This window comes from Gracilinanus agilis, chromosome 3, assembly GCF_016433145.1.
Source record: "Gracilinanus agilis isolate LMUSP501 chromosome 3, AgileGrace, whole genome shotgun sequence".
NCBI classification, from domain to species: Eukaryota; Metazoa; Chordata; class Mammalia; order Didelphimorphia; family Didelphidae; genus Gracilinanus; species Gracilinanus agilis.
Window position 1 is genome coordinate 649,270,349 of NC_058132.1, and position 71,381 is coordinate 649,341,729.

The following is a 71,381-nucleotide window of genomic DNA, read 5'->3' on the forward strand; positions in this document are numbered from 1 at the left end:
TCACGGAGCTCACACACTATAGGAAACAAACAAGATGTACACAGTTAATACAAAATATATACAGAGTAAATACAAAATAACATCAGGAGGGTGGGCCTCACGGAAGAGATGGCGTCTGAGGTGAGCCTTGAGGAAACCCAGGATTTTAAGAGGTGGAAGCGAGGAGGGAGTGAACGGGGGACAGCGAGGGGAGAGGCACGGAAGTGGAGAGCCGGGCTGTAGCCAGAGAATGAAAGGCTCGGATGCCCAAGGAAGGGCCTCGGGAATGATCTAGTCCAGCCCTCTCGTCGTCGTCGGATGGAGAAAGCGAGGTCCCGGCCAGGTGCTCTGACTCCTTTGGCTACACCGCCGCCGCCAGGGTGGAGAGGGGCAGGTTTTGGTATCCAGCCGCCCCCTTTCTCCTTCCTGAGGGCTCCTCAGAATGCCACCTCTCAGTCTCAGGATCACAGAGTAAGATGAAAAGGACTTTGTGACCGTTGAGGTGAACAAGCTCATTTTCCAGATGAGGAAATGGCTTCCATGAGCTCCAGGCCTTACTCTTCCAAGCCACTGAGCCAGTTAGAAGCCCAGCCAAGATGTCGGCCGGGGAGAAAAACCACGTGTGAAAGCAGGGACGGGTAAAGAGGAAACATGCAGGTCGGGCAGGTACCCCTCGGAGCAGTCTTTGGCCAGAACTGTGTGTTTTACTGTTCGCGTCAATGAGGCTTGAAGGTCAATGAGCTAAGTGAGGGGGAGGACTGCCACCCCGGAGGGTCCTGGGTTTCGAGCCCAGCGGCCGTGCCCTGGTCCCCCAAACCATGCAATATACGCCCCATGCACTCTGGATGACTGAAAGGTTCTGCTGGAAAAATCAACAACTCGGGACTAGAAAACATGGTGTTGCAAGATTTAATAATAATAACATCTCAAAACCAGTAAGAGGGTGCGTCATACACATTTATGTGATCAGTCAGTGGTTTTCTATTGGCCATTTGATTTGTAGATGTTGGTAAATTGGAGATTTCGGGAGCAAGAGGTGGATTAAAAACCCGTGGCAGGGGCACTGCTTTGAGGAGGGGAAGGAGATTTAGAACCGCACGAATGTGGCATCGATTTGCCGGATGGTGGGGAGGGCAAGCATGATTTTCCGTCGATACTGGGGGTCTTTCTGCAGAGGGTTCCGCTCCAAGTAAACTGTTTCGAGAAGCTTGGCCCCCTTTAATTCATCCAAGTCACTCCAGCTCTCAATGAGATTGTCATTCATCTGTGAATTGCATGCACATGAAAAAATCTTGTTAAAAGGCCCCAGGGAGCAGTGCAAGCCCATGGAGCATAATTGATGCAGGTGGTGATTCAGAGCTCTAGAGGCCCGGCCTTCCGAGCAGCCTGGCCCAGCTTCCTGCTAGCCCTACACAGGCCCTGACTGCTCTGCAGAAGTGACTAGAGAGAGAAGCCCTCCTGCCCAGGAGGCCTGCCACCTGCTCATTCATCCCATTAATTGAGAGGCATTTTTCCACATCCAGCATCAGAGGAAGGAAGGGCAAGACCCAAAAGAAATGTAAATCCATGGAATCCACCGACTTGTTCAAGACTTTTCCCCCAAATAGCCAATGACTGGTCAGGTGTTTCTCAGGCTAGAACACTTGCCCACCAAAAGAAAAGGCATCCTCCCCTTGATGGCCCCTAAGGCTGCCCTGACTGCCCACCCTTGTGAAGGCCCCCACCTGCCCTCCAGGCCTGGAGCTGCCAGGTCACCAGCCTCTGACCTAGAACCCGCCCCCTCGTCCTGCACATCTCTACAGGAAGGAGCCTGAACCTGGGGCCAGGACGGGGCTCTCTCTGAGCTTCCTTTGGCAGTAAAAGGCCCTCTGATAAAGTGGGCAAGGGTATCCTGAGAAACACGGCTTCCCACCCAGCTCAGCTTCTGAATCCTGCAAGAGAGGCCCTGCCCCCAGCTAGAGCGAGGCCCCAGAGAGAGGAGAGGGAAAGGGAGGGATCAGGAAAACGGAACCCTTGCTTGTCCTATGCTCATCTCTACCTGAAATATCTCTGTAGCCAGGATGGAATTCTGTGGCATTACCTTGGCGCTTACATTAAGGCCCTTGGTTTAGGGTGCTGGGAAGGGTCTGAAGGACTCACACAGCGTTTACATCTGGAATCATGATTCCTATATCAATCAATAAACAAAAAATTCACTCTTTTAAGTGGGCTTCATCCCTCTCCACAGAGCCCCTAGTGAACGGGAATAAAAACAGGGGGCTGGGCCTCTTCCTCTGGAGAAGACTGGTGCATTAGAAAGGGGCAGCAAAGTTGGAAAATTAGAGGGACTTCCTACACCAGGACCACAGGAGTCCACAGGAGGAAGGCGGAGATCGCCACACAGACCCAAGGGCTTAGAACATCATCTCCGTGGCCTTTCTGCTGAGCCACAATTTGTCCCCACAGAACTAAGGCTCTCTTGGACCTTCAATGTGTACATACTCTACTAACCTTCAAAGGGAGATGTGGCCTTTCCATTCTGCTACCACACAAGATGGGTTGGTGGGGGGACTGGGAAGTCTTTTCACCGAACATCCCTAAAAGCTTTGGGTGTGGGGGCAGCTGGGTGGCTCTGTAGATTGACAGCCAGTCTAGAGATGGGAGGTCTTAGGATCAAATCTGGCCTCAGACACTTCCTAGCTGTGTGACCCTGGGCAAGTCACTTAACCCCCAATGCCTAGCCCATACCACTCTTCTGCCTTGGAACCAATTCCAAGTATCGATACTAAGATGGAAGATAAGGGTTATAAAAAAAAAAAAAAAGCTTTGGGTGTTACTTACTCCACCCTCCTCTGAGAAAGGTTCCCTCACCCCTAAGGGTGTAGTTTGTATCTGATGACAGGCTTAATAAAGGGGGATTTAGAATCCTAGCCTGGGGTGCTGGGAGAGGGAGTCTGGGCCAACAAAACAATCAATGAAATCCTAGTTCCCCCTGCAGAGCTGACAACGGGTTCTAGGAACAGTCACGAGGTTGTTACCCCCAAACACTCCTGGCCAGACACCCAAGCAGGTGCCTGTGAGAGGAGCCGACTCCCTGCTAAGCTCCCCTTCTGTGCTAGGTCAGGCAGCTGTGCCTATTTGGCTCCATGCCCTGCCATGCATTATATGGAAGAGTTCCTGGCTCTGGGGATTCTCCACGAAGGCAAGGCCTAAAAACAAGCTCTTGAGGCCATTCATGCCACTGGTCCTCATTCCTTCCTGCACAGACTTGACCTGGAGGGGCTTTCCTGGGTTCCTAAGGCCCCCTGCTTGAAGATGCCTAACTTCTGTGACCCAGGCTTTCCAGGCCTGGGTTCCTGACTCATGGCCAAGTTTCTCTTGTGTCTGGGGTCCTTCTGATCCAATTTGGAGAGTCTCAGTTGTGATTCTATCTTCTCCTTGCCCATAACTCAGCCCGTGCCAATCCTCTATCCCCTGCCAGTGAAGGCCTGGCCGTGGCTTCCACAAAATATAACTCCTCGTTCCCTGACCCCTTGCCAAGGAGTCCTTGTTATCCCTGAGGCTTCTCAGGGTCTCCACAGCCTCCCTAGGGTCCTGACCTGCTGCATCCTTTGTTGCCCAAGTCCCATACCCAACAATAAGGAACCACAATGTTTCCAGGATGGAGGAGAAAAAGGAAGGGCTGGCTCTTAAGACTGCCCAGCGCGGAAGATAGGTGGTTCAGCATTGTCCCCCTGAGAGGAGAAGCAGACACATCTTAGAGGACCTCTCAGGGAAAGAAGAAGAACCCTTCACAGCACTGTCGGTGAAAAGGGCCCGGGCTCCCAATCCTTCTGAGATACTGGAGTGGTGCTCTTCAGGACGTCTGGCTATTGTCTGAAGCCTGGGAATCCTGTTTTTAGCTAGCTGATATTTTGACCGTCATGGGATCTGGCCTCCAGACGTCCTGCCCCCAGCACGAGCTGATAACAGACCCATAGAGATGAACCCTTTTTCAACACAAACCATTCTAGCAAGACACCAACTTACCCAGAATTCTTGGAGTTCTGTGAGGTGGCTGATGTTTTCAATCTTTTTGATTCTATTTGATGCAATGTCCAGCATTGTGAGTTTGTTCTAAAACAAGGAGGGGACATTTTAGTACCAGCTACCTTGGCTGCCTAAGTGTGTGGTGAAGGAGACCCTGGCTATGCTCCCTACTCTCTGAGGGCTTTCAAGAGGTCGAAGGGTGGGGACTATGATGTGGGCTAGTCGGGGGAGCCCATGCAAACACACATCACAGTTGACTGGATACTGCTGGGGAATCGACAATGCAGAAAGCAGCATCACGAGCAGGCACCCAAGCGGCTGGTGTGCACAGCCCATTCCAGAGTCAGGCTCTGCCATCCTCTGCCAAGGCTGTGGAGTTGTAAGCTCTAAAGCTGAAGGAGAGGACTGGCAGAAGGGAGTTCAAGTGTGCGCACATGCACGCACACACACACACACACACCCAAATAGGAGTTTTTAGTGAACTCACTACTGGCTCACTCCCCAGACTTCAAAATTAAAGCTGGTCTCTGCTGGGCAGCAAACCCCAAGAAAAAAAATATTCCTGCTATCTCTAGTCAAGGGATCCTCTTCTGCTGTCTTGAGGGTTCAGCTGAGTTTTGAGGTAAATTTAAAAAAAGAAAATCTCAAAACAAATTCCAAATCCCCAAGCTACCCTGCCACTGGAGCTCAAAATGGTGGAGGTGTCACTGGTCAGTAATGGTCATTACCACTTGTTGTGGTACCACTGGGGGGGACAAAGCCCTCTCCCAACACCATCCCATTCAAGTCTCCCAGCCACCACTGGGATTCTTATTCCCACTTTGGATGAGAAAGTCAAGGGACATCTCAGAGAAGAGCAACTTTAGAGCAGCTGGAGGCAGGGTCTGGACCTGAATCTCTGGGGAATGGGGTCCAGGATTGTCCAGGATAAGCTATAGGTTAACCGTGTCTACATATTCCCAGCAACGTTTCAGAGCAGGATGTGATTACCTGAGGCACCTTTCACTTTGTATTCCATGGGGAAACTGAGTCCCCCAGGGCTGATAGGAATGTATGAAGATTAAGGCTGGCAAGAATATCTCACCATGTTCGCACAACCACCCTGGGAGTTAGCTTTGATGTTAGCCCCATTTTATAGTAGGGAAACTGAGGCTGAGAGATAGTGAGTGACCTGGCCAGGGTCACATGGCATGATGCTCTAATGTTTCTACTTTGAGATGTGAGAGCAGTAATTTGGGGGTAAAACAAAAAGCTGAAGTCTGAGGGCATGGGGCCTAATTTGGGCTGGACCTGACTAGATCATCTCTTATATCCTCCAAGTTTCAGTTCAAGGGTCTGGGCTCACTTTGGAGAGCTCAGTTTTTGCAGACAATGAGGCTAGAAGCTGACCTGTGGGGTAAAGAGGAACGAGAGGATTGGAAGTGGAGGCACCAACTGTCTCAAAGCCTTTGCAAAGAGCAGAAGGCAGTTGGTTAGTGGGGATGGAAGGGTCGAGTGGGCAGACATGGGCATGTCTGTAGGGAGTCAGGAATGAGCAGGGGAGAGGGAAAGATTGAAAGCAGGTGAAAAGGTGGGGATGATGGGAAAGGGGGTGAGGGAGCAGGGATCTGTTGGAGATGGGATAGAAAGAGATCACTGAACAGGTAGAGGGGTGAACATTGGTCAGGAGTAAGACCACTTTATCATGAGAGACAGGGATGATGGAGGAAAGAGGGGTGAAGGCCCCTTTGTAATGGGAGATGAGGAAGAGAGAAGTGGCCTCGATTCGTTCTAAAAACTGAAGCAAAGATCTCAGCTAAGAGGTGAGGTGGAGAGGGAGCCATGGGAGGCATGAGGAGGGATAAGGAGGTCTGGAAGTACCACGGTGGAGTGAGCTGATGGGGGAAAGCAGAAGCTATCTTGCAGCAGTGAGACCTAGATGAGATTACAGAACATGCATTTAGAGTGGACCCAGTCAGAGTGGTTTTCTACATAGGTGAAATGTGCAGAGAATTACTCAGGAAAGGCAGCCATAGACTACAGTCAGAAGTCAGGTTCTGAAGGGCTCGCTCACATTTCCAGAGTGCTGTGGGGCACCAGCAGCAGCTCTAGTGTTTTCATCCCCATTGTAGACATAAGGGCACTGGGGCTGGCAAAGGCTGATTGAGGGGACCACGGCCATGTTGCTGAGCTCAAAACTTAGGCCTGAGGTTTCTGCAGCTGACTCTGACACTTCCTAAGGAATCATGTGGCTTCTCCAGGTCTAGTTCTGATGTGGCCTGGCCACAGGAGCAAGTTCCCCAACCACCTGGAGTGTGAGCTTCTCATCCATAAATTGGGGCCATCTATGCAGGCACTCTCTTAATGTACAGGGTTGTTGGGAAGAATTCCCTTTGTCATTCTCACAGAAGCTGGAGGCATGGAAGATAGAGCACTGCTAGGCCAGGAATTCTCATCTTCCTGGGTTCAAATCCAACTTCGGACACTTACTAGCTGTGTGACCCTGGTCAAGTCACTTCATTTTATTGGCCTCAGTTTCCTCATCTGGAAAATGTGCTGGAGAAGGAAATGGTAAACTACTCTAGTATCTCTGCCAAGAAAATTCCAAATTGGGGGGACAAGGGGAGTTGTCATGAAGAGTCAGCCATGACTGAAATGACAACCACCACAACAATCACTACTGGACTGAAAACCCTGGACAAGACCACTGGTGTGGCTCCAGCACACTGCTCTTCCTTCTTCTGAGCAGTCGTCAATGAAGGAACCCTATATCTCCGTTTCTTTTTGGACATGGCCACATCCTTATCTACTTCATTATTATTATATATTAGACTACAAGCTCTGGGTGAGTTGGGACTGTTCCATTCACTGTATTGGTATCTCCAGTGAGGACAGAGCCTGGCCTACAGAGGGTACTTGATCAGTGTCTGCTGACTGGTTAATTCTGCCATGTGGTCTGCCCACGGTGAGATGGAAGGCCACAGAGGCTTCTTCTGCTGGAATCTACTTCATTTTCAGGATCAACTGCAATTTCTGTGGTTTCTCAGAAGGAACTGCATGGAATTTCAGTGTCATCGCTCCGGGCCAAGACCTTGTGTCCAGATGACCTTGAGAGCAACCTGGCAGCTCTCCCCATGTCACCCCTTCCCAATTCTGTCCTGAAATGTCATCAAGACTAATACTAACGCAATGCTTTTCAGCAAGATTCTATGCTGCTCAGAGCCTAGAATGTTCCTCTGCACTTGCTGCATCAAGTCCAAACTGCTCAGAAGCACTGTGTGTGCATGGGACTCTATTCTAATACAATCCTGGGAAGTTAGGCATTATCTTCCATAGAGTTCAGCCCTTCTGGGAAGGGCAAAGGGAAGGAAAAGGGGTTGGAGGTGCTTTTATTTCTCCTATCTTAAGGCTGAGGAAACTGAGGGAGACATTGGTTTATGTGGCTTGTCCGGGGTCACACAGTCAGTAATTTTTGGATTTGAACTCAGGTCTTCCTGCCATGAGCAAAGAAGGAAAAGGATGGCACTAGACAGTGCTGGAGGGGTTGTGGGAAGGCAGGCCCCTATTGCATTGGGGAGCTGAGAAGACAGCAGATAGCCAAGAAGGCTATGTCGGACCAACTAGTCTCCAGAGAGAAGGGGCCATTTGGTGTGGGAAATGAGAAGGCAGATGGTTCCCCTCCTGTATGCCGCCCCCCAGCCCTGGGGCTACTTACATTGTTTTCCAGGCCCTCAATGACCTCAATGCCATTGTGACTGAGGTACAGTTCTCGAAGGTTCACCAGGTTCTGGAGGCCTTCAATTTTGGTTAGCCGGTTACTCTGCAGTTGGAAGAAGGGAAGGGCCCGTAAGTTACTTTCCAGACCTCAAACTACATTGGAAAGTGGCAGTGATCCACACCCCCTGGGATTGGTTAGAAACAGAGAGGGAGATGTGTGGAATAGGCTAGATCAGGGAGAATCAGAAACCATGGAATTCAATAACCCAGGGCTTGATAAATTTGTAAGAAGACTGGCACATTAGAATTAGGCCATTACCTTATACCATACTGCCTAATCCATTCTAAATGGATACTAAATGGATCAGCAAAGAGATAAAAAGAGAAACAGGTCATAGGTCTCTCAATGCTCTGGGAAGGTGATATCTTCTTAAGAAAGAGGGGGAAAAGTAATTATGGAAGATAAAATAGGTAACTGAAATGGCAAGACTTCTGCACAAACAAAATTAATGCCTAGGATAAGAAAGGAAAAATCTGAATGGGAAAAAAAAATCTAGAGGCATGTGTGTATTTATGTATGTTCCTCCAATGCTCTAAATCACTAATAATAAAGGAAATGCAAACCAGAACAACCCTGCAAGTTAGTAAAGATGTAAAATGGCAGGAACAGTCAATGGTGAAGGGGATGTGGTACAACAGACATGTTCTTGCTTTGCTGGTGGAGCTACGAATCAGTACAACCATTCTTAATGGAAATTTAGAATTATGCAACTAAAATGATGAAAATATTCAGACCTAGAGACTGCATTATTAAGGCTTCTACCCCAAAGGGCCATGGGCAAAAGAGTTTCCATGTAAACCAAAATATTTAGAGCAACACTTTTTGTGATGATAGTGAACTTCTGGAAACAAAGTGGATGCCCATCAATTGGGGAATGGGTCAACAACTGTGATTCATGAATGGGAACATTATTCTATCATAATTAGTGAGAAATGTGATGAGGGTGGTTCAATTCACATAGTTTTGGGTTTTTCTTTTAAATCTATTTAATATACTGAATGGCTCTCTAGGAGGGAGAGTTACTAGGAGAAAATAAAGAGATGTCAAAAAAGACATCAACAAAAACTTACTAAAAAAACAGTTATTGAAAATACATGAGGAGTTTGCCTTGGGGGGAGAAAAAGAAAACACAACTCAAATTTGAAGATCATTCCTAAAGGAAGTCCTAATCATGTGGACCAGAGATCCAATGCACTGAAACCCCATCAGCCCAGGAGCTGGACACAAATCAGAACCAAGGATTTAGAATTGTAGCTTCTGATGACTAGGGCACAAAATGAACCCAAAGGAGTGAAACTTCAGTGGGAGGACAGAAAGAGCTGGGAATGAACCAAGTGTCTGCATCATGGATCCCTTTTAAAGGAATCTATTTTGAAGCCCATCATAGTGGAAAGGACTTTCCTTTCACTGGGCTGGGGTTCAAATCTCAGGCCCTCCCTGGCTCTCCTTTTCAAAGAACATGGTTAAACACGAAGGTCTCTTAGCTATAGTGACAATCCCAGGGGCTCCAAAAGGGGTCCTTAGGGGATTTGCTTTAAGGAAGAGATAAGAATGGTTCATAATTAGCACACTGCTTGCATCCAAATTATGCTTAAATAACTGAAATATTTACTTTAACTTATCTGCCAAGTAACCTCCCACTCCCTGTCCTTCACAGGCTAGAATTAAGGTTATTTCTGGACCTCCTGCTCCCCACTCCCCACATTCAAAAGCAGTTAATTCTCTAACCCCAGTAGCATGAGTCAATCCTGTGGTATAGGTGGGCCCTTTTCTCCCAACAGTCCTGTGGTGTGGTGCCTCCCTTGGTACCTTGCAAACACTAAGAACCTAGTAATTTTTTTAAAAACTGTTTTGAGAGGCCGGGGCTCTGCAGAGAGAGTGAGCAGCAGGAGAAGGCCATAATGGAGAACTCTGAGTTAAGAGTTATACACATATAAGGAAGGAAACCCACAATGATAACTTGTGAAAACTGCCAAATGGACTCAACAATTCAAGTCCTCTGATGCTGGAATCCAAAGATTCATGCATGAAGACCCTGACAAAAAGAGCCAACAGGCCCTGCCAAGTCCCCTAATCCCGCCCCTTGTCAGAGCTGGGACCCCCTTTCCGTCCTGTACCTGCATGCTGAGCACAGTTAGATTGGTGAGGGCATCCAGGTTCTGGAGCTTGGTGATCTTATTCTTCCCCAAGAACAAACTGTCAAGGTTGGTCAAGCTGTCGATGTTTTCAATGGCCTGTGAAAGGGACAAAAGGAGCTGGTTGTTCTGTTCTTCCGACTCCAGGCCCCACAAGATAGGAGAGCCTGCACTGGGTATCACTTCTGTGAGCCTCAGTTTCCTTGTCTGTGGCATGGATCCCTCTGGCACTGTGGTGAAGCCTATGGTTCTGTTCTTAGAATAAAGACTTTAAGATCGCAGGAGACTAATTAAGAGTGAGAAAGATTTTTTTTTTTTTAATTTTAAACCCTTAACTTCTGTGTATTGACTTATAGGTGGAAGAGTGGTAAGGGTGGGCAATGGGGGTCAAGTGACTTGCCCAGGGTCACACAGCTAGAAAGGGTCTGAGGCCGGATTTGAACCTAAGACCTCCCGTCTCTAGGCCTGGCTCTCCATCCACTGAGCTACCCAGCTGCCCCAAGAAAGATTTTTTTTTAAGTCCTTGATCCCCTGAAAAAAATCAAAAACTGCCCCTGGGGGTGGGGAGGGGTCTATGAACCTCAGGTTCAGAATTTCCAATCTAGTTTATTTTACAGATGAAGAAACTGAAGTCAAGGGCAAGGAAACTAATGTTCTTAGCATTCTACAGGGATGAGGAGCAGCGTGAGAACTGGAACCCAGGTTCTTGGACTCCAAAGCCAGGACCCTTCTCTATTAGCTGCCAGGCTGTCTTTTAAAAAACAAAAAATGCTTCCTGAGAACACAGGACGAGCATAAGCTTGGAGAGCTGGAAGCAGTTGGAGGATTGGTGCCAGAAATAAGGTAGGTGCTTCCTAAATGATGGCAGATTCACTGATTGACCAGATCCACTATTCTTTCTCAATATGCCAGATAATCAATTGTGAGTAAGAATCTCCCAGAAGAGGAGAATGAATAAATGGAGGAACGCATTCCACCACAGGTGATTGGTGCCTGTTCTAGGCCTCTGCCCTATATACCTCACCCTGGGACCACAGGATGTGTCTATAGGTTAGCAGGCTATGGAGCTACCCTGGGCCTCTCTCCAGGGGCATACAGAGAACAGAGGACAGGATATTCACTGGTCTTTCTGACATAGCGCTCCTCATCCAGAATGGGCAGATCCTGGAGAGTCAAAGGCCAAGGGCAAGCCCACTTTACCAAAGGCACCAACTTTCAACAAGACCAAAGGACACCACCTTCCTCTACCAGAGTGAGAGGAGGAATGAGGCGAGTTCTCCCCTTAGTTCTTCCATGAGGTCTCAGCGAGCCTTGGCCTAACTGCCCAACTTCCTGATGCTGGGGCTGGTGACCAAAGTGTTTGGGGGCACTAGCACAGACACTAGTCAAACAAAGAGGCTTCCCAGGAGACTGGGTCAGAAAGCAGGCAGGGTGCTTCGAGACCTGTTGATTTACTATTCTGGTTATTCTTGGTTATCACTACTATGACTGCCTAAGAGGAAGGGAGGTGTTGTAGGAGATCTCTGGGTCCTGATTCAAGCATTAGTTATTGGCATCAGAGGGGCCAGAATAAAATGAGGAGGCCCCAAGTCATCTTAGACTCTTTCTGTCAAAGACCATTTTAACAAATGGCACCAGAATTGCTCCCATCTCCATCCATTTTTAAGGGATGTGTCTAAGCCCCATCAAAGGCCTGGTCCCTGGAAGTCAGGATCAAAATGATGCCATCCGGGGAAGACACTTCTGTTCTTTTAGGAAACTCTTGTCCAACTAGCTAGGTATGTTAAGAGTGCATATTTAAGAAAATAGTCACAAACTGTCCTGGGGCTGGGGTAGAGGGGAGGACTGTATCTCAAAAGAAGCTCTGATACCCCAAAGAGACCATACTTTTAGCCCCCCCATTAAAGAAGGCAAGGCAAGGCTTGCTCTGGATTTGGGGGTGGTGGTGTGTGGGAGGGAATGGAATTAAAACTAAAATGAACTGGGAAGTGAATTGAGAAACCGACATACTTCAGGAATTCAAACTCATCTGTGGCATTTTCTAAAGTTTTCTTTGGTATTCTGTAAAGGAATAAAAGGCCAAACCATCTCTCTCGGGGAGTCTGTCCCCTTCCCTGCGCTGCTCACCAAAAGCCAAAGGAAACAAATGAGCTGAACAGCCTGGGCCCTGCCTGGGCCTGCCCTGCTACTGATCAATGGGGCCACATCAATCCTGCTGATTCTCACCCCATCTTCCTGTGGGGTCAGTACTTACCCGGATTCGGTTAGATCCAAGCTCTAGCATCTTTAGCTGCTGGAGATTACTGATGTTTTCGATTTTGTTGATTTTATTGTTTACCAGGAAGAGTTTCTTTAGACAGGTGAGCTGATCTATTCCTTCAATGTTTCGCAGAAGATTAAAAGAAATGTCTAAAGTCCTAGGACCAAAAAAAAGATGAAAACTGTTATTATTTTAATAGCAAAGGCTTTATCAATTCAAAGAAATAGGAGGGAAGCTCTGTGTGGGAAGGAATAATTCCACCCTACCCTAACCCCCCCCCCCCCAACTTGCACCCTGACTCTGCAGGAGTCCCCAAGGGCCTGAGACACGGATAGTTCCCCTGTTATCTGTTGCCAACAAAATACTCAGGGGTTGCCAATGAGAAGCCTTGAAACACCAGAGCATGTGCCAGTTTTCCCCTTGTTTTCTTGTCATACCTAAATCCATCCTAGCAACCAGTCCTGACTCAGCCTTCTGAACAAAGGGTTCCCATTCACGCCACCTAGGATCCTCCTCCAGGGCATCCTCGTGGGCTCTTGGAAGCAGTGCCAGGGACGTGCCAGCTCCAGGGGAGAGGCAGAGCTCAGTGGGCAGAGGCCTCTTAACTGGAAAGAGGCTGCTTGATAAGGTGCTATTTCAGCCACAATCACTGGATGGTTGGCATGACTGCCCACTAAGGGGTAGGGGGCTTTACGACTGGTATAGCGAAGAAGCTCTCTTACTAAAGAGATACCAGTACTGGAGGCCACTCAATAGTCATGATTCTCTGGAAGCTTATTCACTTCTCATTTGAATTAACTGCCTCATGCCAGCTCTCCAAATGGTAAGACTGGCAGCAGTGTAGCTCTTTGTCCACATGACCCCCCAAGTCCTCTCCTTCAGGAGCCCTGGGCACCAGAGCAAACCCAGTATGACCAACACAGCTGGAATCTACCTTGCCTGGCCAACTTCTTGCGGGGAGAGGAAGCTGGCAGCCCCTCCCATGACTCACTCAAGCTCTGTCAACGCCTCCAGGTTCTCAATCTTTTTGATCTGGTTGTCGTAGAGGTCCAGCTCTCGAAGGCTCTGTAACTCTTCCAAGTTCTCAATACACTTAATTAGATTCTGACGGAGACAGAGGGTCTGGAGGGTGGGACAGAAAGAAATTGAGGGGGTCAGAGGTGTCGGGAGAGTTATCGAGTGAAGAAAGGGGGCTCAGACTGTGCTTACCTCCTCCCTTTTGCTGTGAATGGTACTTGCATATTCCCAGAAACAGAAAAATATGGCATCTTTCACAGGATGGACCTACCTCCTATCTAATCACTTGCCTCCCTCAATGGACACTCTGCACTTGGGCCTCAATGGTGAGCACATGCCCACCACTTCATTCTTTCCCCATGCCAGTGATTCCAGAACCGCAGCAGTTATCATACAAAGGCAATCCCCGGTGCTACCCTCCCTGATCTTACTCCCTCCCTACCAGCGATGGCGAACCTGTGGCTCGGGTACTAAAGATGGCATGCAGAGTGCTCTCTGTGGGCACCCAGCTGACCTCCCCCCAACCCAACCCTCCCCCTCTTCACTGTGCCTGACATTGTTTCCCATCCCCTGTCTCTCTGCCCAGCAGCTCAATGGAAGCACACAGGGTGTAAGGTGGGCAGCTCACAGGCAGCAGAGCAGAGCGCTCAGGCCACTCCTGTCCCCTTCTCTACACTCACTGAGGGCCTTCTCCTCACTTCCTCCAACCCTCTGCCCAACAGCCCAATGGGAGTGCTTTCTCCCTCCCCTGTGTGGGGTAAGGCAGGTGGGAAGGAGCTCCTGCACCTAGCACTCAGTGTGAGGAAAGGGCCAGCACTCCATTTCTAAAAGGTTCGCCATCACTGCTCTATGATGAACAAACACATTTCCACCTTAAAACTCTTCCTCTCGCACTGCTAAAAACAGGGCCTCCTTGGCGACCCCATCAGGACAAGCTGAGTTTTCACCCCCCACCCCAGCCACCTGGGGGATTGAGAACTGGGTTCTCCATGCTCTGCCCCTTTCCCACTCCTACACCCAGTCTTTTTCTCCTTTCTGACTCCCATCTGATGACCTCACAACACTGCCCCCGCCCCATGCTCATGATCTGCCTCTCCACCCCACCTCGCCTCCAGACTTTCTTTCCATCCCCCTACCAAGGGCTCCGTGTGTGTGTGTGTGTGTGTGTGTGTGTGTGTGTGTGTGTGTGTGTGTGTACGTACACACAAACTCCTCAATCTGTGTTATCATTCTGCCTTTCCTCTGCCCAGGCCCCTAAGCATTCTTTGTCCTCACTGGGATCTCAGGGCTTTCCCCGGCCTTTAGTCCTCCTGCTTTTCCTAGCTCGAACCCTTGGGGAGTCATTCCAACTGAAACAGCTCTCTCCAAATTACCAATGACCTAATTGCCAAACTGAATGGCCTTCTCTCAATCTTCATCCTTCTTGGCTTCCCTCTAGTCTCTGTCAATGCTGACAACAACACTGCTTCCTCCTGGCTCTCTTGACTTGACTGACCACTCATTCCATCCTCCTTTGTGTGAATATCCTTGAGATCATGCCAAAAGGCTGAGAATGATTCAGTGATGGCCCTTTCCTTCTCTCACTCTCTAGAGGCTCAATGATCATCTCTATGAAGACCATTCTCAGAGATATTTATCAAGCTCTAACTTTTCTCCTAAGTTCCATCTTGTTCCCCACTGCCTCTTAGACTTCTCAAACTGGATGACCCACAGGCATCTTAAATTCAACATGTTCAAAACTGAATTCATTTATTCCTCCAAGCCTCCTCTCCCTAATGTCTGTTCTTGCTGACAACAGGACCATCCTCCTAGTTACCCAGGCCTGTAGCCTTGCTGTCATTCAACTCCCATATCCTATTGGCTGCCAAGCTTTGTGGCTTTCACCATCTCTTCTTTTCTCCATTCACAGACCCTCTACCCTGGTATAAGTCTTTATTGCCTCATGCAACAGTCATTGGGTCTCCTTCCCCATCCTTATTGAACGAGGGCCAGTGGCTCCCAGGAGCAAAAAGAAAACCACTGAGGGGCCTTCATTTCCTATCTTGGCCTCCTCATACACGGTTTTAAACCTGGCTTCCTTCCATATATACTCAGCAATGCAGCAACGCCAGCCTCCTCCTGACTCTGTGTACAGGCCGCCATGTGCCTGGCTTACTAGCTGTTCCCCCTCCTTGGATGGTTCTCCCTCCTCCCTACCTGGTTTCCTTTGAGACTAGGCTCCAGCCTTTTTGCCAAAGGCCTTTCTTGTCCTTTTCCACTTGTTGGTACTTTTCTCTTGTATGTTGTCTTGCTTGTTAGGATAAGTTTTTGGAAGGCTGGGACAGACCATGGTTTTGTCTTTCACCACATTCCCAGTGTATAGCATAGGGCCTGGCATGGATCTCTGGAGTCTTCTCTTCTCTCTAGATTTTCAAAACCCTGCTCTCTTCTTGTTTTCTTCTTACTTATCCAATCACTCCTTCTGTTGAGTTGCCTTTCCTGACTTTCCTCTAGATCAGTTCTCTACTTAGCCACCAAAGAGATCTCCCTAAACTCATTGTGTCTCACTATGTCCCCCAACTTAAATGAGTTCCAGTGGCTGTTATTTCCAGGATCAAATACCAAACCCTGTTCTTGGCATTCAAAGTCCTTTATAACCTGCCCCCTCCTACATTTGCAGTCTTCTTAACTTTACTCACTGACATGTACTCTTTGGTCCTGACACCAGCTTCCTGGCCAGTCCATAAACAAGCCCTTCCATCTTTTGGCCTTAGGCCTTGAATGCTCTCCCCCTTCCATTCCATCTGCCCTTCTACAGGAAGTCTTTCCCAGTTCTGTGCTTTCCCTCTGTTAATTATCTCAATGCCACCCTCGTTGATCTTTGTGGTTCAATTAATTTAATTTTTAAGAAGAGGAAAATGCTGAATACACCTTAGAGAACTCTACAAAGACAGTTATTTAAATGGCTGGCATTTCAGCCAATCATTATATAAGGGGACAGAATTTCAAAGACTGTCTCATAAAGGAACTCTATCCCTGAGTGGCCCAGCAGTCCTACCAAACAGGAAGAAGCCTTGGGGGAATGAAGTTTGAGAAGCTCTAAAGCATCTGTAGAATCTGACTGAGGCTCTCATTAAGGGGAGGCTCTTTTCTGGCCTAAACTGGAAAGAATTTCAGACATACAAGAGGATAGATTAGTGTCTCTCCCATCACCAGGTGCTCCGAGCAGTTTTCTGCTTTAGATGGGAAAGGTGAGAACCTTAGCCTGAGCACTCCAACCCCTCCACTTTACACATCACCTGGATTGTTTTAAAAAATGCAGTCTATTGGGTTTAAAGGAGTGAAGACTTCTTGATGCTGGCTAACCTTCCCTGCGAAAGGCTGTGAAAGCTGATCTCAAAGAGCACTGGCCAGCTTCTTGAGCTAACAGGGAACACTCCCAGTGATTCTGAATTGGACTTACCTTCACTTTCTTTAGGACTTCGAACCCTTCAATTTTCCCAATTCGATAATGATTTAGATCAACGTCCTGAATTCAGAAAAAGAAATCAAGCTGAGCCCCAGAGAAATGCCTGGATGCACCCTTCCCAGGACACTATCTAAAGGGGCCTGAAAAGAGGAGGATAACTGGGGAAAAGAGCAATTGTTTATTAAACATAGAGGAAAGAGAAAATGGCAGACATTTCACTGCAACTGAAGACTACCTGCTTAGTGGGCTTTAAAAATATCAGTGTGCATGTTGTAAAAGTGAAATTTGAGAAATGCCATCTAAAAGTATATATATATTTTCTATGGACACGTGGGGACCTTAAAACTACATTTCCCGTGGTCCAACGGGTTTTCTGGTTTGGTTCTTTGGGCGTAGGGATGCCTGCCTCACCACGCAGAGGACTGTTTAAATGGGAGGAGTACCAAGAACAGGGGACTGCCCTTTGGGCAGTCCAAATCAATGTAGAGACTGCCATTTGTCCATTTGAATTAGAGGTGGACCCACAGGAAGTGATGAAGGACACTATCTCTTTAAGTATGTTACTGACTTCCTGCTGAGGCAGTTGCCGACTCGAACTCGGTGCTGAAGGGTCTCTAGAGACCACAGAACGCTTACACTCTGTATTGTCATGTGGTTAAGTTAGGAGGACTTCCTTGGCCTAGCTGGGCCGCTTCCAAACTCTGCCTATCTGGCTGTTGGGCCTTGTGGCTTACAGCTTCATTTATTTAGCCTTTTAACCTTCTCTCTCCTAGTCCAGGCCTTTGGCCTGGACTAGCCTCTCCCTTTCTCTTTATTCCTACTCTTTATCTTCCAGATTATAAATAAACTCTTCAACCCGATGCTGACTTGGGTCTGATTTAATTATGGAATCAACCTGAATTGTTGATTCCTGGCGGCCACACTTTAAATATATATCTATAAATACCTAAATTTTCCCTCTTACAATGTGCACATATATGGAACTGTATGTAGATACAAATAATATCTATACATATACACACGTACATATACATGTATCTTGAGTAGAAAAACATAGCCAACAACAAACTTACGCCAGTGCTTGCAGAAGATAATACATTTCTTTCTTTTTTTCTAATTATGACTTTTCATCTTAGAATCAATACTAGTATTGGCTTCAAGGCAGAAGAGTGGTAAGGGCTAGGCAATGGGGGTTAAGTGACTTGTCCAGGGTCACACAGCTTGGAAGTACCTGAGGCCAAATTTGAAGCCCAAACCTCTCATCTCTAGCACTGAGCCACCCAGTTGCCCAAGAAGTGATACATTTCTTAAGTGACACTGACTGAATCCATTATAGTAGAGCACCTCTAAAGGATCCCAGTTGGTCATGGTTTTTCAAAAATTTCAAACTTCCCAAATAGGTTACTATTTAATAGAAGTGATTTCCTAGCTGTGGCAGTCTTACAGGGGATCTGGACTGACTGGCCTTTCCCAGAAAGCTCAACATTGATGTGTGCAGTTCACCAGTCTCAGGTTTAAAAAGCATGACATTGATTCTAGATTTTGAGTGGTTCAAAGTAGGTATCGGTGACTGTCATTAAAAGAGAATAAGAGAAATACAGGTGAGTGACACCAGTTGAGAAGCTGTGGAAGGCTCTTTCTAGGGCTAGCCAACTCCTGCCTGTCCCCCACCCTGCCCTACCCTTTTCCATCTCATCTTCTCCTGTTGGTTAGCATGAGCACTGTTACCGCCCACACCCATACAATACACATCACCTCAGCATCTTCATCCAAGTGAACAGTTTCCATATCCACAGGGAGCTCGAGGCCTACACAAAGACAAGAATGTGCTGTCAAAGTCCTGCTGCACATGGGGATGAGCACAGAGCTGGGAGGGCTGAGGGTAGCAACTCTGCCTTCTTCCCATCTCTCCCCCAATGCCTAGCACAGTGCTCCGTTCAGAGCGGTACTGAAAAAGGACACTAGAACTGTGGCCACGGTCTTTTCTGTCTTTTATTCATTCAGAATAAAAATAAATAATGATGGTGTAATTGAACTGTTTGTCCTAGTAAAAGAAATACAAACAATAGGCCCTGCCCAGTAATGCATCTCCCCCTGGAGGAGAAGAATCTGACTTTCAATAGAGAAAAGCACCCATGTGGCAGGGTTGGGGCTCCCTTATTTGCCTATTAGCTCATGAGCTCACTCATCAGTCCCAGAGAGAAGCTCTTCCCTAATTCATAGAAATGCAGAATTGGATGGTTTCCCTCTCACCCATATTGCCTTCCCTTTGGCTAATGGCAACAGCTCAGGCTCTGGGAGTGTAGACCAGGCAGAGCCCTCAGATGTTCTGGGATGGGCCCTTTATTGTTCTGGAAAGTTGCCCACATCTACACAGAACAAAACAAGGTGAGCTGCTCCTGAAGAGCACAGAAGAGATGCCCCCCCCCCCCAGAATAATTTGTCCCTACTTCTCACTTGGGAAGTGGACATTCGGGATGGGGAGTGCTAATTCAGACCTGAAAACCCATGTTGAGCCCTGTAGAACCTGCTTCAATTCCTCCTACCAGGCCTGTGCACTGGGAGAGAATCTCCCCACCAGTTGTCAAATTCATTTTACTTAATTTGCTCAACAACAACAAACCCTTACCTTCTGTCTTAGAATCAATATGGTGTATTGGTTCTAAGGCAGAAGAGTGGTAAGGGCTAGGCAATGGGGTTAAATGACTTGCCCAGACACAGCTGGGAAGTGTCTGAAGTCAAATTTGAACCCAGGATCTCCTATCTTTAAGCCTGGCTCTCCACTGACCCACATAGCTGCCCCTATTTAGTTCACTTTCCATCTAATCCTCCTTTTCCCATCTTCTATTGAAGTTGGGGATACACAAGCCATGTACAATCATAGAATCTCGGAGATGGCAGAGACCCTAAGGGTGTGCAGGTCAGTCTGCCCCCCTCCAAGCACATATTCATTAATTCCCCCCCAGCCCCCCCAGCTCCACCCACCAACTCCTTTTGGGACAGCCTGAATGATCAGGAACTTTTTATTCATACTGAACCCAATGCTGTTGGAGTCACTCCCCACAGGGCTTTAGATCAAGCAGAACTAGCCTGCTGCCTTTTCTGTGGGTCACAGCTGAGGACAGCTTGCTCACTCCTCTGCCCCCCAGTTCCCTCAATTGATCTTCACGCACATTCTGGTGTCCCTTCCTGAAGCACAGTGCCCCAAGCAGCATGCTGTCCCCCCAGCATGGCCTCTCTTACTGGAGTGCTTGGGTCATGCAGGTCCTTGTTTAGGAGGGCATCAGGAAGGGTTGTATTAATTGTTTTGTCCAATTCCCTCCATGAAATGCTTAGGAGGTCCAGCAGCAGCCCTGAGACAAGTCATTTAGGGGAAGACTAATACTGGTAGTACTTGGTTCCCTGCGGTTTCTTTTACTCACTCATCAAACACATTTTAAATGCCTGCTATGTGCACAGCCCTGAACTCAAACCTGGGTGAGATAGAAACCTGCCCTCGGGGAGGAGAGGATAAAGACAAAGACACAAACTACTCCCACCCAAATACATCAGATCAGAGAGGGCTCTGTTGGAGCTGAGGAGGCCTGGGAAAGGACAGGCAGTGGAGAGGACATGGCATTTCTGATAGCTAGGAACTGGGCAGTGAGGAGGCTGCAAGAGGGCATCCTGGGCATAAGGGACAGCTAATTCAGCAGGAAGGCCACAGGGAGCAGAGGAGGGCTGGAGGAATTGGGAAACCAGTCCTGGAGAAGGCTCAGAGGGTGCATGAGAGCCATCCCCACACCCTGAAGGGCTGCCACTGCACTGACAGATTAGCCTGGATCTATGTGGTTCTAGAGGGTACATTGGTGAGCAATGGACAGGCAGGTGTCACCGAGAGGTCAAATGAACCTTGAGAGTTGTAAGCAAGTGGGGGGCCTTGGCAGAGTCTGGCAGTTGGTCACTTCTTTTTGGGGATGGCTGGACTAGACAGCTGCTGAGGGGCCTACCGACTCTGAGTCAGGGATTTGGTGATAAGCACTATGGTCAGAACTTTAGGTAAGAAATGGACAATGGGAAGGATGATGGGGGAACATGGTCAGGGCCAGACTGTTGAGGGTTACAGTCCCAATGCAGGAATGGGGTCCATAGCATGGTGTCTGAGGGAAGACAGAAATGGGAATGTGGGCAGAAGGTGGGGCTGAAACAGAATCAATGGGACTCAGTAGTCATAGGAGTGAAAGGTCAGAGGTCCACACTAATCCCTAAATTCTTAAGACAGGAGACTTGGACTTCCAGGGGTGGAGCTAAGATGGAGGAGTAACTAGAAGAGCAGCGCAGTTTCATCCTGAAGATCCTCTCTGACCAAGAGTAAAATATCGACACAAAACGAATAAAGGTGTGAAAGAACAAACAAGGAGACTGAGTGAAACAACCTTCAAAAAAAAGAAAAACCCCAAAGGTAGGTGAGAGGGGATCAGAGCTAGCAGGAGACATGAGCGAAGAGCAAGCCAAGAGCAAAACACCTCCTCTACCCCTACACCTCACATCTGCTCTCATAGGTTCTGACCTTAAGTCCTACCTAGCCGGCAGACCCTGAAATCCTGCCAGGCAAATAGTGGCCCAAGCCAACTCACACCCTTGAAATTTCAAACCCGTGGAGAAGTCTGGAGTCTCAGCCCAGGGCAATCAAGGTTGAAGGGGACTGATCTGCTTGGGCCCAGAGCAAAGTCAGGAATCCCAGTCTGGGTTTGGGAGGAGGATATAATCCACAGTTTGGGGTGAGGACACAGTTCTCAGAGGGAGCCTCTCAGCTCCCCAGGATCTTTTGCCTAAAACTAAGGGTGGGGCTCCAGGATAGGGGCAATCAAAGGTGTCCCAGATTGAATCAAGAACCTCAAGAGACAAAAAAACTTGAGCCCAAGCCTGGAGCTAGAATTTGATTAGCACCTAACAAGATCAAGTTCAGACTAAGAACAAAAGCTTACACCCAAGGAAAGTCTTTAAGCTAGCAACTTCTCAAAGGTCAATTGAATGAGCAGGGGGAGGGAACTCAGCTCTCAGTCCTCAGACCATCTGGTAAATTAGTAATGACCCAGAAAATAAGCTGAAAATAGCATCAAGGAAGGGCTGAAGTTTAAGAGGGTACCCCATCCTTTCAGAAAACAGAGCCTACCTATAATTAGATAGGAAAAATGAGCAAACAACCAAAAAAGCATCTAATGCAGAAAGGGATAGTGAAAGCAAAGGAAAAGCAAAGGAAGGCAAAGTCCAAAAGAAAAATATGGAATGGACACAGTCTGAAAGAGCTCAAAAAAGACTTCGAAAACCAATCAAGAGAGGTAGAGGAAAACTGGGGAAGAGAAATGAAAGTGATACAAGGAAAGTAATACAAGAAGAAATGAAAGTGATACAAGAAGAAATGGGCCAATTGAAAAAGGAGAACCAAAAACTGAGAGGAAAAATAGGCCTTAAAAATCAGAATTAACCATCTAGAAACTAATGATTTCGTGAGAAATCAAGAAACAATAAAGCAGAATTAAAGGAATGAAAAAACAGAGGAAAATATGAAATATCTTATTGAAAAAACAACTGGCCTAGAAAATAGATCAAGGAGAGACAATCTGAGAATTATTGGACTACCTGATAGCCAAGATAATGGAAAAAACCTTGGATATTATATTACAAAAAATTATCAAGATAATTGGCCAGAGATCCTTGAACAAGAAAATAAAATTGAAATTGAAAGAATTCACAGATCACCTCCAGAAAAATATCCTCAAATGACAGCTTCTAGGAATATAATAGCTAAATTCAAGAGCCACCAAGCCAAGGAACCATTCAAGTACCATGGAGCTACAATCAGGATCACTCAGGACCTAGCAGCTTCTACATTAAAGGACTGTAAGGCATGGAATATGATATTCAGGAAGGCAAAAGATTTGGGTTTACAACCCAGAGTCACCTATCCAGCAAAAATGAGTATATTCTTTCAGGGGAAAAAAATGGTCATTCAATAAGATAGATTTCCAAGCATTCTTGAAGAATAAACCAGACCTAAAAAAAAAATGTGAAGGTCAAATACAAGACATAAGAGAAGCCCAGAAAGATAAATTAGAAAAAATTTAAGTGACTCATTAAGATAAAAATGTTTATATGTCTACCTGGAAAGAGGATTTTTGTAATTCTCAAAAATTACTTAGTAGTAGATAAGATAGAAAGAATTTACTCAGAAAGAGGGTGGAGAAGTAAGCTGATTATGATAATATGATGATATATGATACGATATATATGTAAATGTGATGATATGGAACGACATGTATGCATATGAGTGACATGTTAAAAAATCAATCAAGGGCTGAAAGAGAGGGTTGCTTTGAGAGAAAAGGGAAGGGAGAGATATAATGAGGTAAATTATATAACATAAAGAGGTTAGAAAAATCAATACAGAGGGGAGGATAAGGGCAATGCTTAAACTTTACTCTCATTGTAACTGGCTCAGAGAGGGAAAAATGAGTATTCAGTGGGATATAGAATTCTATCACCCTACAGGAAAGAAGAAGGGGAACAAGACAAGGGAAGGGAGGGGAGGGTAAATGAAGGGAGGGGGAACTGGAGGGGTGACAAAAAGCAAAATACTGGTAAGGAGGAACAGAGTGAAAAGGAATAGAGCAGGATCTAAAGGGGATAATACTATGGAGGGCAACACACAGTTAATAATTATAATGCTAAATGTGACTGGCATGAACTCATCCATTAAATGAAAGTGGATAACATAATGGATTAAAAACCAGAATCCTACTATATGTTGTTTGCAAGAAACACATTTGAGGCAGGGTGGCACACACAGATTCAAGGTAAAAGGCTGGAGTAGAATTTATCATGCATCATCTAAAGTAAAAAAAGCAGGAGTTGCAATCATGATACCAGACAAAGCCAAAGAAATTTATCTGATTAAAAGACAGGAAACTTGGAAGAGTTAAATGAGGAAGGGGTACCCCAGAGGCAGAAAGTGTGACTCTGGAACTTCTGAGGTTCCAGAGACACCAGGAAGGCATCTAAGCAGTGACAGCTGGAGATAAATGTACAGAGAGGTCAGAGGAGAGGGCAAAGGATCTATCCTATCTAGGAAAGGAGGAGGAAAAATGGTAGAGACCCAAATGGGGCCAATTGGGATGGCCAAAGAGAATGGACAAGAGGTGAAGGCCATGGGCATGGTTAGCCTGGGGAAGATAAAACACATGTGAGAGCACAGGACATGAAGGTGATGTCCTGTGGAATTTACTGTATTGTGTTGTATTGAATTGTATTGTATTTTTTAAAAACCCTTACTCAGGAGGACTGGACTGTATTTTACTCATCTCTATAATTCCTGTTGTGTTAGTGGAAATTTGGGATCCTTGGACTTAATATTTAGATATATGATATAAACTTCCTGTGGACGTTTAGGGGACTTGAAAACTACATTTCCCATGATTCAACGGGCTTCCTTCTTACGTGGTGACTTGAGCCAATGTAAAGCGAAGCTTAAATAGAGAGAACTTGATTGGGACACTCTCTTTTGAATGAAGCAGCCAGGAGGGCAGAAGGTAATGGGGGGCATTTGAATTAGATCTTAGCAGGTGCTTAGCAGGTGGCCTTCTTAATTACCAATATGGCTTTAAATAAACTATTAATACTTTAAAATATATCCATCTATGTCAATATTATTCATAACACTGTAATGCCTTGTTCACAGTAGGCTTTCAATAAGTATTTGGGAAATCATGATGCTTTTATAGCTAGTCAAGACCTCATGTCATTCTTAAACTTATACACACTGTTTAATGAGACATAAACACCAGAAATCTGTCCCACCACAAATCCGAGGCACTTTAATCACTGGTAGCAAAGAGTTATTAGCTAAGGAGCAATCACAGGAGTTGGCCTAAACTATTGTTCTTGACCATGTAATTTCTCCAGAGTCTGCTAATCAATGGCAGAGGACATGTGACCAGTACTTTCTTAGTAATGGGTCACTAGTCACCAGTGTATTCAAGAGATAAGCTACATAATCTTAATTTTTTTTAAAGGATGAAGAAAAACACCCCTGCTGGCTGCAAATGCCCTTTTCCTACCCTACAGTTTAACTTATTTTTGCCACCAAAGAATGTAGTATACACTTCTACCTTTCCGTGTTTCCTACAAAATCAAGGCGACTTGGAGATGTTCTCAGCCAAGGATTAAAAAATGGCCTCTATAAGACACTGGATCACTCTTCTGGAAGGGAGCTTCATTTCAAATATTATGATGCCCCAAAATCCAAGTATCAGAGTGAGGAGGAGTTGAATCAGGGCCTCCCTTCTTGAATGATATTTCCTATGACCTATTTCCCCATCTGTCCCAAGCAGTATGCTTCCAATATAAGGTTGGCCTCATGTAATGAGTCCATTTGATCTGAAACTAGACTGGTTCCTGCCATAACTACAAAAAGAGTGGCAAGCTAAGGGGGTCTCTAAAGGACCACTCCAACGGGTGAACAATTCCACTGCCTGCAGGGGAACGAGAACCATCACAAAACCCTTGTCTGACCACAGGCAGTGTGTGGGCAATCATGCCTTCTGATCTGGCCAGTTGGGCATGGGCTCTGAACCCGAGACAAACCCTCCCATGGAGCCAAGACTGGGGCCCTGGGTCGTCAGAATGTACCTTCCCCTTCTAGGTTTCCGAGGTTCTGATCATCTTTCAGACTTTGCTGACTGAGTTCTGAGACCAGATTTGCTCCATGTTTCTTTCCTTCTTCATCTCCCGACTCTTCAGACTCAACCTTTCTGTCAACTGAACAAAAACAATGTATAAAACAACAGAATCAAAAGTCACAGGGAAACATTATTGCCTACAGTAGGACAAGATACAGTAAGATCATTTTTCATTGAGAATGTTTCAACTCCTCAGTTCCCTGGAAGCCCATTCATTCTCTTTAACAGCTATAATGAGGATGAGGAAAAGCTTTGGTCCACTCTCTGCCATTGCTAGCCACGTAAATGAGGAAGAGCTCACAGGCCCACTGCGTCTGAGAAAACCCTTGGACAGAGCATTCCCGACAGCTACAAATACCGCCTAAAGTACTCAAACTGGGTTATGCTGTTCTTATCCACCCAGCTGGCTATTGCTGTTACAAAAACCTGGGGGCTGTTTATAGCTTGTGAAAACATGGTGGCCAGAGACAGATTTTCCCTTAAAGTTGTGGAGAAAAAAAATTTCATTTTCCCTTTCTGTAATTCTCTTCGTGATTTTTCTCATTTGGAAAATTTACCTAGAAATATCAAAGATGGATCAGACAGACTCCCAAACTCCCTGCTGCCTTGACATACTGTCCTTTGAATATACTGCCAGGAACAGTTTTATTTATGAATCAGAGAACTGGGTCTTTCTGTACATCTGAGCAGTCAGTTATTTTTGATGATAACAGCAGGCATTAGACTGGTGAGTTAAAGGTAGGGTGGGTGTTCTGAGTATTCTTTTCTTTCTTTTATAGAAGAGAAATCTGAGTCTCAGAGAAGGTGAATGGCCCAGGGCCACATAATTCATCTCAAGATTCCAATTTAAGCAAGCATTTATTAAAGGCCCCAGAAACACCAGTGAGGCTTTGCCTTTCTCTCCAAGTATACACTTTTGGGGCCTTTGAAGGGGGAGTTTGAGCCCCACTGGGCTTTTTTCTTTCTCACACATGGGGTGCTTTCCTGTCTGCACACTATCCAGGGTTTTTTTTTCCTTTTCCTGGCACATCCTGACTCCTCTCTCCACTTGGCAAATCCTGACCTAAAGTCCACTTCAAATGCCACCACCCTCAGTTGATCCTCAGCCCGACTACAGTTGACAGTGGGGCTGTAGTCCGATTCAATGGGAGGCATCAAATACCTACCACATGCCAGGCCCTGGAAATACAAAGACAAAAATGACTCAGTTCTTGCTTTCAAGGAGTTTATCTTGCAGGAGTGGGAGACATTTCCTACCCTAAGAGAATATATGCAAAATAGACTCACAGTCACTAGGGAGACAGAAAACACTAATGGGGGAATGAAGGCAGGTTTCTTATAGATAGGTAAAGGCTAAGGTGGACTTGGGGGAAACAGTGATTCCAAGACACAAAGGGAGGATGTAAGGAGAGCTGTTGAGCTGTGAGAGAGAAACTCTGAGCCCTGGGAGGCTGTAGTGGGGTCATAATTATTTGTATCCCTATTAAATAGTAACTAAGGGGTCCATTCAGGACTATTTTTTTTTTTTTGGTACAAAATGAGGAGGTGGTCCAGGGAACTGGATGAGTGGAGAAAATCGGATTTTTAAAAAGATATTACATTTCTTGTTAGATCTGAACCATACTATAACATGGATGGCCACTGCCTCATCTGGAGACTTCTGGGTCCCAGATAAAAGTCCCTTCTCATCCATCATCCTTGATAAGTTACATTTCTTATGTAACTTTTTCTCTAGAAGAACAAAACTCCCTGCCCACACTTGGGATGCACGTGGCCTTCCTGAGCCAGCCTGCCTACCACTCTGGATGCCCTGGACACAAGCTCAGTCCTTGCTCTCCATTTCCACTGAGGGTCTTTCTCCACCTATCCCTAAATCACACAGTGTTAGCCCCCTCATGTTACAAAGAGGGAAAGAGACCTGAAGAGGTCCCTCAGCTCCTTGGGCTCTGAGGCTACTCTGTGCCCTCCCTATGGGACCCCCCCTTCACTCACTGCCTCCAGCCTTTCCTCCCCCACTCTTGAGTCTGGGTCCCAGGCTTCTCTGAAAGTCTCCTCCTGCCCAATGATCTCTCCCCTCCGGGCTGGGGCCACTGCTCAAACTCTTCTTAGCCTCGGTTTGCTCACGGTAAAAGGGAGCTAGCAGAGCCTCAATTCGATGCAGCCTTGTAGCGCCCACCGTATGCGAGGCCCTGTGCAGGTTTCCAGGTCGCATTCCACCACCTCAGGATCCAGTCCAACCTCCGCGCCTCTATCCAGGCTGTGCCCCCTCCCTCTCTTCCCCCCCCTCCCCCCCCCCAGCTAGGAATGACTTCAATCAATCAATTGAACCCTATCGATTCCCAGAGGAAGCCCACCCCAAGGGATGGGGGCTCGGTTCCTTCAGGGTCCGCTGACGGGTGCCTCGGGTTCCCCTGCTGCAGAGCTTCGCCGTCCCCGCCCCTACTTGCATATGCCCTGTCCTCAGTTTCCCCGTCTGGAAGGTGGGCCCTAAGGGGGACAGGGCGCCGGGCCTAGGCCACGGCACAGCGAGCGGGCTCGGCCCACGCGCGGTCAGGGTGGGAGTCCCGTCCAGCCCTGCTTCCCCGGGGTCGCCTCCCCCGCAGAGGCCGCTCACCCTCCATCATCTCCTGCGACGGCTGCTGCAGCCCCGCGCCGCCCCCCGACGCCATGTTGGTGGCTCTTCCCTTTTCCGGAAGCTGTCGCCGCAGATTCTCTGCCAATCAGGGAGCTGGATTTGGCCGCCGGCTGGCCAATCAACTCCGCGGCGGCCCACCCCGGAGCGGCGTCAGGCGCGCATGTGCAGTGCCCGCGGCCTCCTGGGAGTTGTAGTTCCTACGGGAAATGTGACAAGGAGCATTGCTGGCGTGAGGCAGGAGGGATGGGAGGGAGGAAAGGAAGAGGAAAGAAAAGGAAAAAGGAGAGAGGGTGAAGGAGAATCAATGAGTAGGCAGGGATGGAATTACGTCCAGAATAGGAGAACAAGAGGGATGCTGAGGTGGCCTCCCACTATGGATTTCGGGCAATGTGCTGGAGATCAGCGCCTGCTGGCAAACAGGTGCCCATGGGTCAAGTATATCCCGTCTGGGGTCCCTTCAAACGTTGATCCCCTCCCCTCCCCGAGGTTTCCTTCTCCGAGGCTCTATTTGCAGGGCAAGGAGGTGGAAAGAAGCCTCTTTGGATAGTTTCTGGGTCAGTTCGGAAAGCTAGAAAATTATTGGTCTCAGGGCCTCTCCATCCAAGGAGGTCAAGTGGCTGGAGACCCCGAAAGTCTGCCTGGCAGGCCCACACTCAAGAGAAGAGTCCTGGGGTGTCTTCAGGGTAGGGCCTCCTTTAAAGGGAAGTCTAGGCTCTGTCCTCTTCATTCATTCCAGGGAAATTTTGTGAGCAAGGACTTTCTTTTCTCCCTCCTACTCTCTTTGTCTCTTTTCTTTCTCTTTCTTTTTCTTTCTTTCTTTCCTTCCTTCCTTCCTTCCTTCTTTCTTTCTTTCTTTCTTTTTCTTTCCTTCCTTCCTTCCTTCCTTTCTCTCTCTCTCTTTCTCCCCTCCCCCCCCAAATGAATTCAATGCTTTGGTTTGGCCGTCCAAGTCCTTCATGACCCTGTCCCACTCTGTCTCTTTCCAGTCTTCTTACATCTTACCTTCTCTCCACCCCTCAACCTGGTGACATTGGCCTTCTTGCTTTTCTATGAACAAGGCACACCATCTCTCTTGGCCCCTGTCACTTTGACTGGCTTTCCCATCTTTTTACCTTTTACCTTCCCTGGCTTCCTTCAAATCCCAGCTAAAATCCTACCTACACAAGAAGAGATACAAATCTTTCTTAATTTTAGTGCCTTTCCTTTAGGTAGATTATCTCCACTTTAGATTCTGCCTTTAGCTTGCTTTTGTATGCTCTCCCTCATTACACTTTGAGTTCCTTAAAAACAGAGGTTGTCTTGCTTTTCTTTGAATCTCGAGGAATTAGCACAACGCTTGGCACAGAGTAGACACATTTCTTGTTGCAGTGCAGCAGAAAGAGCAATAGCCTTGGAGCTCAAGTGTTCAAATCCTCTCTCTAGTAGACTCTGTACTTTGGGGTGGTCACTTGTAAAGTGGTGGGTGGGTGGCTGGCCTAACTGGCCTCTGAGATCCTTTTTAGCTCAAGATCTGGGGTCCTCCAGAATCCTAGGCCCCAGGAAATCCAAGGTCGACCAGTCCTTGCATTGGCAGCTTCAGGTAGATGGAGATTTCAGGAATGGTGGCATTTCCTTTGTGTCTTCATTCATGAACCAGAAGCTGAGGAAGCCCCTGCCTCCAGCCAGGCCATACTCTGGAGGAGCTGGAGTTCTCCTGGGATTGGAATTGAGGGATAATAAACAGGATAGGGGCATGAGGGCTGAGGTTCCAAAGGAGAGGAGAGGCCGGCTTCTTTTGGCTCCGGGCAATGGGGCTCTGAGAAGGCTGCGTGGAGGAGGAGGTCTGGCGCTGCACCGCGGTAGATGGTGAGGAGATCCAAGTACACTCCAGAGGGCACAGCCTGGACGAATGGACAGAGGCCCTCTTTCTGGCATTCCTCCGCTTAATTATAATTGGCCCAAGAGTCCTGCCGCTGCCCAGGAATTATTCTCCCCAAAAGTCTGTGCTCGGCGCAGGGATCCAGCTCTGAGCCCGGAGTTGGGGACTCCAGTTTAACTGCTTCGGAGAGCGCCGGCTCAATTTGGCCACGGCCGACCCCCGTAGCCCCGCCCCTTGCGTCCCTAGCAACCGTCGGTGCACGCGAGTCCCGCCTTCCTGGGAGAGCGATTGGCAGGCCCTTTCTGTGGCTCTCCTCCGGGACCCTCATTCCAGCCTGTGATTGGTCCGCGGGCCGAGAAGGCGGGAAGCGGCCCGCCTCTGAGGGTGGGTGGGGGTGGGGGCGAGAGCTTTGAGTCCTTTCAGTTGGTGGGTGGGAGCCATCCTGCCTGCCTACCCGCCTGCCTGTGTGTGCTTTTGTTGCTGCCGACCCTCAGGTAGGCCTCAATTCCAGGCCCCAGTTCGGGTAGGGGAGGTGAGGCCTCAGCCAAGAGGGAAACTGAGGCCCGGGGACTCTCTGCCTCAGTGTCCTGGTCTGTAAACCGAGGGGATGGGCAGCCCGCCTCCCCTGAGGGCCTGACTGGAGAAGCATCGGGATCTTGAAGCCTCACCTGAGAAAAGCAGCTTGGAGGGGGGATGGGGAGAGGTCTGAGTGCGCGCGCAGGTGTGCATGCGCTTGCGCCTCTCTTGGCGGGTGTGCGTGTGGATGCGTGCATGCCCTGGCACGTGGTTTGTAGATCTGCGTGTCTGCGTGCGTGTGGGCCCGTGTGCTGGGATGGGAGGGCAGACACGCGCACTCCCTCTCAGCGGGCATGCCCGAGTAGCCCCCTCCTTGTGACCGCGGCGCCTTTGGCTACGGACGGGACAGAGGCCGGCCTTGGACCCAGCCGTCCAGCCCCCCGGCCCTGGCCCTCCCGGGCACCCAGCCTCCTTGGGAACCAGAGTACACTGGGCAGACCCTTTCCCGCGGCTATTTTCTCAGTCTCCCAGCCTGCACTCCCCTCCGGGTCTGAGAAAACACTCTTAGGGCGGCTTTCTTAGTTTCACCAGAGACAGGATGGGAAGGAGCCTGCCTCCCCACTTCTGCCTGCCTCTCCCACGAGTCCGTCCCTCCGGGAGGTCTTCTAGGCCTCACACCTTTTCCAGTTAGGCTTCTTTGTAGCCTCCTTGTGTAGTCTGATCCGCTGTTCTCCCTCCTGCCGCCCCAAGGGAGGGTCAGGAAAGCCAGACTGCCTCCACCTTCCTGACCTGGAAGGAGAGCCTCCTGGGCTCTGGGAAGGGGCTGGACCCAGGGCACCGCAGTATCTTCTCCTGGGGACTTGCTGGGGGCAGAGACAGAGGCTGTCCCCCATGCCCTGCCCCCCATGCTCTGAAGATTAGTTACAGCCTAAAGAGCAAAATCTGCATTGCTAAGTGTCAGCCTAGAAAAATACACCAGCCAAAGCAGTGAGAAAGAGCAAGTCCTGAATCAGGACGAGAGAGACTGAGCTGTGGTGGCAGCCTCTGCAGGGACACCAGCGGGACAAGCTCAGGACAATTTCCAGAGAGCTGAAGAACTTGGGGTCTTATTAGAGGACTCACATGGTTACTAGGAGGCTGGGGTGCCAATCCAAGGCCAACAAGACCAAAAGGGTAATTGAGGCTTGAGTATCTCTCCCTCCTCTTCAGGGTGCTTAAGGGATGCATTGTTCTATCTGAGGCCAGTGCCCAAGGGACAGAGGTTAATGTGGGGGTTCCATCTAACTGTTGTATGTTATTCATCAGCTATTATAGCCTTGCCCTGTATTTAGGGCAGTCACTTGTACTATTCATTCTGTATTCCTGTCAGTTATACCGGATTCATCAGAAGATGATGGGGCTTCTCCACGGCAGCACGTCCCCAAGCTCTGCAGGGAGGACTAGTCAATAAATATGCAGACCCTGATCCACCCCTTGGGCTCCTCCAGTAGCCTCCAGGCCATGCCACCCCAGGGGGCTACTCCACCAGCCTTGAGGCTATTTCATTGCCCCAAACTATCTCTTCAAATAAAGACTTACATACCTCTGGACCAGAACAATTTTGAGCCTTCCATTCTTGCTACAAACTTTGGAGTGTTTTTCCCACAACACAGTGTCCCAGAAAGGGAGCTTCTGGACTTGGCATTTCAAAATGCTTCAGCTTCCAAAACCACTGTTTTGCCAATTTTGTGGCAGAAGCAGTGTTAAAGAATAAAGTGTTGGGGACAGCTGGGTAGCTTAGTGGATTGAGAGCCAGGCCTAGAGATGGGAGGTCCTAGGTTCAAATGTGACCTCAGACACTTCCCATTTGTGTGACCCTGGGCAAGTCACTTAACTCCCATTGCCTAGCCCTTACCACTCTTCTGCCTTGGAGCCAATACACAGTATTGACTGCAAAACTGAGAGTAAGGTAAGGGTTTAAAAAAAAAAGGTGGCATTAAAGAGGATTGCATCTGCTCCCCTGTCCCCCTCCTCCCCACTCCCTCAGCAGGACCTTCCCTGGGGTCCTTTCCCCAGAGATAAGTGTGCACCACAGGTGCTTAATAAATGTGCCTTCCTGCATTCCTCCCTGTGGGCTGCCTCAGTTCCTACTCCCCAGGATTCCCTGGAGTGGCATTTCTTTCCATACAGGAATATTTTATGATGCTCACATCCTTGCTTTCAGGATCATGCAGTTCTTTTGACTCTTCTTGTACTCCAGTTCTAGTATTCCTCTTCCCCTTACTGTTGCCCACCCTCCCCATCCCCACTTGTGTCTGTGTTATTTCGTAGTGTTTTTACCTGAAACTGCATGTGTGTTCAGCCCTCCTTGTCTGTCTGAGACAAGGATGAGGGCCATCTGATGCCCACTTCTTGTCCCTACTTCCTACCTCCCTGTTTCCATACTCTTCTCCTGTGCCTCAATTAAGTGAACTAGTGAATGAGTTAAAATTAACTGTATTCTTAAGGGAAGGCATCCAGCTCATACCCCCAATTAAGAATGGAATGTGTAAGCAAGTCTGTTTTAGTTTCAAGGACTTGTTGATTATTTGCTTGTAGATTTAGGAGACAGGCCTGGGGATTTGGGGAAATGGGAGGCCCCTTTATGCTTCTAATCTAAAGACATCCTGACACAGCTCAAGGAACAAGGAAGGCAGTATATCACTCTTCAAACCTTTAGAAGCTAAAGGAGTCACTTTGGAGGACATGGCTACCTCCCCATAACCTTATCCCTCCCAAGTAGGGGTTCCTGATGAGTTCATGCTGTGGATCTTGCTGTTTTCTGATTGGGGTAGAGTTCCTGCCTAGATTGTAAGTCTTGACCCCCAGGCAGTGGGGGTGGTGAGTCTCCTGTTGGGAACCTATATAATGTCTGTATCTGCATCCATGTATTTGCATTTGCCACTAGGATATTTTCCCTTTCTCATGAGAAAGAAGAAATATATTTCTATCTCTTCTATTTTCACTTTCTGACTAGGTTTTTAATTTGAGTGGGTGTGTCTTTTTTTTTTTTTATCCCACACACTAACAAAGTATATTCAGTTTATCCTCCCTTTGCTGTGTGAAAGGGAATTCTTTATTCTCTTTGTCTATTTTGAGTTAACACTTGGTTAACACTAACTTAAGTACCCCTACTTTGTACCTCACCAGACACTAAGAGTGTTCAAAGTCATTTGCTAAAGTGGGTAACAACTCAGTCAGTCAGGAAATTATGAATTCTTTTGATAAGAGTTTACACCTCCAGAGGGTGAAAAGTGAATCCTACAAGACACTACCCCCCTGCCCTCCTCCCGGGCAGTGCTAGACAATTTGAAAGCTGTGATTGGCCCCTGTGAAGAGGGGAATGGACAAGAAGTCACTATAAAAGCCCTGCATTTCTGGGGCTAGAGGTGGGCTTCAGGAGTTGTCCAGGTTGTAGTCTTCAGCTCGAACTGCCTCTTGGAGGGAACTTGGGTGAATGAATAGCTGGCTTTCCTTTTCTGACTTCTGGAAAGAGATTAATTCCGGTTGAGGATTAACAAGTCATGCTGGGCTGAGTTGAGCTCCGGAGCAGTATTTAGTGTGATAGGCTAAATATCTTCTCTACCCTTTTTTTAAAAAATTTCTCATCTTTCACTCTCTCCACTTATTTTGTAAATAAAAACTATTGAAAGTCATTTTGACTTGAGCTATAATATTTTAAATCAATGACTACCATATTATTTATAATTTTCATATGTTTTAATCAAGCCCTTAATTTTAATTCCTTACAGATGTCTTTTTAATTTTTACAACTTCTATTTTAGGATCCATATTAAGTATGGGTTCCAAGATGAAAGAGCAATAAGGGCTAAGTAGTTGTAGTTAAATGACTTATCCAGGATCACAGAGCTGGGAAGTATCTGAGGCCAGATCTGAACCCCGCACCTCCCATCTCTAGGCCTGGTTCTCAGTTCTCAATCCATGAACCACCTAACTGCCCCTCCCTTTGTTGTCTTAAAGCCCTTGGAATACAACAAATCTACTTTCAGATTCTGTTTTCTTCTTGCAAGTCTCTTGGGACCCTTTGAAGATGTTAGGATTTTGAAAGGAGATATTCTCCCCCATTAGAATGTTAGCATTACATCATGTAAGAGTTAAATTTAATGGTTGGACTTTAAATTATATGAAATGTTTCAAAATTATTATATCTCAAGTCAGAAGTTTATATCAAAATAGAGGGGAAACAATAAAGTATAGAAATGTGAAAGAGGTTAGAGAAAGTATCTATACTAGTCTTCAGTCAGGAGGGCCAGTGGTGAGTAACCACCGAAACCTCCAAGATGGAAACTAGATTCTCTGGAAACTAGGAAAGGAGTCAGCCCTTTTCACTCACCCACAAAGCAGTCCAGGAGTCTGAACCAAGTTGAAGCTAAGATCCAAGCTGAAGTCTCCAGAGAAGCTCCCTTGAAGATTATCTTCAGAAGACAACCCCCAGAAGACAATCTCCACAAGACTGTCTCCACCAGACTGTCTTCACAAGACCAGCCCCAAGCCAAAGGATTCCATGGCTTTTATGGTGACTTCTTGCCCTGTCCCCTCTTCACAGGGGCCAATCACAGTTTCCAAATTGTTTAACACTGCCCATGGGGCAGTGTCTGTAAGATCCACTTCTCCCCTCTGGAGGTATAAATTCTCATTAAAAGGATTCACAGATTCCTGGCTGATTGAGTTTCTGAGGGTGTGAATTTAGGGTTAGGAAAGGGTGAAAGGGTGGAGTTCTCTAAGTGGCTTGCCGAGCTCCTCCACCTAGTGCTAAGTAGGGTGTTCAATCTTTTGTTGATTCAATTCAAAAGTAGACAAATGAGAATCCTGTCTTCACAATCTGGTGAGGTACTAAGTAGGGATACTTAAGTTTTTGTTAACCAAGTGTTAACTCAAAATAGACAAAGGGAATAAAGGATTTCCTTTCACAAGTGTAAACTCAGGATAGACAAAGCAAACAAAGAATTCCCTTTTCATAATACAGATCCTTCTAAAAGCTCAGATAAATTTGCCTTTCCGGGTGTCTCTTGACTTTTGTGAATGTATTTTAAAATTCCTACTTATCTCTGATCTTTTCATCAGGCATACCTGGAAGTCCCTATTCCATTTTATTTTTCTCTTGTACAATTATAGTCAGCTTTGCAGGTGAACTTGTTCTTAGTTTGCCTTTTGGAATACACACACACACACACACACACACACACACACAGATACATATATTATTCCAAGATCTTCTCTTATTTATCATAGTACCTGCCAGATCTTGTGTGATCTTGACTGGATCCTTGGTACTTGAATTTTCTGGTCGAGGGCAATATTTTTTATTTTTTGCTTTGATGAAGGAGATCCCAATTTTTGCTATGATATTCCTGAGATTTTTCTTATTGAGATTTCTATATGTGATTGGGGGATTCTTTATATTTTCATTTTACCCTTTGGTTTTAATACATTGGGCATTATGATTTCTTAAAGTATAATGCCTTTAAAAATTTTTTTAAACCCTTTTTGTCTTAGAATCAATAAGTATCAGTTCCAGGGCATAAAGTAAGTCTCTTGAGGTCACATTTGAACACAGAACCTCCTATCTCCAGACCTAGTTCTCTTTATCTACTGAGCCACCTAGCTGCCCCTGTGCCTATACTTCAAAAATTTTTTTCCTTTCATTTCCCCCCTCAGTTACATGTAAAAACAATTTTTAACCTTTGTTTTTTAAAAAAAACTGAGCCAAATTCTTCCCCTTCCCTACCCCTTCTCTAAGACAGCAATCTATTATAGATTTTACATGTGTAATAATGTAAAACGTTTTTCCGTATTAGTAAGTCTGTAGAAGAGAACTTGAATAAAAAAAGTAGAAAAACAATGAAGCAAGAAAGTGAAATATAGGATGTTTTAGGCTGCATTCAGACTCCATCAGTTCCTTTTCTGGAGGAGGATGGTATTTTTCATTATGAGTCTTTGGAATTGTTTTATATCACTGTATTGCTAAGAATAGCTAAGTCATTCATAGTTGTTTATCATGTAATATTGCTGTTACTGTGTACAATGTTCTCCTTGTCCTGCTCATTTCACTCAGTATCAGTTCCTGTAGCTACTTCCAGTTTTTTCTGAATTCATCCTGTTCATCATTTCTTATGCACAAATAGTATTCCATTACAACCATATACTACAACGTATTCAGCCATTCCTTAATTGTGGATATCCCCTCATTTCTAACTCTTTGTCAACCCAAAAAGAGCTGCTATAAATATTTTTATACAAAACCAGGTCCTTACTTCCCCCTGCCTTTTAAAATCTTTTTCGGATATAGACCTAGCAGTGCTATTAGTAGATCTAAGGATGTGCACAGTTATATAGACCTTTGAATCTAGTTCCAAATCACTTTCCAGAATGGTTTGATCATTTCACAATTCCACTAACAGTTGTGCTTATGCTTTTTTAAAAATATCATTTAATGGACTTCAATAGTTTTAAAATTATTTCTCTTTGCACTGTTTTCCAAGTTAACTTCTTTAATATATATTTTACATGTTCTCCTATTTTTTCAGCCTTTTAATTTTGTTCTCACATTTCTTGCTATTTGATAGAGTGATTGATTTCTTTTTGGTCTCTTTTGTTAAACTGTTTCTTTACCTTATTCTTCTTTCCTCCAGTCCTGTCACTTCATTTTTTCTTTTGCCTCATTTCTTATAGGAGTCCATTTTTTGCTTTGAGTCCCTGCTTGCAGTTGTCATAGAGTTGCTTCTGTTGAGTAATCATATGGTGTTTGTTTTTTTTTCAAACTCCTACCTTATTTCTACTGTGTATTGATTCCAAGGCAGATTAGTGACGAGGGCTAGGTAATGGAGGTTAAGTAACTTGCCCAAGGTCACACAGCTAGGAATAGTCAGAGGTCATATTTGAACCCAAGACCTCTCATCTCTAGACCTAGCTTTCAATCCACTGAGCCATCTCAATGTTCCCTCTGTTGGTTTTTTAATTTGATTTTTTAATTGATATGTACCATATTTGTGTCAAAAAAGGAATTTGGAAGACTTTCTTCTTCCTTATTTTTCTAAATAGCTTATGTGGTATTGGAATTAATTGCTCTTTGAATATTTAGTGGCATATGACCGTTTCATTCCTTAGGATAAGATTATTTAGTTTCCAATTAGTTTTTAATCTTCATGTTGTCCTTCATTGAATGTAATTTTTATTGCATTATTGTCTTAAAAAAGGATGCATTTACTATTTCTGCTATAAATACGTTTGAACGCATAGGCCCTTTTCCTCGTTTTTTGATCTTTTTGGGATACAGTCCCAGTAGCTGTATTGCTGGGTTAAAGAATACACATAATTTTATAACCGTTAGGGTATAAAATAGTTCCAAATTGCTCTGAAGAATGGTTAAACTAGATTAGAACTCCATCAAAACTGCATCAGTGTCCTCATTTTTCCACATCTCCAACATTTGCCATTTTCCTTTTCTGTCACAGTAGCCAATCTTAAAAGTACCAAGTGGTACTTCAGAATTGCTTTAATGTGTATTTCTCTAATAGTGATTTAGAGCATTTTTTCATGACTTTAGATAACCATTTTCTTCTTCTGAAAACTGCCTGTTTATATACTTCAATCATTTATCAACTAGGGAATTGCCCTTGTTTTTTATAAACTTGACTCAATTCTCTATGTATTTGAAAAGTGTGACCCTTATTAGAGAAACTTGCTATGAAACTTTCTCCCCAGTTTCCTGCTTTCCTTCATATTTTGGTCACATAAGTTTTATTTGTGCTAAATCTTTTAAATTTAGTGTAATCAAAATTATCCCTTTTTTTTCCTGTTGATGAAGAAATTCAGTCTGAAGGCCAACCAGCCACCCCTCCCCCCCCCCTCCAGCTTGCTCCTGATTGTACTATCAGTCTCTTCTCAGCCTGAAGGCCAGTCAGTCACCCCTACTGCAGCTCCTATAGCGTTCAAGGCAAGCTGGAGGCAAGACCAGAGACAGAATATAAAATGCCTGTTCCCCCAATGAAGGGGGCCGAGGGTGGGAGATGTGATCTTTCTCTGGGTCCCCACATAATTAAGACCTTTCTTTCTTTCTTTCTTTCTTTCTTTCTTTCTTTCTTTCTTTCTTTCTTTCTTTCTTTCTCTTTTTCTTTCTTTCTCTTTTTCTTTCTTTCTTTCTTTCTTTAACCTTTAACCTTTAACACTTGACAACTTTTACACAGAGGAACAGTTTAAACAACAGAGGAAACAGTAGAGGAGAACAAACAATCCAAACCTTCCCAAAACAATGAAAACGGGTCACAAGATCTTGAAGAGTTCAGATCTGAGATCATGAGAAAGATAGAAGAGATCTGGCAAGAAAATAACAGTTTAAAAGGCAGAATTTCACAATTGGAAAGTGAGGCAAGTAAATCAAAGACCAGAAATGACCAGATTGAAAAGGAAAACCAGTCCCTAAAGGCTAGAATTGGGCAATTAGAAAAAGATGCCCCCAAATCAAAAGAATTAATAAGCAAATTGGAGACCAAAATCAAACAGCTGGAAAACAGGTCAGACCAAACGGAAAAGGAAAATCAAAAACTTATAGCAGAAAACCAGTCTCTAAAGACAAGAATTGGGCAAGTAGAGGCCAATGATCTATCAAGACAGCAAGAACAAATAAAACAAAGTCAAAAGACAGATAAAATAGAAGGAAACATGAAATATCTCAATGAGAAACTGATAGATCAAAAAAACCGGTCTAGAAGAGACAATCTGAAAATCATTGGTTTTCCTGAAAAACCAGAAATTAATAGAAATTTGGACTCCATACTAAAAGAAATTATTCGGCAAAATTGCCCTGAAGTTCTACAACAAGAGGGCATTATAGACATTGAAAGGATCCATAGATCACCCTCTACACTAGACCCCAAAAAGACAACCCCCAGGAATATAATAGCCAAATTCAAGAGCTTCCAAATAAAAGAAAAAATCTTGCAAGAAGCCAGAAAGAGACAATTCAAATATCAAGGAGCACCAATCGGGATCACACAGGATCTGGCAGCCTCCACACTAAAAGACCGCAAGGCTTGGAATATGATATTCAGAAAGGCAAGAGAACGGGGTCTACAACCAAGGATCACCTTCCCATCAAAACTAACTATATGCTTCCAGGGGAAAGTTTGGGCATTCAACAAGATAGAAGATTTCCAAGTATTTGCACAGAAAAGACCAGGACTAAATGGAAAGTTCGATATCCAACCACAAAAAATTGAGAGAAACGTGAAAAGGTAAATAAGAAACAGAGGGGAAAGAAAGAAAACTCATAATTTTTAAATTTGCCTCTTTAAGGGCTTCAATAAGATCTAATTATTTGTATTCCTATGTGGAGAAATGTTATATATAATTCTCTGTAGTGAGCTCTATTCACTATTATAATATTCACTATTATAGTAATCAGAAGAATTATTCATAGGGAGAGGTTGGAATACTAAATGGTCTAAGATGATATGGGGAGTGGGAAAGAGGGGGGTGAATAGTAGAGGACACCAAGAGAAAATTGAATGAAGAAGAAAAATAGGATAATCTATTACACACAAAGAGGGCATGGGAAGAAGAGGGGATGAATACTATTATAAGAAGGAGAGGAAGAGAGCATTAAGAGGTAATATTTAAACTTTACTCTCAGTGTAATTAACCCTGAGAGGGAAGAGTAGCTATATCCATTGGGATATAAAACTCTATCTAACCCTACTGAGAAAGTCAGAAGTGATAAACTAAGGGGAGCAGGGGAGTGGGGAGGTCAAAAAAGGGAGGGGAGAAAAGGGAGAGGGAATTCATTAGGCCTTAAAAATAAAAAGGGGAATAATAAGGGAGGGAGTAGAAAGGGAAGTTAATCAAGGGAGGGGACATAAAGCAAACCACTGGTTTAAAAGGAAGAAGAGGTAGAACTAGGAGAGGATACCAAAATGTCAGTGAATACACAACTGATAATTATAACTCTGAATGTGAATGGGATGAACTCGCCCATAAAACGGAAGCAAATAGCAGAGTGGATTAGAAACCAAAATCCTACCATGTTGTCTACAAGAAACACATATGAGGTGGGTGGACACACACAGTTTTAAGGTAAAGGGTTTGAGCAAAATCTTTTGGGCGTCAAATGAGAAAAAGAAGGCAGGAGTGGCGATTATGATTTCTGACAAAGCCAAAGTAAAAATAGATATGATTAAAAAAGACAGGGAAGGTCATTATAGACAATGAGGAAATAACAGTGGTCAATATGTATGCACCAAGTGGCATAGCATCCACATTCATAAAGGAGAAACTGGCAGAGCTCAAGAAGGAAATAGATAGTAAAACCATAATAGTGGGGGATCTAAATATTCCTCTTTGAGATCTAGATAAATCAAAAAATAAATAAGAAAGAGGTAAGAGAGGTGAACAAAGTCCTAGAAAAATTAGATTTAATAGATATGTGGAGAAAAATAAATAGGGACAAAAAGGAATACACCTTCTTTTCAACTGCACATGGTACATTCACAAAGATTGACCATGTAATAGGGCATAGAAACATTGCAAACAAATGCAAAAGAACAGAAATAATAAATGTAACCTCAGATCATAATACAATAAAAATAATAATTAGTAAGGGCACCTGGATAGGCAAATCAAAAACTAATTGGAAATTAAATATGATTCTCCAAAACCAGCTAGTCAAAGAAGAAATAGAAACAATCAACAATTTCATTGAAAAGAATGCCAATGTCGAGACATCCTACCAAACTCTGTGAGATGCAAAGAACTCCCTAAGAAAAAATTGCCAGGGCCTGATGAATTCACAAGTGAATTCTATCAGACATTTAAAGAGCAACTAATCCCAATACTATATAAATTATTTGATATAATAAGCAAAGAAGGAGTCCTACCAAATTCCTTTTATGACACAAATGGTACTGATTCCAAAGCAGGTAGATCAAAAACAGAGAAAGTAAACTACAGACTAATCTCCCTAATGAACATAGATGCAAAAATCTTAAATACAATACTATCTAAGAGACTCCAGCAAGTAATCAAGAGGATCATCCACCATGATCAGGTGGGATTTATACTAGGAATTCAAGGATGGTTCAACATTAGGAAAACCATCCACATAATTGACCCTATCAACAATCTAACAAACAAAAATCACATGATTATCCCAATAGATGCTGGAAAAGCCTTTGACAAAACATAGCACCCATTCCTATTGAAACCCCTGGAAAGTATGGGAATAGAAGGACCTTTCCTAAAAATAATAAACAGTATATACCTAAAATCATCAACAAACATCATATGCAATGGGGATAAATTAGAAGCCTTCCAATAAGATCAGGAGTGAAACAAGGATGCCCATTATACCTCTATTATTCAACATAGTACTAGAAACACTAGCAGTAGCAATTAGAGAAGAAAAAGAAATTGAAGGTATCAAAATGGGCAGTGAGGAGACTAAGCTATCACTCTTTGCAGATGATATGATGGTATACTTAAAAAATCCTAGAGAATCAACTAAGAAGCTTGTAGAAATAATCAACAACTTTAGCAAAGTTGCAGGATACAAAAATAAATGCACGTAAACCATCAGCATTTCTATATATTTCCAACACAGCACAGCAGCAAGAGGTAGAAAGAGAAACACCATTTAAAATCACCCTAGATAATATAAAATACTTAGGAATCTATCTACCAAAACAAACACAGCAATTATACGAAAACAGCTACAAAACACTTTCCAAACAAATAAAACTAGATCTAAACAATTGGAAAAATATTGATTGCTCATGGGTAGGATGAGCTAACATAATAAAAATGACCATTCTACCCAAATTAATTTACCTATTTATTGCCATACCTATCAAACTACCAAAAAACTTCTTTACTGAATTAGGAAAAACTATAACAAATTTCATTTGGAATAACAAAAGATCAAGAATATCAAGGGAAATGATGAAAAAAAAATGTGAAGGAAGGGGGCCTAGCAGTACCAGATCTTAAAATGTACTATAAAGCAGTGGTCATCAAAACAATATGGTACTGGCTAAGAGACAGAAGGGAGGATCAGTGGAATAGACTTGGGGTAAGTGACATCAGCAAGATAGTGTATGATAAATCCAAAGAGCCCAACTTTTGGGACATGAATCCACTATTTGACAAAAACTGCTGGGAAATTTGGAAAACAATATGGGAGAGATTAGGTTTAGATCAACATCTCACACCCTACACCAAGATAAATTCAAAATGGGTGAATGACTTGAATATAAAGAAGGAAACTATAAGTTAAGTGAACACAGAATAGTTTACTTGTCAGATCTCTGGGAAAGGAAAGATTTAAAACTAAGCAAGAGTTAGAGAAAATTACAAAATGTAAATTAAATGATTTTGATTATATTAAACTAAAAAGCTTTTGTACAAACAAAAACAATTCAGCCAAAACCAGAAGGGAAACAACAAATTGGGAAAACTTTATAACAAAAAACTCTGACAGGGGTCTAATTACTCAAATATACAAGGAGTTAAATCAATTGTATAAAAAAATCAAGCCATTCCCCAATTGATAAATGGGCAAGGGTCATGAATAGGCAATTTTCACATAAAGAAATCAAAACTATCAATAAGCACATGAGAAAGTGTTCTAAATCTCTAATAATTAGAGAAATGCAAATCAAAACAACTCTGAGGTATCACCTCACACCTAGCAGATTGACTAAAATGAAAGAAGGGGAGAGTAATGAATGTTGGAGGGGATGTGGCAAAATTGGGACATTAATGCACTGCTGGTGGAGTTGTGAACTGATCCAACCATTCTGGTTGGCAATTTGGAACTATGCTCAAAGGGCTATAAAAGAATGCCTGCCCTTTGATCCAGCCATAGCATTGTTGGGTTTGTACCCTAAAGAGATCATAGATAAACAGACTTGTACGAAAATATTTATAGCTGCACTTTTTGTGGTGGCAAAAAAACTGGAAAAGGAGGGGATGCCCTTCAATTGGGGAATGGCTGAACAAATTGTGGTATATGCTGGTGATGGAATACTATTGTGCTCAAAGGAGTAATAAACCACAGGAATTCCATGTGAACTGGAAAGACCTCCAGGAAGTGATGCAGAGTGAAAGGAGCAGAGCTAGAAGAACATTGTACACACTGTGGTAAAATCAAATGTAATGGACTTACTAGCAGCAATGCAATGACCCAGGACAATTCTGAGGGATTTATGGAAAAGACGCTACCCACATTCAGAGGAAGAACTGCAGGAGTGGAAACACAGAAGAAAAGCAGCTGCTTGAACACATGGGTTGAGGGATGTAGACATGATTGGGGATGTAGACTCGAAACGACCACACCAATAGAACTATCAACAATTTGGAAATAGGTCTTGATCAATGACACATGTTAAAACCAGTGGAATTGTGCATTGGCCATGGGTGGAGGGAGTGCGGGGGTGGAGGGGAAAGTAGAGCATGAATCATGTAATCATGTTAACTTTTCTAAAAAATGAATATTAATAAATGTTAAAGAAATATAAAAAATGGAAACTTTTCCCTGCCCCCCCTAACTTGCTAATGATACCATTCTTTATGTCTAAATCATATGCCCATTTTGAGTATTTATCTTGGTACACAGTATGAGATGTTGGTCTATGCCCAGTTTCTGCCAGACTGATTTCCAGTTTTCCCTTCAGTTTTTGTTGAATAGTGAGTTCTTGACCCAATATCTTTGGATTTATCAACACCAGTTTACTGTGATCGTTTGCTTATGTACATTGTGTACCTAATCTATTCTACTGATCAATCTATTTTTTATCTGTTCCAGATTGTTTTGTAGTATAGTGTACATCTGTTACTGTTAGCCTTCCTTCCTTCACTTTTCAATGATTCCCTTGATATTCTGGACTTTTTATTCCTCCAGATGAATTTTATTTTTTTCTATCAATATAAAATAATTCTTCTGTAGTTTTACTGGTATGGTATTGAATGAGTAAATAAATTTAAGTAATATTGTCATTTTTATTGTATTAACTCGACCCATGAATAATCAATATTTATTGTTTATATATTTCTTTATTTGTATGAAAATTTTTTGGTAATTGTATTCATATATTTCCTAGGTTTGTCTTGACAGGTAGAATCCCAAGTATTTTATACTGTATGCAGTTATTTACATATTTCTCATTTATCTCTTTCTCCTGAGTTTTCTTGGTAATATATAGAAATGCTAATTTTATGGGTTTATTTTATATTCTGCAACTTTGCTAAAGTTAATTGTTTAGCTAGCATTTTTGTTGATTCTCTAGGGTTCTCTGATAGTTTTGTTTCCTTATTGCCTATTCTTATTCTTTCAATTTCTTTTTCTTATCTTATTGCTATAGATAGCCTCTCTAGAATAATATTGAATAATATTGATGATAATGGACATTTTTGCTAATCCTGCGTGGGAGGCTTCCAGTTTGTGCTCATTACAGATAATCTCTGTTTTTTTTGTTTTAGACATAAATTGCTTATTCATTCTAAGAAAAGTTCCATTTATTCTTGACCCATAAATTTTCAATGGGATTTAAAGCAGATGAACTGCCAGTCCTTTGAAGCATGCTAATTTTCTTCTCAGATAAAATTTTTTTCTGGATTTGAAATTAAAAAACAAAACAAAACAGACATCTATTTTTTCTCTCTTATTACCCTTTTCCCAGTTGAATGAGGAACAAAAAAAAAAAAAAAAAAGAAAAGAAAGAAGAAAAGGAAAAAACCCTCATAACAAATATGTATAGCCAAGTGAAGCAAATTGTCTCACTGGCTGTGTTGAAAAATCTGTCTCATGCTGTCATTCTGAGTCCATTAACTCTCTTCAAGGGGTAACATGCTTCATTTTCCATCTGTCTGGTGTTTTATCATTGCATTGATCAGGGTTATAAAGTTGTTCAAAATTTGTTTTTCTTTATAATGCTGTTGTCATTATATACATTTTTCTGGGTACTTATTTCACTCTGTGCCAGTTCATTCAGGTCTTCCCAGTTTTCTTTGAAATTGCCCATTTTGTAATTTCTTATGATTATACTTGGAATATTGTATATTTGGAATTTCTGAATATATTGGAATACCACAATATTCCATCACCATTTAGAAATTTCTATAAATCGAAAATAATTCACTTTCTCAGTATATTAGTGTATTTATCAGAGTTCATTTTTCTTAATTGGGAACAAGACTTTTAGGCCTGCTGGAGAGAAAAAAATTCCCAAAGTACTTTTGAGTGAATGGTTTATAGCAGGGGTCGGCAACCTTTTTGGCCATGAGAGCCATAAATGCCACATTTTTAAAAATGTAATTTCCTGAGAGCCGTGCAGTGCTCACAGTGCCACTCCTGTAACAGTGCCTGAAAAAAAAATGGACTTTATGGCTCCTGCAGAAAGAGCCAGATATGGCTCGAGAGCCATATGTTGCCAACCCCGGTTTAGAGTCTGGTCCAGATGCTCAGATAGTATAGGTTTAAGAGGGCTTCTTCTATGATGGTTTTGGTATAATCTTGGATGCAAAAATGAGTTTCATCGGCAAAAACCATCAGTTGTACTTTTCTCTGAGCTTTAGTACCCCTGAACTTGTTTCATTGGATGCTTGTATGTCCTCCTCTTGCCAATGACCTCTGCGATAGTCATGAAGTCTCTCTCTTTTGTTTTTATTTAAAAATTTTAAACACTTAGCTTTGATCTTAGAATCAGTCTTGGTTCCAAGGCAGAAGAGCAGTAAGGGGTAGGCAATGGGGATTACGTGACTTGGCCAGGGTCACACAGCTAGGAGGTGTCTGAGGCCAGATTTGAGCCCAGAATCTCTATCTCTAGGCCAGGCTTTTAATCTACTGAGCCACCCAGCTGCCCCTGAGGCTTTCTTTCTTAAGAGAGCTCCAATTTTCACCTGCCTCCCTGAAGTAGTGGTCATTCTTAAATACTACACACTATGTATTGAAACCACAGTAAATGAAGGCCATGAGATATGTGGCCCGAAGCCTCGCATCTGGATGACAAGAGCTAGTGTAGTGTCATCTGGTCAAGCAGAGACCTTCTGCGTCAGCCCAGTGGCTGGCCCACCTGTGCATTCCTAGCACCAAAGGAAGCCCTATCAAAACTCTGTCCCAAGTCATTCCTATCCCACTCTGCCTCTGGGCCAAAGCTAGCATTTGTCCATCATGAGCTTCCCAGGGGTGCAGAAGAGCCACACCTGGTGGAGGTGGAACCGCAGGTGGGGGACAGAAGGCAGGACTCCAGTACTTGGCTTCAAATTAAAGAGAGAAGGCATGTGAAGAGGCACCCCGAGGGCCTAAGGGGCTAGAGATGGGAGGGTGATGGCATGTTCCTGGGGCTCCGGAACCGAGATGAGTCGTGCCCGTGTGTCCTAGGCCTCAGAGTCTAAAGGGTTGAACTGTCCAGTGTAGAGCTGAGATCATCAGGAGCAAGCTGGGAGGTGCCTATCTGTGCGGATCCAGAATGCAGGGAGAGGCCACACAGGAGCTTCCTCTTAATCCTTGGCACCTTCCCTTAACACTGCAGGAATGCAAGGACAATGAGTCTTTTATGGCACCCAGTCTGGGGAAGCTTGTAGCCTCATATCAGAGGGGATCTCGGGAGGTGGGGTGGGTGGAAGAGGAGGAGGTCGTCTTCCCAAAGTTTATGACAAAAAAATTGTAGAGAACTGGGATTCTTCATACCCATTTTTTTTTTAAACCCTTGTACTTTGGTGTATTTTCTCATAGGTGGAAGATTGGTAAGGGTGGGCAATGGGGGTCAAGTGACCTGCCCAGGGTCACACAGCTGGGAAGTGGCTGAGGCCAGGTTTGAACCCAGGACCTCCCGTCTCTAGGCCTGACTCTCACTCCACTGAGCTACCCAGCTGCCCCCCTTCATACCCATTTTTGTGTGTGCAGTGTTTAATAGACAAACTGTGGACAGTCGGGCATTTAATAAGAAGGTTTTTGAGGGTAAAAATATTCTAGATTTGCATGAATTTTTCTTTTTCTTTTCTTTTTCTAGTTGATTTCTTAGGCTTCACCCTAAGTAGATAATCTACCCCAGGCTTTAAAATGTCCTTGAAGATTTTCCTGGAAGATGGCTGTATATATGCACCAACGGGATTTTTCTTATTGGGAAATATTGACATTCCATTTGAAGAAAACTGCTTCAACCTGAACAGACTTTATCCCAGGGTTGTCCAACACCTGGACAGGAAGAATGGCTTTACTAGACTTTGTAAGAGTAGAATGTCGCTTTCAGGTAATAATCTCTTTGGCTTTCTTGGGAAATTGTACCCTTGATAATTAGAAACTTTCAATTGCATTTGACTTTTAATTTTCCTTCCATTATATATTTTTATTTATTTTGAAAAAGCAGTATGTTTGAGAAAGACAGATTATTAGAAAGGCCGTTACAGCTTCATATGCATTCCTTTTCAAAAATAATCTTTGTATATTGAAATATCGGTATTTGTTAAATTTAGAAAAAAGAAAACATTCATGTAACCCTTGGTTACTATTGGGTTTGTGTTCGTTCGTTAAAAATGGCCGGGGTCTATAGCAATTCTGTGCTTGGAAGGATAGCTATGAAAGGGCTGGTACTTATACCTCCATTTAGGGAATGAAAACTCCCTACCAGGGGACAGTGGGATGAAATCCCAGCCCTGAGCTAGGTCAGCTCACTGATGGTTGACCCTCAGAGATATCCTCGTGCTTAAAACAAAAGGATACCAGGCAGCTTAAGGACAGAGACAGCTAGATAAATTAACTCCATCAAATGTAGTCTTTGAAAAAAAATCAAACACGCTCCCCCCCCCGACCCCCCAGTTATCGAGAAGTGCTCTGACTCTTAGGGTGAGGGGCCACAGTTACGAGCACAACCCCATCCCTTTCCAATCTCTCCTTTTGATGGCTGCTTCTCCTGCTCTTAAATAAGGGAATTGTAGCTGCCACTGTGGATAAGGCCACATTTCCTCTTTCTTTGTCTGTTTCTAAAGCTCCTCAAAAAAACCTGCCTGAAGGGTAGTTTCAGTCTCTCATTAGCTTCCTGTCTTCCCAAGTTGGCCTTTCAAAGCTTTGCCAGAAACCCTTATGTGAAAAAGGAATTCTGTTTAGGTGTTCCAGAGCCTTTAAAAGTGTGTTTTTCATTTATTTGGTGATGAACTTTAGCTTGGAGCTGGGCTCATAGTTGAGTTGATGCTTCATGAATCAAATCTACAAGCCTTTATGGATTTTGCTGTCCTGTTTAAAGTGGGCTTGTGCACGTTTGTTGATTTGGTGTCCTCTCCGTTAGATTGGGAGCCTCTTGAGGGCAGGGACTCTCTTTTGCCACTTTATGATTCTCTTGGTGCTTTCTGCTGGGCATATGGTAAGAGTTTAATAAATGTTTATTGACTTAATATTATTAAGTGTCTACTGCAGTGGTTCCCAAACTTTTTTGGCCTACCGCCTCCTTTCCAGAAAAAAATATTCCTTAGCCCCCTGGAAATTAATTTTTTTAACATTTTAATAGCAATTAATAGGAAAGATAAATGCACCTGTGGCCGTCACCACTCCCTAGATCACTGCAGCACCCACCAGGGGGCGATAGCGCCCACTTTGGGAATCACTGGTCTACTGGGTTGAACAGTAAGAATACTAGAAAAGCAAAACCAGTAGGAGATAGCATGCAAAAAGCTATATACATGCAAGAAATATACAGGGCAAATTAGAAGCAATCCTGGCAGGAAGGCATTAGCATTCTGGGGGATTGGGAGAGGTCTCTTGAAGAAGGTGGGATCCAAGTTAAGACTTGAAAAATGCTAAGGAAGCCAAGAGGTAGTGGCGTGAGAATTTATTTTTCATAATGTAGTAAATCTTATATAAGGGCTTTAGAATAGAAAACCCTAAATTAATTCCTTTGTGTTAGGGAGAGTTACTGTGTATTCTTGTGTCTAAGATCTAGGTTAAAGATGCCATCCAGTCTACTGCCTTTTGCATTTTCTTTGTCCTTAGGAATCCTTATTATCAGAATTTGGTAAATAAGTGAAGTTAAGAAGGGTTTTATTCCTGTATATGTGATAAACCCTCATCTCTCCCTAATGATGATGAGGAGGGGTAGATGGTTTGATAGATCATCTCTTAATTAGGTATCTGCCAATTAGAAATGTCTTGTGATGTTCAAGGAAAGATGAATAATGAGATCCTAGCACTATTTATTAAGTTGCCTGACCTCAGCTTCTGGGTTCCTGGTCATTTGAGAGGGCCATGGAGACCTATGTCACTTTATCATTTATTATTCTGGCCTAACCATTAAACCTGATATAATCAATACATTGAAATTCTTACCCAAAATTCAGTCTTTCAAGATAATTTTAATTGTAACAGTGGTGATGAGGGAGAGCATTTCATTTATGGGAAGGTCAGTCAAGGAAAAGGCACAAGGTCAAGACATGGAGGATCAAGCCTGAGAAATAGCAAAAAAGTTGGTGTCACTAGATAGTTGAGCATTCCAATAGAAACGAAGGCCACTAAACCAGACATGAGATCTTTTCAGGCCACATATGGACTTAGAAAACTGTATGTTTATGGATTTCTTTTATTATTACATCAATACATTACAACCAGATCAGAACTACATCTGACTGTGGTTTAGGCTGCCTTTGGGAGTGTGGCAGATGGTCTCAGGTGACTTGAAGGCCATGAGTAAGATGCCTATCCTAGAAAGTACACAGAAGGGAGTCGAGCATAGGAAGAAGAGAAAGACCAGCTTGGAGAGGGATCCTGGAGGCAACAGGGAGTCATTGGCATTTATTGAATAGGGAGGTGACGTGGTCATCTCTATCTTTAGGAAGGTCACTTTGGTAGCTGAGTGGAAGATGGACAAGAGGGGGAGAGCCTTGAGTCAGGGAGACCAACCAGAAGGCTTTTATATTGATGAAGACCTATGCCAGGCCTGCAGTTGTGTGAGAGGAATAGATGTTGTGAAGGTAGAATCAACTGAACTTTTCAACATTAATCTTGTAGGGTGAGTGAGGAGGAGGACTTGAAAATGGCACCTGGATTGGGTGCCTAGGTAGATTATGGTTCCCTGGATAGTAGGGAAATCAGAAGAGAGAATGGTTTCTGGAAAAGATAATTAGTTCAGTTTCAGATACAAAGAGTTTAAAATGTCTATGAGACATCCAGTTTGAGATATCCAGTAGGTAGTAGGAGTTGCAAGACTGGGAGTCAAGAAAATGATTAGGGCTGTATAAAGACATCCTGGAATCATTTGCCTAGAGATCATAATTGAACTCATGGGAGCTGATGAGATCACCAAACAAAGTAGTATAAAAGGAGAAGGAGGGGCAGCTGGGTAGCTTAGTGGATGGAGAGCCAGGCCTAGAGACGGGAGGTCCTAGGTTCAAATGTGACCTCAGACACTTCCCAGCTGTGTGATCCTGGGCAAGTCACTTGACCCCCATTGCCCACCCTTACCATTCTTCCACCTAGGAGCCAATACACAGAAGTTAAGGGTTTAAAAACAAATTAAAAAAAAGGAGAAGGAAAAAGGGTCCCACTAAAGAGCCTTAGGGGAACACCCTTGGTCAGTGGCAATAACATGAAAAATCAGCAAAAGAGACTAAGAAGAAGGTAGATAGGCAGAACAAGAAACAGGAGAGAGCAACATCACTAAAACCTGGATATGAGAGAGTATTAATAAGATTTATTTCTAAGATTATATCATTTTATGGACTGGAGGAATTGGGGAAGGGCTGTATAAAAATTAGACCTCCTCATTAGGTATCCACCAATTAGAGATGTCTAGAGGAAGGCTGAATAATGAAATTCCAAAATTGTATTGGATGGCTCAAGGTGCGGAATGGCTAGGTCTTTGATTACCAAAAAATGACAATGCAAAATTCTAATATTTTGATTTTGAAGATTTAAAATTTCTTACTTAATGGAACCTATCTCGAAACACTAAAAAAATTGCCCTTTGATCTAGGAACTGAATAATTTTAAGTATACAAGGCAATGCTGCTTTAGCTAGGGCTTTAATTTGCTCATTTCTACAATTCTTTTCCTAGTTATTAAAACAACACTTCTTCTTCCTAATCCATTGTCACTTTGTTAGTCCAGGTCAGTGATGATGAATCTTTTAGAGACAGTGTGCCCAAACTGCACCCTCAAGTCACCCATGAACACCTCCCCCCCCATTCCCAAACAGGGGAGGGAGGAAGTGCTTGCATTGTGCTGTTTAGACGGGCAAGTGATGAAAGAAATGTCCTTAGGCACTATGGAAAGGGGAATGAAGCAGCCCACTCTGGCATGGGGAGGAATGCTGCCATGGTTTCACCAACATGGTTCTAGGTCAAAGTACTAAATTTATTTCATGATAAAATTGTATTTCTTTAAAAAGTTTAAAAAATGAACAGTTTTGACAAACCAGGCCCTTTCTTTGTAAACAACTCTTTGTGACTGCATTGGAGGTTTTCTTGGCACAGATACTAGAATGAGTTGCCATGTCCTCCTCCAGCTCATTTTACAGATGAGGAAACAAAGGTAAATAGGGTTAAGTGATTTATCCAGGATCACACAGCTATAAGTATCTCAGACTGTATTTAATTTAAACTCATGTCTTCCTTACTCCAGGCCTAGCATTCTATCTATTGTGCCACTTAGCTGCCGTGGTCCTTTAGTTATGTCTAATTAATAAAGTTTTATTATACTTATTGTCCTGATATGTTTTGTATAACCCTTTTTAAGAAATAAAGGCTCCTTTATTGATATAATCAAAATTTTAGATAGTACTTAGAACAGCAAGCTGATCAGCAAAGGTCAGAGGAAGAGGAGATAAGTGGCTGTTAGTGACTTCTTTGGTCACTTAGGGTCCTGAGGCAGCTCTTTGTGGACCTAATAACAATAGAGGATTCAAGTGTCTTCTTGGAGCATTGCTCCAAGACATCACTGAAAAGCTCCCAAAGACACTGGAAAAGATACTTCTCTCCACTTCTAGTGGTTGTCATTGGCAGAGATGATATTGCCAACAGGGATCCAGAAAGCCATAAGTAAAAAGGAAAAAATCTTAGGCACAAAATCTAAGATATAAAGACATGTATGCGGTTTGCATTATTGATGCCCATTGGAGTCAAAGGATACAGAAAAGGTAGTGAGTTTGGACATCATTCTCTATATGGAGAAACACTTTGGAAAGCCTATGAGGAAAGATTGACGGAGGGAGAACAAGAAGTCTTTTTAAAGAAATGGTTGGTGAGGATCACCCAAAGGAGGTGGAGCCACCCCAGGCTGTCAGGGAATGTGGTCTGGGCAGTTTACCCAGAAGGAGCAATGCAGGCTTGGTGGTAGGACCAGGAGGGATTTAGAGCTGACAGATGGCTGGACCCTCGAGTCCTTTTTAGTGGTTTGACATCCAACTGGAAGGCCTCCAGGGCAATGCCCAGGGATCTGTGCTTGGGGCTGCCTTATTAAGGGGGAGTTATTAGATGACACAGACCAGAGAGAATTAACCTAGGGAATGACGCTCTGACTTTGACCATGTCCTTTCAAGTTTTAGAGTTTGGCCTTTTCACGTTCATTTCCCCCACTCATTCCTCTGTCTCTTTGCCTTAACTTAGCATATGGAAGCTCCTTGAGGGCAAGGACTATTTAATTTAAAAACCCTTATTTTCTGTTTTAGACTCTATATTAAGAGTCAGTTCTAAGGCAGAAGAGTCTTAAGGGTCAGGCAGTGGGGGTTAAGTGACTTGCCCAGGGTCACATGGCTAGGAAGTATCTGAGGCCAGATTTGAATCCAGGACTGGATCTCCATCCACTGAGCTACCTAGCTGCCCAGTTATTTAACTGTATTAGCACAGTGACTACACAATGTAGGCATGTAAAATTGCTGCTTGTTTATGTGGATGATTTGGAGGCCTGGAGAATGAAATGGAGGCAGGGACTGTTTTTTGCTTTGTTTTGCTTTTGTATCCCTAGTCAAAAGCACAGAAGGGTTAGAGAGCATGACCCTGGAAGTGGTGGCAACGGTCAGCAAGCACTCACAACTCGGTGTCCACTTCCCCAAGTTGTTCAACTCCTAGCCCTCCCTGCATAGACTTAATTTGATTCCTGACTGCAGTGTAGCCATTTGGAGACTATTTGCATAGGTTTCCAAGACTTTTTTAGAATGATCAGTGGAGTCTTGGAGGGACTTTTCAATATTCACAAACTCATTTATTAATACATTGATCCTTCTCTAAGATTTTGGACTATGTTTCATTTGTTTTTAAAACTTACAGAAGAGGAGACTCTCCGGAAGGGGAGATAACAAGAGAGAAGAGGGACAAATGTAAAGTCAACAAAATCTGTGTTAGACAACCAAGTGCAGAGACAAAGCCCTTTCAGCAGAGTAGCAGGAAGATGGCCAGCCAAGCTTCTATCCTCATCCCCAGACAGATCTGTCTAGATGCTGCTGGGGAAATCCAAGAGAAAGCCAAAGTGGGCCCAGGAAGACAAAGAGAAAGATCTGTAGACACTGGGCTCGGGAGCATTCTGAGGAACATCCCAGGAGCAGAGGAGGCTCTCAGTTCCACCTTCAGGCCCACTTGGAGACCTGCGGACGAATAACTAGTACAGGAATTCCCAACCCCAGGGAAACTTGCAATTAGGTTGCTGTGGACCAGCGGTGCTTTCTGGTTCTCCAGGAGGGGCGTCCAGCACCAGTTCCTATGGTTCTGATCCAAATCCCAGGCAGCAGATTGCAGAGCTCAGACCAGGGGCAACAATCTGACTTTGCCCTGGATCACACCCTTCTGGGAGCTTGCCTAGCAGGTCCCCAGCCTGAGCTGTCCCTGTAAGCCTAGAACAAGGATCAGTGCCCCAGAAAGGCAGAAATAAGACCAGCCCAGACCTTCCCTGCAGTAGTATGCAGAGCCTGGATCTAACATCAAGTCTTGGAGTCAGAAATCAACATGAAAGAATAAGTTAATGTTAAGAGAATCTGCCGTAACAAGTTATCATGGTGATAAGGATGCTCAACAGACACACTCAGAAGAAGAGAATCCAATAACACAGTATGGACATAAACACAACTGGAATTCCTATAAGAGATAAAAGCAAGAGTTAAAAAAAAAGTTGAATATGTTTCTGTAAATTCACAGAGTCCAGTCAATCAACAAATATTTATTAAGCACCTACTGTATTCCACACACTGTACTAAACTGGGGATACAAAGAAGAGGCAAAAGGCAGTCCCTGCCCTTAAGGAACTGACAATTTAATTTGGGAAGAGAGTAAGAAAACAAATCTGGACAAATAAGCTCTAGCTAGGACACATCAGAAAGAATTCACAGGGGCAGTAGAATGAGGAGGAGCCAGGAAGAGCTTCCAGTAGAAGGCAGATTTTCAGTTGGTACTTAAAGGAAGTCAGGAGTCAGAGGGAAGGTGGGGGAACATTATGAGAGGCAGAGAAAATCCCAAGCTTAGAGATGGAGGGCCTTGTTCTGAACTTCCTGTCGAGGAGTCAGGTGTAAGAAGCTGGGAAGGAGCTAGATTACGAAGGGCTTTGAATACCAAACAACTCTTGGGAGGCAATAGGGACCCTGGGAGTTTGCATAGGGGGGTAACGTGGTCAGACTCTGGGCTTTAGGAAGATCGCCTTATCAACTCAATGGAGGATGGACTGGAGTGGGGAGAGCCTGGAGGCAGGAAGACCCCCAGCAGCTACTGCAGTAGACCAGGCCTGAGGTGATGAGGGACTGCACTAGAGTGGGGCAGTCAGATGAGGGAAGGGGGTGAATCAGAGAGATGCAGCAAAGGTGACATCACCGGCCTTGGCAACAACTTGGAGGTGGGGTGGGGCATGAGAGAGAGTGAGGAGCTGAGGAACCTAGTTTGGGATCCTGAAGGTGGTGGTCCTGCCCTCAACAGGAAGGTAGGAGTAGGGAGAATTTATTGGCAAAAGATAAATTCCATTTTGGATATGTTGAGTTTGAGATGCCTCCTGACATCCAGTTCAAGATGTCTAAAAGGTAATAAGATGTGGGACTGGAGATCATGAGATAATTTGAGGCAAGATAAGTTGATTTGAGCATCATCAGCAGATATGGTCATTAAATCCTTTAGAGTTAATGAGATCACCAAGTGAGAGAATAAAGAGGATTAATATAAGTGGGCCCAGGATAGAGCCTCTGGAACATGTTCAGTTAGAGGGCATGACCTGATGAACATCCAGCAAAGAAGAGTGAGGAGAGGTCAGAGAGGTATGAGAACTAGGAAAGAATGGTGTTCTAAAAATGTAGAGAAGAAAATATCAAGGAGGAGAGTGTTCAGCTGTGTGAGAGACTGCACAGAGGTCAAGAAGGATGAAGTTTGAGAAAAAGCCATTATATTTGGCAGTTAAGAGGTATTGATAACTTTGGAGAAAGCAATTCTGTTGGAATGATGAGGGCAAAAACTGGATTGTAGAGGGATGAGAAAAGGGAAAGCAGAGGCACCATTCTCAAAGAGTTTAGTTGCCACGGGCAGAAGATATGAAGAACAGTAACAGGGAGGGGAAGATCAAGGGAGGGTTTTTGGAGGATGGGGAAGACATGGGGATGTTTGCAGTCAGTAAAGAAGGAGCCAGCAGAGAGGGAGAGATTGAAGAGAAGTGAAAGAGAACGAAAGACAGAAAAGGAGCAGTCTGTTGGAAGAGGCGTGTTAAGGAGTAAGGCCACTCTTCACATGAGACAAGGAGATAATGGTAGAAGGCACCAGAGTGATGAGATGAAAAAGAGGGGAGAAGAAGGAGCTTACAGTGAATGACCTCAATTTTTTCTGTATAATGTGGCAAGGTTCTCAGCTGAGAAGATGGGGAAATAGAGAGTTTGAGGAGGAATGAGAAGGGAGAGCAGATGGGTAATGGGAGAGTGAGTTGATAAGGGAAGTATAGTAGGATTGCCTGACAGCAGTGAGGGATCAGTTGAGGTTGTGTAACAGATATATAGTGGCCAACCTATAGAGTGGTTACATGATTTTTAAAAAATCTTTTTTTCACCAGCATGTATAAGGAGGGGAGGTAATGGGTGATTGGTGAAATGTTGAAGGGCCCAGAGACTCAAGAGAAGAAAACAGTGTAGAGTTAAACTGGCTCACCAGGGGCTTAAGATGTGTGAAAGAGAAAAGAGTGGTTAGTACATGGGGGATGGCCTGGGAAAGAGCTGAAGGCTTAAGGGGTTAGAGGTCATGGTGTGGATGAAGAGTAGGGTTTGGTAAGGGAAGGCTGCAGGTTTTATGGAAAGTCAATGGATTATAATCAGATAAGCAGATTTCAGAATTCTTGAACATGGAGGTGGTGCATTTGTGGATGATAGTAAATTCAAAGACCATCTTGTGTGTGGCTTTGAGGTGGGGTAGAGGAGTAGCTCATGGGAAGTAAATTGAGGAACTGAATGGTTAGAGTGTTTGAGGGAGAGTCTGTGTATGTTAAAGTTCACTACTATAAGGCAAGAGTTGAGGAGAAGAGAAAAATTGTGAACCACAGACCAAATTTGTTGAGGAAGGGGAGTGACCTGGAGGTCTGTAGACAACAGCTAATAGGATTGATTTTGATTGGGTGCTTGATGTGGATTGCATGAATCTCAAAAGAAGAGAAGTTACTGAGTATTGGGAGATAGGAGGGAAACCTGGAAGTAGCAATGGGGAGAAAATTCCTTCTCCTTTAATTCGTGGGGCTAGGGGACTTTGTGAAGGTTCCACCAGTGCTTTAAAAGGTGTTCAAGGAGACTGTGTCATGGTGGTGAGGAGCAGGTCTAGGTGCCTGAAGGAGAGGAAGAGCTTTAAGGTGAAAGTAAGTTTTTTGTCTATAGAAAAGATATTCCAGAGATCACAGAAGTGATTCTTGGTTGGGACTTGGGGATAGGAACAATCAGCTGATGGGGAATGGGATTTGGATAATGACCAATAGGGGTTCAAAATCACTCAGCTACATAGTGAGTGCAAATATGCTCATCACAGTAGAAGGCACCACTCCTCTACCCAGAAGGGATTGGAGATCAGACAGGAAACAAGGACAAAATGAGATGCAAGGCACATGGTTAGATGGGAGGCTCTGTTTCATCTTTCCTCTTCCCTCTGAAGGATGGAGGTTATGCAAGAGATGATGAAGCAGGAGATGAAAGTTGAATCTGCTCTGCAGGACATGGAAATCCTACTCTCCACCTGCTTTCTTCTTTCTCTTCCCTCAGAGCTCCATCAGGAGACAAAAGGTACACAGGCAGAGTAAGGGCACTCCTTGGGAGCACTTGAGAAAAACATGGGAACAGCACTGAGAGCTATGGGAAAGAGACTTGAAAAGGAAATTAATAGGTTGGGATAAGAGGCAACAAAACCTTGCAACCAACTCTGAAAACTGGAATGGACCAAATAGAAGCTACTGACTCCATGAAACAAGAAGAAATAATAAAACAAAGTTTTTAAAAATGTAAGTTATTTCATAGTGAAAACAACTGACCTGGAAAATAGGTCAAGGATTTTAAGTTTAAGAATCATTAGACTACCCAAAAGCCATGACCCTCCCCCTCCTCCAAAAAAGCCTAGACATCATATTTTAAGAAATCTTAAAAGGACACTACTTAGATCACAAAGAACTAGGGTGCCAAAGAGAATTAGAATTCACTAGTCACATCCTGAAAATTACTGTAAAGTGAAAACTTATAGAAACATAACCAAAATCTAGGGCTTCCAGGTCAATGAAAAAATACTGCAAACGGCCAGAAAGAAAGAATTCAAGTATCAAGGAGCTATAGTCAGATTTAGCAGCCACCCCAGTAAAAGGGCCGAGAGCTTAGCATACTATATTCTTTTGTCAATCAAGTATAATGTATCTCCAAAAATCTGAGTATAATCCTCCAGAGGAAAAAAAGTGGATTTTTAGTGAAATAGGAGACTTCTAAACATTTCTGATGAAATGACCAGAGCTATGTAGAAACTGAAGTCCAAACCTAAGAAAAATATAAACAGGTAAACTTGAATAAATAAAATGGAACTAAACAACAATAATATCTATATCTAATAATAATGCATTTAAATATGGGGAGATGCTATATGTGTTTCCTCTCAACCCTGCCTTCATCAGGGGTCATAAAATAAGTCTAATTAGACAAAGCCTGAGAATGGTTCTGTTGTATCTTGATGATCTTAAGAGAAAAATGAAAAGAGGGGAAGGAGGGAAAGGAACATTAGGGAAAATTGAACCAGGTAATCAGGATGTGCAAGCAGATATCAATGTAAACAAGGAGGGAGCAGCTGACTTTAACCCTTACTTTCATCTGAACTGGCCAAAAGAAGAATGATACAGTATAAAGCTTTGTATAGAAATGCATTTCATTCAACAGAGAAAGAAGAGGGGAAAGGAAGAATTAGAAGAAAGGTAGTTTGAGAGAGAGATTAGTCCCAAGCAAAACAAATTCTAAATAAGGAAAAATAAAAATATTTATAGCTATTTTTGGAGTGGCCATGTATAGGAATTTCAGAGGGTACTTCTCAGTTGGGGAGTGGCTGAACAAGCTCTGGTCTATCGATGTGATGGAATACTTTATGTGCTATGTAGCATGATGAAGGGAATGGCTTCAAAGAAACCTGGGAAGACACATATCAGAACTGCTGCAGAGTACAGTGAACAGAGTGAGGAGAACAGTTTCTATAAGAACAATTAAAGTAAAGACAAACAACTTTGAAAGAATTATGAACTTTGATCAATGTAATAGCCAACCCTAATTCCACACGTCCTGATAGAGAACTGAGATCCATCTATTTTTGTACACGGAAGAAGAGGAAATGTATTTTGCTTAATTCTATGTGTTTGTAAGTGGGGCTTAGTTGGGGGGGGCAGGGATGGAAGAGAGAGAAAGTGGATTTTTGCTTAGCAGTTACAGAAACTCACACTCTGTCCTTTCTTTTTCTTTCCTTTCCAGAAGACAAATGGAGCAACTATTGTTTGTCTTCCCTGGCTGCCCAGAATATTTGTACAAGCCGATTCAACATCATGTCCCACTCAGAGCACTCGGACCTGACCGGCTCCATATGCAGCACATCCTATTGCTCCTTAGTGAATAGCTTGCCTTCGAGGTCATCCATTCACTCCGTTGGCTCATCTGTGTGTGCCCCCAATAGAGCCATATTCATATTGGATTTGAAGACAATGATGGTAGTGTTAACTTTGGTCCTGATAACTAGTCATAGAAATGTTTTTCTAGGTTGTTGCTTTACATCATGTCAGAAGGGGAATTTCTGTACTTTTCAAGTAGTCGTAGAACAAAATACTTGGGCCCATCTTTATAATAATAGTAATAATAAGACACAACAAACGTGGGAAATCGAGGTTAGACTCTAATAGGATTTTCCACTCTTTTTTTCACCATGTTGGCTGAAGGATTTTTCATCCAACCCTCCAAGTCCATCTTTTCAATGGGGGTGGAATTATACTCTTTTTAAAAAAAATGTTTATTTTTTTTAAACCCTTACCTTCTGCTTTAGTATTAGTTCTAAGATAGAAGGGCAATGTAAGGGCTAGGCAATTAGGATTAATTTGCCTTAGGTCACATAGCTAGGAAGTATCCGAGGTCAGATTTGAACCTAGGTCTTCCCAGCTCCAGGCCTGGTGCTCTATTCACTGTACTACCTAGCTGCCTCTATGCTCTATGTTGATAGAGAGAATATTCACACGGATGAATTTATAGATCCTTGCCATATTTACATAATTCGTTTATAAAGCTAGAGATTCAAGGGAGAGGGAACCACACTATTTCCTATTATCTGCTTAGCTATTAGCCCAATTAAGAGAAAAATGAACTAAAAATGTTTCATTTATCTAAGTGCATTTGCTCAGAACCTTCTGGCACACATTAAAGCAGAGAGGAGTCATTGATGTATTTTCCCATTTTTTAGTGTTCACATTTATGATTTGAAGAATGATATGTGTAGTTTAGTGACTAGATGAAATCATTTTATTCTTGGCAATATTTGAGACAATCTTATCCTCATTTTTTTGATTCAGAGTCTGGTCTGTTGGGGCTTTCTTGTTGAGTCTGTAGAGTAGGAAATGCTAACTGTGCATGGGGAAGGAAAGCCTCATTCTCTTGTTTGAGACATTTCTTAGAGCTGTATTATGATGGTGTAGAGATGGGGAAGCAAGAAGTTTTCTGGGACATGATTAGTTTAACTTCATTTATGTGAGATAAGAGGTTACAGTACAGCATCAGTATCTGAAGGTTGGGGGAATTTGCTTGGAATGATTTGTCCTCTCTTCCTTCTTAGATCCTCGTTGTCAATGACCAAGCTTGTGAGCTCCTTGGATATTCCAGTAACGAGCTGATTGGCCAGCCCTTTTCATTGATTTTCTCTAAATCCAACCCTGTGATAGAAGAGGCTTTAAGTAATGAGTCTGGTGAGACTGATGGACCGAATGTCATTGCTTTTGGGACAGTGGTGAGTGAGACATTTCTACCGACAGGTGAAACCTTGGGAATTGGGCCTTTGTAGAGAGAGGCCTTCTGTGGTCCTTTCATTTATAGTTTGCCTAGAGCCCCCTTGATTTGTGTTGGCCTTCCAAAGGAACAGTCTTTCCTATCCTTGAAGTTGGCATTTCCATATCTGTTTTTTTTTTTCATATTCAATGTTTAGTTGAATCTCCTTTGAAAATGGGCATTTTGACTTCAGCTATGGGCAGGAAGGTTCCTTTAAGCACCTGTTTTGGTGGAAGCCTTTTTGATTGCACACCATTCATGGACATACCCAGCAAGATGAGATATTCAAGCCTAATTTCTCCAAAAATATCTGCTACATAAAAGCGCATATAAAATGAACATGACTATAAAACATGCTTAGAATTGAAAAACTACTTGTAACAGTTCTCCTGAATTTTTCTTCACATGCCACCTTCCTAGTAGTAGTTCTCTAAGGCTGTACTGACAGGGTGTTAGCTCTCACAGCTCCTGCCAATCTGGAAAGACATGATGAAGGTTGGATGGGCTTGGTCGTTCCTTCAGGAAGGCTCTGCACCAGAATGTTGGCTGCTTGTCGATTCATTTTGTGAACCCCAGCACCTCCTGAAATCACTTTGGGGGTTGTAGGCTGCCCTGGGGGAGGGAGGATAGAATTAGAGTTTTAGAGCTAGAAAGAATTCTAAGGACATGGATGGTGAAGTGGTCAGTGTCTTCACAGAGAGAATGTTTTAGCTATTTTAGTTATTATTTAGCTCACCCAAATGAGGAAAATTCAGATGAGACCCTGGACACTCTAGTGGGTTCTACAAGATGTTTCCTAGATCTGTGAGCCTGAGCAAACCCTTTCACCTCTGTCTGCCTCAGTTTCCTACTTCTGAAATGGGGATAATAATAGTATCAACCTCACAGTGAGGATAAAACGAGAAGATAACAGCATAAGGTAAACAGTATATATCATTGTGTGAATAGAAATTTTTTCCTTTTCCTGACTATCAAATATAGCTGAGGGAGAAAAAATAGTTTTATTTTTCTTATACTCCATTAAAAAATCCCATTTCAATGCTTCATCATAAACTGAGCTCTTCAAGGCTCTGTCTGGCAGACCTTACACAACTGGAAAGACTCCAGTGTCCCAGGACCAAGTGGCTCCAAGCCTATCTCCCATAACCCTTAGGGAAGGACTGCCCACACCTCTGAGCCCTTGGGGGTTATTAGAGTTGCTCATTTCCCTGCTAATCCTTTAACTTTGAAAGTTACCATCCCAGTCCTAGGCCTTGTAACAGTGAGAAAGCAAGAAAGTGTTTTTGGGCAGGAGGAAAGGAGGTTGAAAGTATAGATCCATGTTCACTATGGGTAGCCAAGCACGTTCTTGTGGACTTCCAGAGTGAGTGGCAGGTTCTCTCCTGTATGTCAGGCCTAGTTCTCTGACCTCATCTGCTTTGCGGACAGAGTCTCATCCTGGCCCTGTTAATAGGTGGACATCGTCTGCTCCAATAAGGAGAAGATTCCTGTCTCCATCTGGATGAAGAAGTTGGAACATGGTCCCTGCTGTGTTGCTTTGCTGGAGCCTGTGGAGAGATTTACGGTTTGGGTCACTTTCCAGAGTGATGTGAGTTTGTTTCTCAGTTTCCAAAATGAAATATCATCTCTATTTTGCCACCTTAATATTCATCTAGTTTTATTTTTTCCCCCAGTGCCTCCAAAACCCCATCTCTCTGTACATTTAGGAGAGATGAAGCAAAGTCAGCCAGCCCAATGCCTATTCTGTGTGAGGTGCTTTGGATAAGACAAGCTTCGTGGGCCAGCCTACAGGGCTGGATGGAACCTTTGTTTGGGCCTCTCGAAAGAGACCACTCACTTTTGTTATTGTTATATATTGAAAAGTGGTGTCTGCTCTACCAGATAGAATACTGGGTTGGGGATCAGGAGGATCTCTCTCCAGATCTTGCTCCTGATACTTATTAGCTGTGAGACTCTGGAGAAGTCACGTACCCTCTGTGGGCTTCCTCTACTTCCTTCTGGTTAATTGACTTGTGATAGATGGAGGATATTAGTACTGGTGAAAGGAAATTCTCACCCTGAGACTTTCTCATTGGAAGAAATCACAGACTCTGCATATTTGTGTAGACATTTAATAAAAGCGAACATACATGTAAGTGGCATCATTTGGGAAAATGTTCCCTCATCTTTTGTGGGAAAGTTATTTTTAAAGAAATGAACTTCTTCGCAATGTGTCATATCTGGGCATGGTGGCACACCCATCATCCCAGCTAGGAGAGGCTAAAGCTGGTGGATTTTGTGAGCTTAGGGGTCCTGGGCTACAGCAAGCTCGTGTCTGTACTTTGTGTCACTACTGTGGTGAGCCCTCAGGGATGGCAGGGGCCACTAGGGAAGGCTGGGCCAGCCCATGCCTATTAGTGGTGATATTGGGCCCCTGTGTGTTGCCTGCACTTCCAGGCTGGGTGAGAGGAGGTAACCGACTGTTTAAAAGGAAAGGAAAAAGCTCATACAGCACACAAAATATATGCAGGGTACTAAATGTTAGTGGCTGACAGTTATTTTTATGACCTAGAGACAGTCTTCCTAGGACAATTTCAATTTTGTATTTTTCATAGGTGAATTTTTAGTCCTTTCTTTTTTTGTAGAGGGAGAAAGTTGATGTGTTTTTTTAAATTTCTTGCTTTTAAGTCTTCTGTACCCCTCAAGTAGAGGCATTTATAACTATTATTTTTCTTAACTGAAAGAAACTGAGCTTTGATTCAACTGAAAGGTGGACAGTTAACTGTGATCACAGTGTGTTTTATGTGGACTTTTTCTCTAAGGGCAAGATAATATCATGTGACAGTCTTTTTACTCAATTCTTTGGCTATACATCCTTGGAAGAAGTGGTTGGAAGAGAAATAATGAACCTGATTCCTTCTCTCCGGATGCCTCCCCCAGGCCAGCTGATCTCAGAGGTATGATCGGGGACAGAGCCCACCCTTTTCTCCTGTGGCTTTGGTCTTTGAACCAGAGAACAGATTCAGTTGAAAAGGCACATCCTCTATTTTCTAACATTAAGCTCAGGATTCCTGATGCAGAGTTTTTGGAATTTCTGGATGCCATCTAAGGCAGGTACTTTGAACTTTGAATCCATGAACTTATTTAAAAAAATATTTTGATAACTAGATTTCACTATAATCAGTTTCCTTTTCATCATCTGTATTTCACAGTTTATATTTAAAAGCACAAATCAGAGAAGGGGCCCATCCACAGATGTCTGTACACTAAGATGGGGAGGGTGGGCCCTGATCCAAGAACACTGGCTTGGTGCTCTTTCTAACTGCTCTGTGAATGAGGCATACCGGATCTACACATCTATTTAGGCATTTAAAACAAGCCTTCTAATTAGGATTCAGAGATTTTTTAACTTGAAGCCCTATTCCTCCCCCCTTTTTTATTGATGGCTGTTTGTAGTATATCATTAACCAGGCCTAAAGGTAAGGAAAAAGGTGGATTGGAATAGAGCCCTCTTGTAGGCACCCACCTTCTGCTCTCCTGACTATGTGGACTACTTTGGGGATAGGGGAGGTGGAAAATCATTATTAGCAGTAAAGACAGGGGCAGCTAGGAGGACATGTTCTAGCTCTGAGGCCTGCCTCTAGCAAGCCACTTAACTCTGATTGCCCAGCTCTTACCACCCTTATATAAGCCTTAGAACCAGTACTAAGCCAGAAGGTAATAGTTAAAAAAAAGTGAAGACAGCAGTAAGGAGGGGAGTTCAGAGGCTTAAGAGTCAGTCAGCCATTGAACATTTAAGTGCCAGCTAAATGCCAAGGATAGAAAGAAAGCACCCATCTCGTCCTTGTCCTCAAGGAGCTCACAGTCTAATGGGGGAGTCATGGAAGCAGCTGTACTCCAATGAGCTATAGACACGGTAACCTTGAAATCTTTTTGGGGCATCTATTCTGGTCCAGAGGGTGTCTATTCCTGAGTGGAAGAATCCAATGAAAAGCAGCAAGGGAGAACCTGCTATCATTGCCCCAGCCTTTCTTTCATTGAGTCCCCCTTGATTTTTAACAGGCTCTCAAGATTCAGAGATTGACTGGGAAAACCAAGGATGGGAACACCTTCCCTCTGAGTTTGAAGCTGAGGTCTGAGGCACAATGTAAGGAAGAAGAAGAGGGTCAGCTAGAACCTTCAGTTTTTATTTACTCAGCTTCTCTTTGGATTTTTACCACCATCAGTGGTTTAATCACGCTTCTGCCTGATGGCACCATCTACGGCATCAACCACAATTTTGCTCTAACATTGTTTGGTTATGAGAAGGGAGAGGTGCTGGGAAAGGTAGGGATTTCCTTTGATCTGTTGATTTCTTCTGTCCATTTCCAGCAGAAAAGCCATCTCTTCCTGAAGAGTAGAGTTGAAGAGTTCCAAGGACTTTCAGAGGCTGCACAGTCCAACTTGGACCTGAATAAGAATGCCCCACCAAATGCCTGACACATAGAAAGGGCAGGGGGATACATCACTTCCCAAGATGACTTTTTTAGGGAGGGCTCTAAAAATGGGGCATTTTTTTCTTCCATGTAGCTGAAACCTGCCGTTACGTCATTTGCACACATTCTTAATTATGCTTCAAGTCTCATCTTTCACTTGACAGACATTTAAGTACTTGAAGACAACTGTGGTCATCTCTTACAGATGAGAAGCATTTATTAAGCCCTGACTGCATTCAGCACAGTACTAGGTGCTGGGGAAACAAGTCCAAAGAATTAAACAATTCCTGCTCTTAAGGAGTTTCCCATTCTAAAGGGAGATACAATGAAGACACACATGAGTTAATATAGAATTAATATAAGCGAACTCTGCCCCACCAAAGACAACCTTGTTATATCCAAGGCAGTTTGCGGGGGGAGGCTACACTTCCAGGCAGGGGGAAGGTTGTATTGGAGCCAAGTCTTGAAAGGGACTGGAGAAGGCAAGAGGGAGAGGTGAAGAGGGGAAACTTTCTAGGCATCTCAGTTTAGACCCAGAGATGGGACATGGAGTAGAGTGACAGTCTAATAAGATGGGAGAGTGCAGGCAAGGAGAGGAGAAACAATAATTTAGGAAGTGCCCACTATGTGTCAGGCACCGGGCTAAGCCATCTCCAGATAGGATCTCATTTAGGCAGTAGTATCCAGTGAAGCTAGGAAGATAGGTTGGGGTTGGATGGTGAAAGACTTTAAAAGCTCAAAGAGGAGGCAATGGGGAGCCACTAGAATTGGTGAAATATGGGGAATGAATTTGTCAGCAATGTGTAGGATGGCCTGATGGAGAGAATTGAGGCAGTATATCCATTTAGAGAAATTTGGAAAAGGGTGGTTTGGAGGGAAAGGTTTCCATGTTTTAAATGTTTTAACATGTCCCTGCTAAGTTCTCTCTAGCCTAAATATTTTCTTTTTTAAAATTAAAAATTATTATGAACGTAACAAACATTAAATAAAATGAACATTTCCATGTATAAAAATAGAACATAAGAGGAGGCATGTATATGAAACTGCAAATCTTTCTTGGGTAGAGTTTGCTTTTTCTTTGCAGTTTGTGCTAAATTTACATGTCACTTTCAAAACTGTCCTACTTGTCTGTCTTTCTGTCTAGACTTCCTTCTCTTCCCTTCTGGGCATTTAAATTTTTTATTTTTATTTAAAATTTGATAAACATCAATGTAGGCATTTCCATATACATAGTAGAAAAGAAAAAGGATTGTCTATGAATACTGTGGATCTCCCTTATGAACAGCTTGCTTTTATTTTAAAATATATAAGCTTTACTTTTATCTTCCAAAACTGTCATTTTTGGTCTTCCTAGCATCTTCCTAGCTTCTCATTTCTTCATAGCTTGTTTTTTTTCCCCTTCCCTCTTCCCTCCCTTCCTCCTTCCTACCTCCTTCTTTTCCTTCCTCATAAGGGGAAATAGAAAAAAAAATAACCTCCTTTTAACAAATAGTCAAAGTCAAAGGAACACAAATTCTTCCATTGACTGTGTCTGAAAATGTCTCTTTCTACATAATAAGTCCATCCCTTCTCTCGTTAAGTCATGGGTAACAGGTTTCACCCTCATCCCTCTGGAATCTTGGTTCCTTTTTTCATTGATCAGTTTCCTTAAGTAATAGAAAATTCTTCTTTAGTTTATTATTGTATAAATTATTCTCCTGGTTCTGTGCACTTCAGTTTATATAGTTCTTCCCAAATTTCTCTGAAATTATCCATTTTGCCGTTTCCTACAGTATAACAACATTCTATTATATTTTTAGACTATTATTTGTTTAGCTATTCCTCAATTGATGAATAATTTCTTAGTTTCTAGTCCTTCATCACTAAAGAAAAAGTTTCTATAAATATTTTTGTACACTTGGATCCCTTTGACCTTTCTTTGCACAGTTTAGTGACTTTTTGGGTATAATTTCAAATTGCTTTCCAGAATGACTAAACTAATTTATTGCTCCACTAATAGTATAATGGTGTTCTTGGCTTCCTGTACTGTCTTCAACAATGATAATTTTCCTTTTTTCCCCTCTTCTTCTTCTTTCTATGTTTTTCAATCTGATAGGTATGAAGTAGACACTCAGGATTGCTTTAATTTGCACTTCTTTAATTATCAATGATTTAGAGTATTTTTTCAAATGGCAGTTAATGGTTGAACATACTCATTTTCTTCCACAGAGCTTCATATGATGTGTTCTCAAGGCTCTTTACCATCCTTATTGCCCTCTAGATACTACTGTCTCCTCAGTGCCTACTTTATAGTCAGCACTTAATAAGTACATGTTGATTGGTTTGGCTTTCATAGTATCTTGCTTCGTCATACAGTACAGTGAGCCACCTCATCCAGATCTTACTTAGACAAGCTGTGACCCGGCCATTCTTTTTTTATCTTATACTTAAACCCCTACCCTGTGTTTAGTGGTGGTCTCTTCATCAATTCATGGAATTGGAGAGTTGTACACTTCAGCATATAACTACACCCCCACCTCCCCCATCTTATCCCCAAGGCCCAGAGAGGTTCAGGGATTTACTTCACAGGGAGAGTTAGTGGCAGAGGGAATAGGAGAACCTGGGGCTCCTATTTCCCAGCCCAGAGAGGTTTCCACTGTTTTTTTTTCTGTCCACTGTCACTACTGCCTTTTTTCCTCTCTACCACATGAAATGAATATTTTAGCAAATAGACAAATAGCTGGGACAGTTTTGGGAAGTCATTTATTCCAACTCAATATAAGGGAGGAAAGGGGGCTTTGGGTTGATTATATTAAAAGGTTAGGTCGCCAGGGGATTGAACAATTATCAATCCCCAATTAAAGAGTAACCTCAAGTTAAAATAACTTTTATGGAAATTTATTTACAAATGAGAAGAGGAAGAAGAAATAAGGAAATAAGAATCTAACACAGTAGGTAATTTGCTCTGATCCCCTAGTTAATCCAGGTAGATTTAATTAACCCTCAGCTGAGGGAAATCCGGCCTTGATCTCAAGGCCTGAAACTCAGAGAACCAGAGGCCAGGAGGCAAATGAAGCAAAAACTTCAGTCACAGAATCTCTTTGAAAGGGAAGTTCCTTAAGAGAAGTTCAGGAAGATTCAGTCTTAACACTCACAACGTGGAAATCTGGTCACAAACCAGAAGAGCTCCTTCAGGTCCCGTTCACAAACCAGAAGTGAGAGCTCAGCTGACTGACTAAAGGGGCTTTTTTTGCATCATTTCCTGTGGCCTCCTCTTAGTTTACGTGTCCAATCACAACAGACACTTTTCTTAAGACTGCCCACAAGGCATTCAGTAAATTCTGATTTGTTACTCTAGCACAGGTGGGTTACAGACCACCCAAAATGGAGATGTTTTCACCTTTGGTGATTAAATCTAAAGATGGGCAGTGTAGGCTTAATCTAATTATCACAGTACCATCAGATCTCTGAACCCAAATGTGTGTGTGTGTGTGTGTGCATACATGGTATGGTAAAGAGAAGGTATAGAGGCAAAGGAATGAAAACTGTTTGTTAAAATTGTTTTCCTTTCTTTAACCTCTCTTTCTCTCTCTCTCTCTCTGTCTGTCTGTCTGTCTCTCTCTCCCTGTTTCTTTATGTGGCTCACTTTTCCTTCTTTCTTTTGCTCTAGCTTTCTCTCTTCTATCTTCCCCTCCCCCCTTCTCTGTTGTCATTATAGACTCTGCTTGGGTTCTGAATATCTTAAGCGTTGTATGTTTTAGAACATCACATTTCTGATACCTGATTTCTACAACTATATGGACCTCATAGAAAATAGCTCTGTCCCACCACTCAATATTACTAACCCCGTGGACAGAAGAAATGAGAATAAGACTGGGAAAGGGAGAGAAGACGGCAAACAGAACTGGAATCAAGCGGATGTTCCTGAAGGTAAAAGTTGCCCTAGGAATGCCTTGATGTTACTAGCATTTGTGAAAGCCTCCTGTATTGCTGTAGCAGCACACTGAATATCATTGTGGAAGTAAAGTAGATGGCATTACTCATGCCTTTAATTAGAAAGGCCTGATAGACAAAGTATTTTAGCAGCACCCTAGAATCTCAGAATTTGAAGAAACCTCATAGAGCATCTAGTCCAATCCGTATCTGAAGGAGGTAGTTCCTTTATCACATGCCTATTAAATGGTTCCAGAGAGAAGGGATTCAGTATTCCCTGATGTGGCCAGTTTCACTTTTTGGACTGCTCTAATCACTAGAAAATGGTTCCTTATTTGACCTAAAAGCTACCTCTTTGTAATGTCAATGTTTTATTTATGTTTGTGAAGGTCAAACAAAATAAATCTCACCTATGATAAGAGAATTTCTGCAAAGGGGGAAGAATCTATTCCTTCTTATTTCTTTCTCATTTTGTATTCCCACTCTGGTCAGAAGTAGAAACACAAAGGAGATTATATTTTTTTTTAATTTTGAAACTTTTGTTTTAAAAAAGTTCCCATTTTTACCCTGCCTGTTGTTAAAATATCCCCCACTGAAAAATTTAATAAAAAAAAAAAACCAAGTGGTGAATGCCCCTATTTATTAGAAAGGCAAGATTGCAGTAATTATAGACATCAGGGACAACTGATTTGAATATAATTTTTTTAAACCCTTACCTTCCATCTTAGAATCAATACTGTGTATTGGTTCCAAGGCAGAATTGCGGTAAAGGCTAGACATCAGGGGTTAAGTGACTTGCTCAGGGCCACACAGCTAGAAAATGTCTAAGATCAGATTTGAACCCTAGATCTCCCATTTTTAAGCCTGCTCTCAGTCAACTGAGTCACCTAGCTGCTCCCTGGCTATGAATCTTGAACAATTAACTTAGGCATATGCAATATTCCAAAATTAAAATACCCTCCCTGGGACCAACTTTTTTTATTTTAACCCCTTACCTTCCACCTTAGAATCAATACTATGTATTGGTTCCAAGACAGAAAAGTAGTAAGTGAGGGTTAAGTGACTTGCCCAGGATCACACAGCTGGGAAGTGTCTGAGGCCAGTTAGAACCTCCCATCTCTAGGCCTGACTCTCAATCCACTGAGCTATTCAGCTGCCTCCCATATATTTTTTTGTTTATTTTATTTTATTTAATTTTTTTAACCCTTAACTTCTGTGTATTGGCTCCTAGGTGGAAGAGTGGTAAGGGGTGGACAATGGGGGTCAAGTGACTTGCCCAGGGTCACACAGCTGGGAAGTATCTGAGGCCGGATTTGAACCTAGGACCTCCTGTCTCTAGGCCTGTCTCTCCATCCACTGAGCTACCCAGCTGCCCTCCATATATTTTTATAGAGTTAAACAGGCCACAGTTCTCATGTTGGGAGTAGATTCATTCAGGAAGAATTGATTTTTGGAATCTATAGGCAGTTGCCACAAACCGGAATTACCAAAATCAGACCAGAGTTACCAGAACCCAAGAATGCTATAATGATCACTGGCTATTCAAGGCATAATTGACATAAAATTTATATCATTAGTGATAGAGAGCCTACTGACCACTTGAAATTTATATTAGACAAGACTAGGAATTTAGACAGGGAGGGTAGCTAAGACAGCTTGCTTACTTGCCTGAGGAAGGGTCACAAAAAATTAGGAAACAGAAGCAGGAGGACCTTTGCATCAGTCAGCTAGAGCTACATTTTGTCTCCAGCTTGATTTTTGGGAACTTTGGTAGGAAATAGGACCTGCTTGCTTCAAGCCAAAAGTGTCAGAAAGTCTGAGTGTGTCAAGCATAGTGGTAGGAAGGAGACTGAGACAAAAGTTGTTGAATCTCTGACCCTGCTTCACAAAAAAGGTCTTTGAGATCTTTGATGATGGCAGTTGTTTCCTCTAAGGCATCTTCTTTAGGCTAAACAACTCCATCTCTTTCTAAGGATAGTCAATAAACATTTATTGTTTTCCATGTGTGAGGTCCTATGCTAAACACTGGTGATACAAATGGCCTCTAAGATCTTACATTTTAATGAGCAGAGAAGAAAGCTGAAAGGGGCATGTGAGATAGAAGAAGGTATCTGGTATGGAGGCCTGATGGAGTCTGGTCCAAGATGTGTAGCTGGTGGGAAAATGAAGAAATGACCACCCTGGGAGAAGGGAATTAGAAAAG

At 43.5% G+C, this 71,381-nt stretch overlaps 2 protein-coding genes across 3 annotated transcripts in view; one reads left to right on the plus strand and one right to left on the minus strand.

The window, feature by feature from the left end:
• Window positions 1-873: 873 nt before the first annotated feature.
• Window positions 874-28,007, minus strand: PPP1R7 (protein phosphatase 1 regulatory subunit 7). 2 transcript variants are annotated; one of them, XM_044667671.1, is made up of 11 exons: window positions 27,936-28,007; window positions 25,272-25,400; window positions 19,234-19,236; window positions 18,360-18,412; window positions 16,599-16,664; window positions 13,131-13,261; window positions 12,134-12,296; window positions 9,862-9,978; window positions 7,682-7,786; window positions 3,988-4,074; window positions 874-1,243 (listed from the first exon to the last, which is right to left on the minus strand). In XM_044667671.1, exons 1-11 carry the CDS (start codon window positions 27,988-27,990, stop codon window positions 1,067-1,069), a joined length of 1,086 nt encoding a protein of 361 aa, XP_044523606.1. In that variant the 5' UTR covers window positions 27,991-28,007; the 3' UTR covers window positions 874-1,066. The 2 variants fall into 2 exon arrangements, with proteins under 2 accessions (XP_044523606.1, XP_044523605.1); XM_044667670.1 differs by lacking the exon at window positions 19,234-19,236.
• A 19,412-nt stretch (window positions 28,008-47,419) lies between these two features.
• The window catches only part of PASK (PAS domain containing serine/threonine kinase), a 53,128-nt gene continuing 29,166 nt past the window's right edge, over window positions 47,420-71,381 (plus strand). Inside the window, exons 1-7 of the mRNA XM_044667673.1 lie at window positions 47,420-47,609; window positions 59,262-59,494; window positions 60,604-60,774; window positions 62,266-62,400; window positions 63,614-63,748; window positions 64,854-65,117; window positions 69,007-69,175. Of these exons, the coding sequence (XP_044523608.1) occupies window positions 47,420-47,609; window positions 59,262-59,494; window positions 60,604-60,774; window positions 62,266-62,400; window positions 63,614-63,748; window positions 64,854-65,117; window positions 69,007-69,175 (1,297 nt within the window). The remainder of the gene's footprint in view (window positions 47,610-59,261; window positions 59,495-60,603; window positions 60,775-62,265; window positions 62,401-63,613; window positions 63,749-64,853; window positions 65,118-69,006; window positions 69,176-71,381) is intronic.

Excerpts from the sequence above, each read along its gene's own strand:
- PPP1R7 (XM_044667671.1), bottom strand. The coding sequence starts at position 27,990 with ATGGCGTCGGGGGGCGGCGCGGGGCTGCAGCAGCCGTCGCAGGAGATG. Across the intron at positions 12,297-13,130 it reads GAGGCGTTGACAGAGCTTGA|GACTTTAGACATTTCTTTTA; the intron begins GTGAGTCATGGG and ends TTTTGGTCCTAG. Across the intron at positions 4,075-7,681 it reads TTGAGGGCCTGGAAAACAAT|AACAAACTCACAATGCTGGA; the intron begins GTAAGTAGCCCC and ends TCCTTGTTTTAG.